We start from the raw sequence: 72,089 nt of genomic DNA, 5'->3' as shown, positions 1-72,089 counted from the left end.
TAATACCAGCAGTTTTAAATGAAACGATGCATTTTCTAAGATTACAGCCTTAAATTTTAATTAGTCACACTTTTGTCTCAAAACCTCGGTTAGCGAGTTCATTGCACACTGTTTTGTCTTAAAAATCACTTAGTAACGGCTCTAAGGAAGTAGGGCGTTACACTTACAAACAAAATATAATATTATTTAAAATAATATTCTTAACCCTGGGGAAAAATCCCGACCCGAGTCGTTTAAAGGTACCCAAAAACGTAGGACGTTACAATGAGGGCCGCAGCTCTGGCTAGCATGATGAATATCAAGAAGAGCGTCAAGCATCTAGTCACCGAGAGCAATCTAAGGCTGGTCGGCCTTTTGGCTCCTCACATGGAAGTGAGGGAGTCCACCGCGGGGAGTGCTACTGGAGAGGAAATCCCCGAGCAGCAACAGGATGTGTCATAACCCCTGAGATGAAGGGCTACATGAGTGACCATCCGGGAACCCTCCAGCAACCCTCGGGCTATCGATGCCCTTGCCCAACATGGGAGAGGCAAGCAAAAACTTCCGGAGTACACCAGCCCTGTACTCGAGTCCTCCGACGAGAATGGTATGGATTTCTTACTCTTAGATAGCCTGCCTATCCCCTTTCATTTATTTGACAGGGATGGAAACTTTAAATTTACAACCAGTAATTTTAATTCAGACTTCTTCGAGGCAGAGAGTGAGTGTAGCAGTAGTTCTATAAATAATATATCGACCAGTAGTAATAGTTCAGGTATATTACTTAGAATTTCCTTTTTTCATTATTTCCATGCTCTTCTAAATTATATTGTCTGGTCGATTGTTTTTATCTTGCAGTCATGCCTTCTGAGGAATCCTTCGACATATACACCAATGCCAAAGCTCCTGTGACTAAAAAGAAGGCGAGCAAGAGACACCGAGGGGGGGGGGGGGAGCGGCAATGATCCCTCCAAGAAAAAGGCTCGAACAGAGGACCCTCCAGCGCCTCCCCCAGCGTCCACTCCTTCTAGAAATATGACACCTCCTCCTCCTTATCCTTGCAGTAGCCTCCCCCCCAAGCCGGGGAGGAGACCCTCGACCAATGACCCAATGAGTAGTGCCTTCAAAGCTACTTATGAGAAGTTGCAAAGGCTTTCAAAGCACCGCCGCAGCCAGGAAGCCTTCCCGCATCTTCCTCCACTATCGAATAGCCAAGTCCTCAGCCGTGAACTATCTAAAGTCCTCAGTGTAAGCGTGTTTCTTCTTTTTCCTTTAATTGAACAACACTTTCTTTAATAGCTCCTGACTGGTTTACTTTTCTTTTTCTATTCACAGGATATCCTCACCATAGGACACAGCTGGCACCGAGCCGAGGAGACCAAGGCCAGATTTTCTGAGGAGATCAAGGCAGTTTAGGCCAGCTATGCCGAGGGGATGAAGGCAGCCGAGGCCATACATGCTGGAGAGGTGAAGGCGGTCGAGGCCAGAGTTGCCGAAGAGCTTAAGGCGACCAAGGCTAGAGTTGCCAACCTTAGCGAGGAGCTGAGGAGATGCCAAGAGTCAGTTGTCAAAATTACTGCAGTCAAGGAGAAGTTTAAGGAGGATTCAGAGATTAACTTCAAAGAAGCATCCAAACTTCAAGATGACCTCGTGATTAGCCGAAAGGAAACTGCTGAGCTGGAGGAGCGAACAAAACTGCTCAAGGAAACCAATGCTTGCAATTTGGAGAAGTTCAAAGGAGCAACTTTCAACTGCTTCTACTTGTTATGGAAGAACAATCCAAAGACAAAATTTGACTATCTTCCCAAGCAAGTAAAAAAGGCTGAACTGGAAAAGTGTGTTGCTTGTCTAGCGGAGGAACAGAAAGCTCAGGAGTCCCTTGAAATCTCCCTGGAAACTGGCACCGAGGCTGTTGAAGATGATGCGGGGACCACCGTCAACCAGCAATTTGAGCCGGATCCTCCTACAGCTCAGTGATTAATTTATTTTTGTTTTTATTTTGTAACTAGGACATACGAACTATGGTTCGTAATGTCGAGACAATTTTGCTGCTCAAGGCAGTTATCCTTTTAATTTATTAATTTACATTCGAGCAGTAACTACTCATAGTGTAAAACATTTCATTTTGATATTATAATATTTGCTATTATGATATCATCTTTCTGTATGACCGAACTTAGCATAGCACTTTGTTATGATTTTACAAAAACTTTAAACTAAACATTTTGAAAAAATACTCTAAGTACCGTAGTATGCTTTCCCTTATTTTGCTCGTGTGTTTACATATACATGTTGATATTCTTTGCTTGCTTGGTATCTTATATGCCCCCAAAGTGATCGAGGAGCTTAGGGTTCTCGGTCACTTTCCATGACCAAGTCTTGTTCGAACATTACTGCTCACGTATTTATAATCAATAACGATAATATAGCAAAACAACACACATAATGAGCAACTACTTGTAATATATACAATAATTTGACAAGAATAATTGGTTGTGTACAGTTCCTTTTATTTCTCGTAATAAATGGACAAATTCGTCTCTGTACGCGTGATCAAAAATTGATCTTACACTTGTAAGTGACTAGCCATATAACTGACTAGCCCTTGTTCATAAACTTGTAAGAAGTAAAATTAATAAAAGTCAGTTCTTTAAAAAGAACTGTTTATTGATAGTACTTGCGTAGGTGTTCTCCATTCCAATAGCGAGGAATGAGATCTCCGTTTAAATGAGCAAGTTTATATGTGCCTGGTTGAAGAACTTCTTCAATCTGATATACGGACCTTCCTAGTTCAATCCGAGTACTCTGGCAGTTTGGTAGCAAGTGTTGAGAAAAACTCTTCTAAGTTCCAAATCTCCCACATTAAACTTTATTTCACGTACTTTAGAGTTAAAATATCGCACGAACTTTTGTTGGTAAGCTGCTACTCGAAGCTGAGCTTGTTCGCGCCTTTCATCGATCAAGTCTAAGGATTCCATCAATAGTTGATCATTAGTAGCCTGATCGTATGTCAACCTTCTATGTGATGGTGGGTTAACCTCAACAGGCAACATGGCCTCATACCCATATGCTAAGGAAAATGGCGTATGACCTGTTATTGTTCGATGGGATGTTCTATATGACCAAAGGACTTCTGGTAATTGTTCTGGCCATGCCCATTTTGCTTCTACGAGCCTTTTCTTCAGGGTGTCCTTCAGGGTCTTGTTGACTGCCTCAACCAATCCATTTTCTTGTGGATGAGCTACTGATGAAAAACTTTTTACAATCGCGTGCCTCTCGCAGAAATCGGTGAAAAGATCACTGTCAAATTGTGTGCCATTATCCGAGACAATTTTCCTTGGTAACCCATATCTACACACAATATTCTTGACCACAAAATCCAAAACATTCTTGGTCGTTATGGTTGCCAGTGGCTCAGCTTCAGCCTACTTTGTGAAGTAGTCAACAACAACTACTACATATTTGACATTCCCTATTCTTGTGGGTAAAGACCCGATCAAGTCAATCCCCCATATTGCGAATGGCCACGGGCTTTGCATTTGTTTGAGCTCATTAAGGGCTGCTCGTGGTATCTTGGAGAATCTTTGACACTTGTCACATTTCTGAATGAAATCCATAGAGTCCTCATTCATGGTAGGCCAGAAATACCCTTGCCTTAAGATCTTTTTCGACAAACTCTGCTCCCCAGTGTGATCTCCACAGAAACCTTCGTGGACCTCCTACATTAGTTCCTTAGCTTTCTCTTTAGAAACACACTGTAACAAAGGCATCGAGTATCCTCTTCTTTATAGAATTTTGTCAACCAGAATGAATCGAGTCGACTGTCTCTAGAGAGTCCTTGCTTTGTTTCTTTCTGCTGGCAGCAATCCCTGCTCAAGGTATTTAATGATGGGCGTCATCCATGTGTCTGTCGCTTGAATCACCAGTGAAGACTCTTCTGCTTGAGCACTCGGTGCCGACAAATGTTCAACTAGTACTATGTTCAAGGTGTTAGCATCCTTCGCGCTTGCTAACTTGGCCAAGGCATCAGTATTTGAATTCTAATCGTGGGGCACTTGTTGGAGAGTATACCTTTCAAAATGTGCCAATAAGTCTTTTGCTTTGTTCAAATAAGCAACCATTTTGAGACCCCTAGCCTGATATTCCCCCATAATCTGATTAACCACTAGCTGGGAATCACTATAAATTTCTAGTGACTTTATATCCATGTCCTTGACTAGCCTTAATCCTGCAAGCAGAGCCTTATATTCAGCTTCATTATTGGACGTTGTAAAGCTGAATCGGATTGCACAATGGAACCGATGTCCTTCTGGTGTAATTAAGATCAGACCTGCTCCTACATTGTGCTCATTGGAAGAGCCATCTATGACCAATTTCCAAGAAGGAACTTGAATTTGACCTTCAGTCTCTTCCATCGGCTCGCTTATTGGAATCCTGGTGAATTCTACGACAAAGTCTGCTAGAGCCTGTGTAATGCCCCAGATTTCCTAATAAGGTTTAGGACATTGATTAGGAGGCCGGGAGGGACATAATTGATTTATTATGTTATTAAATGATTACATGCACATTTAGGTGTATTAAATATGCATGTGAACCCATTTCTGATTAATTGGGTGATTTTCATATTTTGTCCATTTCGAGCATAATTGACATATATGTGATGTGTGTGTGGTGCTTTATTATTATTTGGTTGTGCTAGGGTTACTCAGCACGAGACGATCCTAGGAGGTAAGCTAGTGGAATAGTCACAACATGATTTATTCTTGACTCGAAGTGTGTCAAGGGGTATTTAGCATTACCAAGTTATTGGGTAATGGGAATAAGTATTTGATGATAAATTGGGAGTTAGTAAGATCAGGGGAAAATTCTGGAGGTTTTGACTATTTTGTCCCCGGGGACGTTTTCGGGACCCCGAGTGTTAGGATTTGTTTGAGGCTACTTAAGATCGAAGTAACCTGTTAAGAAATAAAAAGAACGTTCAGTAAGTTCTCTCTCCCTCAAAGTTCCATTTTCGTCTCCCGATCGCATTTTCAAAGGAAACTTGAGTTCTAGGACTCGGATTCAAGCGAGGATCGAGGCATAGCGATCCTAGGGAAGATTAGAAGCTTATTATCCAAAGGATATAGTTGAGAAATGACTCAATCGGAGGTAATCTAAGTTTTAAGTTCTAAGTTTTTAAAGTTTTTAAGCTTGAATTGGATTTTGTATTTTGATGAGTTTTTGGATGATTTGAGACTTGGGTTTTGTTGGTTTTGGATCATGGGGATGTATTGGAACTTTAATTTTGGGATTTGGATATGTTTGGGTAGGTTTTTGGAAGGTTTTTAAATGAAGAAATGAAGGTTTTCTGGCTGGGTTCGAGGTTGAGCCACGGCTCTGTTCTTGGACGCCGCGGCTCAAGCTTGAAGAAGCTGGTGGTTTGGGGCTGCTGGGCTATTTGAGTTGTGGCTCCATTGGGGAGACCTGCGGCTCTAATGTTGTCAAAGAAGATTTTTGGGCCTGACTTGAGTGGGGCTGCGTCTCTAATGTTTGGGGTCGCGGCTCAAAAGAGGAAAAATTGCCAAAATGGGTTTTTAGTCATGGGAACTTAAACCTTAGGCCTCGAGATCGTTCCTACTACCTGGTTTAGTAGGATTCGACGTCCCGGAAGCTAGGTCTTGGTCCGGGAATATTTTATTACTCATTTTGATGAGGTTTTATATTATGGTTGTGACTGGGTTATCACTAGGGGCTTGGAATCAGGATCGTGCTTGTGGCTCATTTATTGGTAACCTGTGCTTGGACCAAAGGTAAGAAAACTGCACCTTGTATATGACATGCATAGTTATTATTGAGGCATGCCAAGTGTTTAAATGTGATGCATGTGATGCACGAGAAACATGTGGTTAGGGCATGCCATGAATGTTAAATATGAGATTGATCAGAGCTTGAGTCTCTGTGTTTGTGCATGATCCTAATTATGCTAGCAATTGGTAAGTAAGCATGCTGAATGCCCTGTATTTGGATATTTGACATATGATATATGCCTTGTAGCATTGCTTACTTGTGTATGGCACTGACTAATCAAAATCAGCATTGGTCGCGTGCTACTAACCTAAAAGTCAGAAACGGCATAAGCGTCATGAACGCAGAGCCGATAAAAGATTAGATCTAATAGACATATGCATTGAATGACTCATATGGAGCGTTGATGCCGGACCGACCCTTCGTTCGATGAAAATTATAAGCGCTTGACTAGTCTATAACTAGTTACTCAGAGCCAGGGCCAAAGGCCTAGGTGACTGTTTTGTCACATGGCTAAGGGAGCGGTACCCACAGTAGTGACTCTATGGTCACTCGGTAGGTTTATGTTGGTGACTATTTCATCAAATACCTATCTTGTTTAAGCTAGTGAAAGGATCACTTATTTGTAAAGCACAGGTGACCGTATCATCACATGGCTAATGGGAACGGAACCCACCTTAGTGACTTTTACAACCGTCACTCTTCCATTTAAGGAAATAAGCCCAGCATGGTTACCGGAACCACCAGTGTTAAATCACTTATCTGATTAGGATTGACTTGATAGTCATCCACTCAGGAGGGCAGGATTCCTTATCCTGGATACCCCATCATTACTTGAACTTATTTGCATGCGTGATTAAGGTTGTTATTGCTAGGCATGAACGTTATGATTTGATGTCATGATATGACTGTTCATAAGCATATTGAGTTTCCTTGCTGGGCTTCAGCTCACAGGTGCTATGTGGTGCAGGTAAAGGCAAAAGAAAGTTGGACCATCCTTGAGTTGGAGAGCTTAGGTGACGATGTGTACATATGCGGCTGCTCAACCGCCACGGCCGAGGGTTAAAAGAGGAACTAGGGTTAAACCCTGTTTTTCCACTTAGATCGGCTGGTTGTATATATATATTTTTTTTTAATGAACCTTTAAATTATATTTTTGGGATCCCAATGTATATAGTAAACATTCTAAAGAAACGTTATATCTTAACCAAAAAATTTAATCCTAAACTGTTAATCACACTGAGTTACACGATTATGGCCAAATAACTCGATTAGCGAGTTTAGCACTGTTCAAATTGCACACCGTAACGGTTCCTGGAGTTTAGGGCGTTACAGCCTGTCCTTTCACAGCTGCCTGCGGAGAATAAGAAATATCGAACTGCCCTAGTTCGACTGCCCATTTTAATTACCATCCAGCGGCTTCTAGTTTCTACAAGACTTGTTGTAATGGCTAGTCGGTGAGCACCACGATGGGGTGAGCTTGAAAGTAAGGTCGCAGCTTCCTTGAGGCCAGAATCAAGCAATAGGCTAGCTTTTCATTGGGTGGATACCGCAACTCTACTCCCACCAATCTCTTGCTCACATAATATACTTCTTTCTGAACGTTGTCTTCTTCTTTGATTAAAACAGCACTAGCAGCATATTCTGTGACTGCCAAATAGATGAACAGAGTTTCCTTTTCAACCGGCTTGGACAAGATTGTTGTTTGCGACATGTGGGACTTTAGCGCCTGAAAATCCTATTTGCACTCTTCTGTCCATTCAAACTTCTTGTTGCCCCTGAGTAGATTGAAAAATGGGACGCACTTGTCTGTTGTCTTGGATATGAATCTACTCAGGGCAGCGATCCTCCCAATTAGGCTTTGAACATCTTTAATCTTGGCAGGCGACCGCATCTCGATCAGGGCTTGAATCTTTTTGAGATTAGCCTCGATTCCTAGCGAGTTTACTATGAATCGCAAAAATTCCCCTGATCCAACACCAAAAGAATATTTGAGGGGGTTTATCTTCATCTAATATTTATTCAGGATGTTGAAGCATCTTTGAAGGTCCTCAATGTGTTCTTCGGCTTTCTTTGACTTAACCAGCATGTCATAGACATATACCTCCATGCTAACGCTGATCAATTCTTTGAACATATGGTTAACCAGTCACTGGTAAGTTGCACCAGCATTTTTCAAACCGAAGGGCATTACTTTATAGCAGAACAACTGTATATCTGTTCAAAGGCTAGTGTGATCCTCATCGGGTGGATGCATACTGATTTGATTGTACCCAGAGTACGCATCCATGAATGATAAAATCTCGTGCCCTGATGTAGCATTGTCCAACTGGTCAATCCTTGGGAGTGGGAAACAATCCTTCTGGCAGGTTTGTTAAAGTCTGTGAAATTCACGCACGTCCTCCACTTTCCATTCGGCTTGGGAACCAGTACGGGATTAGAGACCCAAGATGGATAAAATGCTACCCTCATGAATCTGTTTTCCTTCAGCTTCTCGACTACCTCTCATAGGGCCTTCGATCTGTCTCTGTCAAGGAGCCTTCTTTTTTGTTGAACTGGTGGAAAAAAAATTTCTATGTTTAAGACATGGTTGATCACCTTTGGGTCTATCACAAAAACTCCTGGTTCTCCTTCAAAAACTCCACCAATTTGTTTTTGGTTGTTGTCTCTAAGTTTTTATCGACTTTCACAACCCTGGTCGGATCTGCTTCTTCTAGTTGGACCTCCTCGAGGTCCTCCACGGGTCCAACATTTTCTTCAAAATCCCCAAAGCGCTCTATCCTCGCTTTGGGTAACATCCTATTTGGTGACCTGTTCACCTGATTGGGCTTGTGGTTCATTTACCAACAGCAACCTTTTCTCCGCTTTTTCCCTCAAATCGCCCCTTTTTTCCTTGGTGATTGAGGAATTATAACATTCCCATGCTTCTCGCTAGTTTCCCAACACACATCCTACCCCTGCATCGGTTGGAAACTTCATGGCCAAGTGCCAGACTGAGGCTACGGCTCGCAGATCGACTAGAATAGGCCTTCCAATCACAGCATTATATGCAGAAGGATAATCAACTACTATAAAAGTAGTGAGTAATGTCTTGTTTGCAGGTGCAGTTCCTGCTGTGAATGGAAGCCTGATTGACCTAGTTGGGGCGATCCCTTTGCCGGAAAAACCATAACTGGTTTGGTTGCATGGTTCCAAATCTTGCACTGACAATTTCATCCTTTCCAGTGAAGATTTATACATAATGTGTACTGAGCTTCCTGTATCTGCCAACACCCGCTTAACCATCATATTGGCAATCTGGACGTCCACGACCAGAGGATCTGAATGGGGAAACTGAATATGTTGAGCGTCAAGCTCAGAGAAAGTTATCGATTCTTCCTCTATTCGAGCTTTTTTGGGAGTTCACTCCTCCACGTTCAACATTTCAATGTCCTGGTCGTGACGTAAGGTTCAGGCATATCTCTCCCTCGCCTTCCCACTATCACCTGCTATGTGTGGTCCTCCACAGATGGTCAGCAATGTACCAGCAACTGGAGCTGGCTGTAAAGGATGAGCACTAGCGTACTAGTGCCTGCTCATTGCCTCCTTTAGCCTCTTACTGAGAACCTCCAGCTGCTCACACATACCTCCTTAGGTGTCCTTGTCTAATAAGGAACTCAATCTCATCCTTAAGTTGGTTGCACTCGTTGGTGTCATGGCCAAAGTCGCAATGAAAACGACAAAAATTAGTAGCATCTCGTTTAGAAATATCTTTCCTGATTGGGGCTAGTCGTTTGAAGGGAACAGTTGTGTGAGTGGCCTGGTACACTTCTGCTCGGCTATCGACTAGGGTCGTATAATTGGTGAACCCTGGCTCGTATCTATTACTTTTTGGGTGCTTATTCTCAGACGTTTTTGACTCGTGGTTCCCCCCTTTCCCCCATTCTTCCCATTATTTTTGTCGTTGTCGTTGGTCTTTCCAGACTCATTGGCGGCTTTGGCGGGAGATTCTTTTGGGCCCTGGTCATCTATGGGAGACTTCCCTTCATTGGAAATGGCCTCCTCAAGCTTGGTGTACCTGTCTGCTCGATCAAGAAACTCCTGAGTACTCTTGACTCCATTCTTTTGCAAGCTGTTCCAAAGAGATGAGTGGCGTCGTACCCCAGTCGTAAGAGCCATCATGTTTCCTTCATCTTCGACCGTTTTTTCCTTAGCAGCTGCCTGCATGAATCATTGGACATACCCCTTCAAGGTTTCTCCTTCTTTCTGGCGTATCACAACCAGTTGATTGGCCTCGGTCGGATGTAATCGACCAGCATAGAATTGTCCATAAAAATCATTTACGAACATTTCCCAAGAAACTATGCTGGCTAGAGGGAACTTAAAAACCACTATTGGGCAGTCTCAGATAAAGTGGCAGGAAAAATTATGCACGGAGCATTGTCTGACACCTTTTGGATGTCCGTCTGTTTCTCAAATTTTTTAACATGAGATACAGGATCTTCTAATCCAGTGAAGTTGGGTAAGACCGGCATCTTGAATTTTCTTGGAGTCTTTGCCATTGTGATTCTTTGTATGAATGGAGTGCCCTTCCTCCGATCAAATTCAATATGAGATGTTCGGTTCCCAACTAGTTGCTAGACTGCCTAATTTAAAGCATCAAGTCGGGCCCTGGCACCATTGGAGCGACCGGCGATGGGGGGAAATACTCGTCGTGTCTTTCCCTTCTATCATTGAAGACATCCCTCAGGTCTTCCTCCCTATGCCTTTGCTCGCTCTCGCTCAGTCAATCAAAGACGTTTGGTTGTTTAGGTTGCCCCCCAGCATTTTGGCTTATTGGCTGGTTCTCCCTTGGTGGAGGGTTCTTCTCTTCGCCCCTCTCTTCTTGTCGCCTACCAACATTCCTCCTACCAAAATCCGCCTCGTTCTAATCATGGCCATCTCTAAATTGTGATCGATGACGGTACGATCTGCTGTTCACACTATTTCCCTCTCTCCCTGCTGGAATGTCCTGATAGGTGGGTGGAGGCCTGCGTTGGTCAGTAGGTCCCTGGGAATTATTATATCGTGGGGAACCCCTGACCGCAGAGCCTAATTCCACCTGCCTTCTACTCGCAAAAGGATGTTGTCCTCTGCTCGGAGGGATTTTCTCCTCAACCGTCTGGCATCTAGGGCTTCTAGGACATTGCCTAGCCCTATTTTGCCTTTGCTGTTGAGGATTATCTCAACCAGCGTGAGAGGGTGGCTGCTACTCAAGACCCTGGAACGGACTCTCCTATTGAGTAACAGGAGGTTGTTCTAGCCTCTAAGGGTTTGCCGGTTGTGGCGAATTGTGGTGATGATGGGGATGATCTGATTGTCGACCTTGTTGTGGGTGCGTACTAGGTGGCTAATCCGGTTGGGAGGCAGGCGCGGGCTGTCCTCGGGCCAACTAAATTGCTGCCTCTAGGGTGGCGGTGGCATCCCTCTGCTAGCGGTCCATGTTAGCCTACCGCTCATTCAACTCTTGGCGCTGCCTGTCAATCTCCCTCTGCTGCAACATCATTGTTTCAGCCACATTTTCTTGATTAGCCCTTAGATTGGCTAATTCCTCTTGCAACACAATTAGAGTTGTCCTCAAAGTTTCAGAATCCATCTTGTAATGACCCAACTATTTCTAAGACTTGGACCATTAAAAACTACTAGACATAGCTACTATTTTAAATAAAACATACATAAGAAATACTCATAACTTTGTTGAAACTCTAAAATAAATATTGTATCAATAACATAAAAGTGTAAAATAAAATGTGATAGGGTATGGGATCTCATTGTTTACAAAACATAAAACATAATTTTATGTACTAATTGCAGAATTACATTAAGAAAAAAAAATTAAAAGACTAAAATAAACAACTTTGTCCTCGATCGACACGCAATCCATTCATTCCATTCATCCTCAACACACAAGTCAAGCTACCAAGAATCATTCTGCCTCCATATCTATTTTTCGGCATCACACTAAAAATAAAGGAGTGAGCCTAATGCCTAGCAAGGAAAATCTACTAGCAATCATAAATCATAAACATAAGGCTATAAACATATACTATAAACATATATCATATAAGACTACAATGGCCATCATACTTCTTGGGGCTTGTTAACTAAGCAAGTCATATGCCCATAAATTTTTGTGGGGCTTGCTGTCTAAGCAAGTCATATGCCCATAAATTATTGGGGCTTGCTAGCTAGACAAGTCATATGCCCAAGGACTATAAAACATACTATACATATACATATCATAGCATAAACATAACATAACATAAACATAACATAACATAAACATAACATATAAGCACATAAAGTCTATCCTATTTTCCTTACCAAAAGCCGGGATATTTGGGAACAAGAATGGAATTTAGAAACTCCTATAAACCAACAGTAGAAAAGGGTGAGAATCTTTTAGAATAAAGAATGAATGTGGGAACTAAACCATCAAGAAGAAACTTACCAAGAAGGACCTTAAGTTTCAAGAACTTAAATACCTAATCAATAATCAATAACAAGAGTTAGGATTTGAATAAAAGAAACTAAAGAATTATAAAGAACTAGACTTAAGGAATAGAAATACCTTGGTTGACCTTATGGATTGGTCTAAACCTCAATACCGAAATGACACTAAACCTCACTTCCCAAGTGTTTATAAAAGCTTACAATGATAAAGCTTTAACCCAAAACCCAAGTGTATCTCTCTATAGTAACACTAGCACTTTGGAGGCTCTGATCAAATGCTTGAAGAATGAAGAAAATGGCTGAGCACTAAGTCTTATTTATAGAGTTCAAGGAGTGAAACTGACCCCTTTTAATTTGACTAAATAAATGATTTTAAAATGAAAAAAGATTTGAATTTTCGTTCAACTGACGCCTAGAACTCGGTCAAAATCGTTCAAAGGCAGGTCTAAGTGGTTAAGGGTATTTTTAAAATTCAAAAAGTCAAACTTTCAAAAATATACCCATGGAGCCGATATATCGCCCACCCTAGGCGATATCTCTCCTCCCCTGGCGATATATCTCCTCCCCTAGTATTCATGAGGTTCATTCGATCATTCGTGCAAAGTCGACGTGTTTTTCGTATTTTCCATAGACGATATATCAGCCCCTATACTGCGATATATCAGCATACATAAATATATTAAACACATGTTTGCATTTTTTTCAGCATAATTTGAATTGAGTAACAACTTTGACTGAGTCATAATACGATCCTAACAATTTCTGGAAGGTTCTAGAGAACCTGATTCTTTCTTTTATTAAAACTATTCATCAAAATACTTAATTCCTTAATAATCATGATTATGACAAGTGTCATGCTCTTAATGGCTCTATCTAAACCTTAGGTTATAATAAATAATATATCTATGGCCAGCAATATTAATCAAACCTTATGTTATAATTAATATTCTTAAACTACAGGTTAAACTTATAAAATCCATAACTGTTGCTATGATTTTCCAACTAAGTCCCGACTTGAACCAAAATCCACGGTAACTAACATACTACTAACTAATACTAACTACCATCTAGCTAGGCTAAGTAAACATTTTGGGACTCTACACATCTCTTCCTCTTCCAATTCTACTTGTGGCTCATCCTTAGCCACATTTTGTGGAGGAGGCTGGGTTGACGCATTCCCAGAAGTCTGCCGAGTTTTCCTATTTGTTTTTGCAATTTGATCTTCTTGGAAGTCTTGAGTTCAACTCTCAATGAAAGCACCAAAATGTTGACCCTCGATTTGGCCAATGACACGGAGTCAAGTAAAACGACAGAAATGAGATGAAATCAAACCAAAAAGATAAATGACACAAAGATTTATAGTGGTTCGACCCCAGAGATGGTAATGACCTACATCCACTTAGTGTTCTTATTAATGTAGAACTCCAAATCCTGCCATCGATGAACTAGGTTTCACGAGTTTCACAAGCTTGGAGATGAATACAAATTTGGCAAATAAAAACACTATAATTCTCTCTAAAGATCCAAAAGTCCCCTCTCTTGAGCCCTTTGAGTCTTATTTATAGGCTCAAGGAGTTCCTTATGGGCCAGTGAGCCTTGATTACATTTAATACAAGCGTATCTCAAATAATAATGGAAATTACAATTATTACATAAATGCGAGATTACAAATCTATAAAAGATATCTGAAATACTACGACCAGCCTGGTCTCCCATGAAATATGCCTTCTACTGGGTGAATCCTCTTCTAATCGATGGTCAAACAGAACATACCCATGAAAATAGTCACGTGCAATCCACGTGCAGACTAATTTTGCCACGCCATCAGGTGAATCTTTTTCGGGTAAACAAGGACCAACTCTGGTGCGAACTTGGCTAGACAATCAAATTGTCGAGCGTACTCGACTACTGACAAATTTCCCTACTTCAGACTGGAAAACTCTTCCACCCTAGTAGCGATGACTGCCGAGTTGTAATACTTTTTGTGAAACAGCTCCACAAATCTAGCCCAAGTCATGGTGACGACATCATGAGTTTGTTGTACTAAATCCCACCAGATTCCAGCATCATTTTTCAGTAGAAAGGAAATGCGGGATATGTGATCCGCATTGTCGAGGTTCATGTGTTCTAGAATAGGCTTTACATATCTGAGCCATTCTTGCTCCTCAAAGGGGTCAGTTGTCCCTTTAAAGTTTGGAGCGTGCTGCTTACGAAAACACTCATAGATTGGCTCTATGTAATGATCTGGATAAGGCGCGTAGTTTACCACTGGCCATCCCCCATACGGATATCCTATGTTCTGCCCTTGCTGGGGTGCTAGAGCCGCTGACTGAGGCTACGACTGAGTCTGCGACTGAAGCTGTGGTTGAGGTTGTGGCTGAGGTTTTTGTCGTTGTTACTGCAGTAGTTCTTCCACTTTTTGTCATAACCGGATAATCTCAACAGTGTTGTCAACTGGAGGTGGTGCATTTTTATTGCGGCAGCAGTAGTAGCACGTGTTCCCCTTTTTCGGACTAGAGGTGCTTCACGAGTCTCGTTGGCGGTGCTGGGGGCATTTCCATTCATGCGTGTAGACCTTCGTAGCGACATTTTCAGTAAAGTTCTAACAGTTGAGAAAACATGTTATAACTTACCCTAATAGGTTCTAAGGAAAAACTTAGTCTAAGAAAACATAGCTCAGACCTATCAGTTATGATTTCTTATGAAAAATTTTGTAAGCCTTCTTTATAAATTAGGGTGTGTTTATATACTTAGAACAATAAGTCATCTTTATTATTTTCTAAGTTTGTTTTTAACCACCCTATATGATATAATTCTCAAGCTCGAAAACTCGTCGCTGTTCCAAAGTTAACCATATTGAGGGAGGGCTGGGATCAGTAAAATCATTCCCACTACTATGGCCCCCTAAACTCTCAATACAAAACCTGGTCCATTGATTTGTATCCACCCTCACCGAACTCAGTCATTATTTATTGAATTTATTCTAAATTTATTATGATTGTAGAAAAAAAAAATCAAACTCATACATGTCATTCAATAATAACAACTTTATTCATTTGGAAAAAGATTTTCACTAATTACAATCATAAATTCAAAATAAATAAAGAAATTATACTAATAATATTCTAGGGTAAAATTTCTAAAAATCAGGATCTTCTACATCTAACCCTTCATATAACATATCATCATTTATTTCCTCATAATTATCATTAATATGAGCCTCGAAATACCTCGGGGAATATTCATTAAGATATTATGCTTTTGTTCATTAGTGAATTGAAACTCAAACTTACAGGTAAACCTATGTATAAGAAAATAATATCTCATGGCTACCGATAAATCATCTTCATCATCCATAGTCTCCCATAATTCTTCTAATTTTGAAACTACAGTAGGAAAATCCTTAAAAAGCCTAATTACCAGGACATATTGTTCTATAGCTCTCATCATAATTTTCCTATTGATTTGAATGTGAACTTTCTCCTTGTGAAATATGATCAAACTTTGAGTGATTCTTTCTAGCACTCCTATTATATTCCTTGGTTCTCTAATCCTGTTCAATGCCTTAATGGCTCGGATATCATGATAGGTCAAGGCTCCATTCATTTTGACTGAAATCATAATGACTAAAACATTAGCTATTAACATAAACATAATAATCATAACATAAACACTTACCTTTGTAGTTAGATTCGGAGCTTTTGTGTGTGTATCAAGGAGAATTTCATGCATATGAACCTACCTCTGATACCAACTGTAATGCCCCGACTAATTCTAAGACCTCGGACCATTAAACTACTGAGACATAGCTACTATTTTGGAATACATGCATAAAATAATAGAACTTTATTACAAAAATCCAAAATACGAGATCCCATTGTTATTAGATAAAAACATAAGGAAAACAAAACCTCTAATTAATTGTTCAAATACGAAATGCATAAAAACAAATACATAAATTAAAAAGACTCAAAATATAAACTTCATCCTCGATCTTTTCCAGAAATCCATCCATTCAGCCCTCTCCCAATACACATGCCAAAGCTGCCATTAATATGTCCCACCATCCAAGCTTATTTTCTTGCACCATCTAAAATAAAACGGAATGAGCCTAATGTCCAGCAAGGAAAATCTACTAAAACATACCACAAGTCACAAGACTAAAAACATATATCATAAAAACGTATGACGTAAAAACGTAAATTATAAATTAAAAAACATAGGACTACAATATTAATGGAAATTAACTCATTACCATAATATGTGATAGAAACCATCTAAGTCCTCTTGCTACTATTCGAGGTAGGTTTAAACACAATATAGTATATGATAAACCATCTAGGTCCTCTTGCTACTATTTGAGGTATATCATAACTATATTCTATGGTAATGATAAAAATCTTGGGATTTTCTTATTTTCTATTTAAGCAACTATATTTCCCAAGCGACTACAACATAAACATATACATATAACATATAAACATAATCATAACACATAAAATCTAACATATTTTCCTTACCAAAAACTGGGATATTGAAGACAAGAACGGAATGGAAAACTCCTAAAATCAAACAGTAAGATCCATAAGTTTTCTAAAAAAAAATTGGAGATGAAAAGAAGATCTAAACCATCAAGATTGTAACTTACCGAAAACCTTAAGTTTCAAGAAACTTAAACACCTAACCAAAAGCCATGATAACAAGTTAGGATCTGAAAGAAAATAAAAGAACTATAATGAACTAAACCTAAGGATGATACCTTGGATAGACTAGGACTTCAATCTACACCTCAATACCAAAATATCACTCTATCTTACTTCCCAAGTGTTTAGAAAAGCTTAGATTGAAAAGCTTTTAATCCCCAAAACCCTAGTGTTTTCTCTCTAGAATAAACTTAGCAGCTTGAAGGCTCTGAAGAATGATTGAATGATGAATGAAATGGCTGAGTGAAATGTCCTATTTATAGAGTTCAAGGAGTGAAACTAACCCCTTTTAAAAAGAATAATTCAATGAATATTAATTGAATAAATTTGAATTTTCTCTTCAACAGATGCCCAGAACTCGATCAAAAACGTTCAGGAGCAAATCTAAGTTGTTGAGGACTGTTTCTAATTTGGTTCCACAAAGTTTAAAAAATACATAAGGTCAGCCGATATATCGCCCCCTATAGGCAATAAATTGCATGTCCCTATATCCCTAGCCTTAGTGGTTTCGTTCGTCTGAAGTCGATGTGTTCTTTCGTATCAACCTTAGGCGACATATCGGCCCATATAGCTGCAATATATCGGCATATGCTGATATTTTAAACACATTTTTGCACATTTCAGCATGCTTGAAGTTTGTTAAAACAGCTTTGACTGAATAAAACGTGATCCTAACAGCTGCTGGAAGGTTCTAGACCTTCTAGATCTATCCTTTATTAATTTATTCATCTAAAATGCTTAAATCCTTAATAAGCATGCATGTGACAAGTGTCACGTTCTTAATTATTCTATCTAAACCTTATGTTATAATAAATATTATTTCTAGGACCAGCTATATTAATCAAACCTTATGTTAAAATTAATATTTCTAAACTATAGGTTAAACTTGTAAAATCCATAACAATTTCTATGAGTTTCCAACTAAATCCCGGCTTGAACCAATAATCACAAAAACTAAAAACTACAAGCTACTACTATCTAGCTAAGTAAAATTCCGAGACGCTACAGTCGCAGACTCTAGAACTCAATCTGGAAGTATTTATTTACTCGATATCGATAGATATCGTTTATTATGGTTGTGACTAGGGTACCGCTAGGGCTTGGGACGCGATCATGCTCGAGGGTCATTGTTAATTAGCTTGTGCTTGGACCAGAGGTAAGAAAATTGCACCCAATATGTGATATATATGATTGGGGCTTGGCCCAGTTGTTAAACATAGATATGATTAAGGCTCAGGCCCCTGTGAATGAGCATGATTATGATTATGCCTATGATTGCTTGATAAGCATGCTTGAATACTCTATATCTGGATAATTGTTAAATGATGTATGCTTGTTTGCATTATCTGATTGAAAATCATTGACTTATAAGTCAAGGACGGCAGTAGCACGTTGAGCGCTGGTCGAAAGCATTGACTTATAAGTCAAGGGTGGCAATAGTGCACTGAGCGTTGGTCGATATGGTTAGTCCTAATAAAGAGCGTGATATACGCTTGAGTGACCCTATGGTCATTTGGAAAATAAAGTGCTAGGTACACTTGGCCAACTTTAAGGCTAGTTATACAGAGGTTAGGGAAACAGGCCCCATGTTGACTCTATAGTCCCATATCCTAGGACAATGGGTTCCAGTGTGACTTATTAGTCCTTTGTTTAGGGCAGCGGCCCCAGGGTGACTCTATGGTCACGCATTTAGGGCAACGGGCCCCAGTGTGACAATGTAGTCACTTATTTGAATAGAATACATGCATGAGTAAGGTTATTACTGCTAGGCATGCTTATTATGATCTTGTAATATGTTATTAACTGCTTATGAGCATGTTTAAGTTTTCTTGCTGAGCCTTGGACACGAGTGCTATGTGGTGCAGGTAAGGGGAAAGGGAAGCTGGTCCAGCCATGAGTTGGAGAGCTTCGATGGCGATGTGTACATATGTGGCTATTCGACCACCACGGTCGGGGCTTCTCAAAGGAACTAGGGTCGAACCCTATTTTTTCGCTTAGGTCGGCTGGTTGTAACTTTTGAATTGTAATTAGCCTTTAAAATGTTATTTTGGGATCCCATGTATGGAATTAAACGTTTAATGAAATGGTTATTCCTTTTGACCAAAAATTTTAACCCTAAACCGTTAATCACGTTTAGTTACACGTCTATGGGCAAGAGACTTGTTTAGAGAGTCTAACAGTATTTAAAACACACAGTATAACGGTCTTGGCTATCTAGAACATTACACTGAATATGAAGCATTGCTCGTGGGATTAAGACTAGGAAAGGATGTAAACGTGAAATCACTAAAGATATACAGTGATTCATAGCTGGTCATTAATCAGATCCTAGGAGAATATCAGTCCAGAGGGTTGAAAAGCGTATCTAAACAAAGCAAAAGACTTGTTAGCGCAATTTGAAAAGTATACATTGTAATAAGTACCCCACAACCAAAATTTCAACGCTGACGCATTGGTCAAGTTAGCAAGTTCCAAAGATGCAGATTTGATAAACATAGTACTGGTTGAACATTTATCAACCCCCAGCATACTCCACCCTAGTTATACATGCAACTGATACTTGGATGACTCACATCATCCAATACCTCGATCAGGGAACATTGCTAGTAAAAAGGAATGAATCAAAGAAACTACAAAGACAAACTGCCAATTATTCTTATAGATGGAATTTTGTGTCGACAAGGATATTCTATGCCCTTACTACGACGTATCTCCAAAGAAAAAGCTAAGAAACTATTACAAGAAGTACACGAAGGGTTTTGCGGTGACCATTCTCGGGGCCAATTTTATCAAAGAAGATTCTATGAAAAGGGTACTTCTAGCCTACTATGAATGAGGATGCAATGGAATTTGTGAAGAAATGCGACAAGTGCCAACAATTTTCCAAGATACCTCGAGCAGCCCCAAACGAGTTGAAATAGATGCAAAGCCCTTGACCATTTGTAGTTTGGGGAATTGACTTGATCGTATCTTTGCCAATAGGAAAGGGGGGTGTAAAATACGGAGTAGTAGCTATCAACTACTTCACCAAATGGGTAGAAGCTGAATCGCTCACAACAATCACGACCAAGAAAGTTCTAGATTTCGTCGTCAAAAGCATAGTGTGTCGATATGGAGTGCCAACGAAAATAATATCTGACAATGGCATTCAATTCGATAGCGGCCTATTCACCAATTTCTGTGAATGACATGGCATAACTAAAAGCTTCTCATCAGTAGCCCATCTACAAGAAAAGGGACAAGTCGAAGTTTTGGATAAAACAATAAAGGACACCCTGAAGAAAAGACTCGAATAAGCGAAGGGAGCTTCGCCAGAATAATTACGCGAAGTCCTCTAGTCGTACAGAACAACACACCGAACATCAACGTGTCATACACCATTTTCTTTAGCATATGGGTATGAAGCCATGCTACAAGTTGAGTTAGATGCACCATCACATCGAAGGCTAACATACGACTAGAATACTAATCACCAGTTGTTGATGGTGTCAATAGACTTGATAGAAGAATGAAGACAAAAGGCTCAGCTACGAGTAGCAGCTCATCAAAAAAAGGTTGCTCGATATTTTAACTCTAAAGTATGCAAGAAAAAGTTTTCTTTAGGAGACTTTGTACTTAGAAGAGTTTTCCTCAATACTCTCGACCAAGCTGCTGGAGTCCTTGGGCCAAACTGGGAAGATCCATATCAAATTGAAGAAATTCTACAATCAGGAACATATAAACTTGCTCGCTTAAAAGGAGATCTCGTTCCTCACTATTGGAATGGAGAACACATGCGCAAGTATTACCAATGAACATTTCTTTTTAAAGAATGACTTCTATTAATTATTTTTTATTTTTACAAGTTTTTGAACAAGGGCTGGTCAGTTGTTTGTCTGGTCGCTTATAAGTGTAAGATCGTTTGATCACTCGTACAGACACGAATTTGTCCATTTTTTACAAGAAATAAAAGGAACTGTGCGCAACCAATTATTCTTGCCAGTTATTGTATTTTTTTTTACAAATATTTGCTTATTACGTGTGTTGCTTTGTTGTATTTTCATAATTATTTATAAGTACGCGAACAGTAATGTTCGAACAGGTATTAGTCTATGGCAAGTGACTGAGCACCTTAAGCTACTCACTCACTCGAGGGGCATATAAGATACTAAGACAAGCAAAGCATATGAAAATATGTAAACACACGAGAAAAATAAGGGAAAACATGCAAGAACACTTAGAATATTTTTCAAAATTTTTAGATTTTGCACAAAAATATAAAGTGTTATACTGAGTTCGATCATGCGAGCAGATATTATAATAACAATTATAATATCAAAGAGATGTCTTTACACCACAAGCAGTATTGCTCGGATGTAATTAAAAAACTAGCATAAAAGTAAAACTCCCTTGGGCAGTAAAATGTTCCAACACCACAAACAGGTTGCTTGGGTGTTATAATTAAAAAATAAAAGGAAAGAAATAGATTCACTAAGCAGGAGGGTCTTGATGGGGCTGCTGGTCGACAGTCGCTCCATCCTCCTCCTCTCCATCGATCCCCATGGCCAAAGAAATCTCAGGAGATGTAGAGGCATTTTTCTCCTCCTCCAATCGAACAGTGCATTGAGCAAGCTCAGACTCCCTTATCTGCTCGGGAAGATAATCAAAGTTTGCATCTTGATTGTTCTTCCAGAACATGTAGAAGCAAGTGAAGGTTGCACCTTGAAACCTCTCCAGGTTTCTCACATTAATCTCCTAGAGTTGTTTCACCTTGTCCTCCAGCTCACTGGCCTCCTTCTGACGCGACCGAAACATCTTGAAGCTTGACTGCCTCATCATGGTTAGCCATGGATGCAGCCTTGTATTTTTCTCTTAAAGTTATGGCCTTGTCCAAGTCCTCCTTGAGGGCCTTGATCTGTTCCTCTGCTGCTTTTCGCTCCTCAAAAAATTTGGAGTTGTCTTCTTCAGCATGGTGCAATCTGTTATTCAAGGTTAGGATAGCCTGTGAGCAGTATAAAACTTAAAGTGATTCGTAAAAGGAAAAAAATAGTACTGATTAGAAAAACAAAAAACGACAGAAAAAGACTTACGGCGAGCATCTCGTTGAAATTGCGATCAATAACCTGGTCGGTTTTCAACGAAGGAAGGGAGGCAAAAGCCTCTTTGAGGAGTCGATGCTTGGCCACTTTTTGCAACTTGTCTATTGTGGAGCTGGAGGCATTGGTCAGCATCTCATTTGCAGAGAGATCTCCCACCTGTTCGGTGGAGGATGCAAATTGAGGAAAGGGAGGAGGAGTAGTGGTTTTTGAAGGAAGATGAGTCTCTATTGATCGAGACTTCTTACTCAGAGGTGGCCCACTGGTGCCTCCAGTTTCTCTCCTGCTCTATTTTCGTGAGCTAGTGGTTTTGCCTCCCAAAGCATAGATGTCAATGTTGGGAATTGCCCTGAAAGCATATGTAGTAGACATTGTTTTAAGAAATAAATAAATAAATTGAATTTGTTATGCATATATTTTATGGACTATATTATTCTGTGATAATATTATGTAAATATCATAAAAATTCCTAAGTTCATATATGTGATCTCAACCACGTACTGGTACGGGAGGATTGTGTTTGAGATAAATGAACTTGAATAGTTCGCAGTAAAATAAAGTTATGGAATCTTTAGATTAATTACTTCAAGTACGGTCCACTAGTATTATGAATACATGTGATTTAGATCCGAATTACTAATGTAGTAGGATACTTTGGTGGAGGTACTTTATATATTAGAGAATATATAGAACTGGACCAGATATGTTTATTAATACTTAGTTAAATACTATTTCAAATTATTAATTAAATATATCAACTGCTGATCATATACAAATAGATCTTAATCCTGAAGTTGCTATGAACTCATGTTTATGTTATATGAGTTCTTTGATTCACTCGTTAGGGTCTGTCAGAATGGCCAGTCTAGAAACTTTTGTTTTGGGAACTCATTAATGTAAATGGCTGGGGACATAGTATACAAATATGGAATCTATACCTTCTCGTAAAATATTGAATAATGGTTCTCTTAAGGGTTAACTTTTGGGACTGAAAGGTTATTGAGCTCAAATTCAAAATTTAGTTATGAATTAACCTTCACTAATAAATTCAATGGTACTTAAGGAAACAAGATACAATTAAAAAGGTAAAACAGTAATTTTATTCCCAATTAATTATAATGCCCCAAATTTCCTAATAGGGTTTAGGACCTTGATTAGGAGGCCGGGAGGGCCATAATTGATTTATCATGGTATTAAATGATCATATGCATGTTAATGTGAATTATATTATTATATGATGATAAATGCATGCATATGGGCGTATTTATAATCATAAGGGCATATTTGTAAATTGGGTGCATATTGTAATTTGTGAATGAGATTTTATTATTATGGAGATATATTCGAGCTATTCGGCATGAGACGATCTTAGATTATGAGTTAGCGGTTTTTTCATAACGGGGTCAATTATTGGGTAATAAGAATGTTTATTTGATGATAAATTGGGAGTATTTGAGATTAGGATGGAATTCTGGAAGTTTTGACTATAATGTCCCCGGGGGTGTTTTCGGGACCCCGAGCCCTAGGTTTTATTTGAGGTTACTTAAGCTTGAAGTAGCTTGTCAGATAAGAACGTACATTAGAAAATTTCTCTCTCCCTTCTCGATAGCCTATTTTACCGTTCGAAGCTTTCTTGAAGGAATTTCGAGTTCTAGGAGTCGGAATCAAGCGAGGGTCAAGGCGTAGCGATCCTAGGAAAGATTAGAAGCTTCTTAACCGAAGGATTTGACGGAAAACAACCCAATCAAAGGTAATCTAAGTTTGAAGTTTTGAGTTTCTAAAGCTTTTAAGCTTAGAATTGGACTTTGTGAATTGTTGAGTTTTTGGTTGGTTTGAACCTTGGGTTTTGAGGGTTATGGAGCTTAGGGAAGTTTGGGAACTTTGTTTTGGTGATTGGGGAATGTTTGGGTATGATTTTGGAAGCTTTTAGAGGTTGAAAATACATTTGGGAATGGCCCAGGGTTGGGGGATGCAACCCTGTTCTTGGGCGCCACGGCCCTAGCTCGATGAAGAAGGAGAAGGGTTCTGACTTTGCTGGGTGTCGCGGCCCTTGGTGTTGGGCGCTGCGACGCTTGCCTCAGGAAATTCTGGGGGCCGCGGCCCAAGGTTCCAGGGCCGCAGCCCTTGCCCTATTTTCACCCCGTTTGCTCGTTTTGACCCCGGGAACTTAGCTATAGGCCTCGGGAGTGTTCCTACTACTTGGATTAGCTTGGATTGATATCTCGGAGGCTAGATTTTGGTTGGTAACCTATGTTGATCATTTTATTGATGGTGTCCCATATTTAGTTGTAACTAGGTGACCGCTAAGGGCTTAAAGGTTGATCGTTCTCAAGGGTCATTCTTATATTGGTTCTAGCTCGAATCTGAGGTAAGAAAACTGCACCCTGTGTATATGTGACATGCATGGATATTCTTGGTGCATGTTGGATTGTTAAATATAAGGCATATGATGCATGAGAAACATGTGATTAGGACATGCTTTATATACTGAGTATGATATTGTTCAGAGCTTGAGCCTCTGTGTTCGTGCATGGTCCTAATTGTACTAGTACTTGTTTAAGTAAGCATGTTGAATGCCTTGTATATGGATATTGGATATGTGATATATGTTTGGTGGCATGGCTTACTTGTGTGTGGCACTGACTTATTAGTCAGAATCGGCAATGGTGTTAGATCCATCTGTGAAGCTGTGATTTACTAGTCAAGTTCACAATGGGTTGAATACTGGTCGTGTTTTACTGACCTAAGAGTCAGATATGGCATAGCGTCATGAACGCCGAGCCAGATGAAGATTAGATCTAATCGATATCAGCGTTGAATGACTCATATGGGGTATTAATGCTGGACCGACCTGAAGGTCGATGAAAATTATAAGCGCTTGCTTAGTCTAGGACTAGTTATTCAGAGCCAAGGCATATGGCCCCGGTGACTGTTTGTCACATGGCTAGGAGGGTATGGGACCTCCGAGATGGACTTATTAGTCATCTAATTGGGATGGACTTATCAGTCATCTGACCAGGATAGACTTATCAGTCATCTGATCAAGATGGACTTATCAGTCATTTGACCGGGATAGTCTTATCAGTCATCTGACCGAGATGGACTTATCAGTCATCTAGCTTTTATCCAGGGCTATTAGCCCGATATGGTTACCAGAACCACAAGTGTTGAATCACCTATCTGATTGAGACTGACTAGATAGTCATCCATTCAGGAGGGTAGGATTCTTTATCCTGGATACCCATTGTTACGTGGTTTTTCTTGCCTGCTTGGCTAGGGCTATATCTGCTAGGCGTGTGCCTTATATTTTGATGACATGTTATAACTGTTCATGAGCATATTAAGTTTTCTTGCTGGGCTTCGGCTCACGGGTGCTATGTGGTGCAGGTAAAGGCAAAAGAAAGTTGGACCATCCTTGAGTTGGAGAGCTTAGGTTGTAACGCCCTACATCCTTAGAGCCGTTACTAAGTGAGGTTTTAAGACGAAACAGTGTGCAATGAACTCGCTAACCGAGGTTTTGAACAAAAGTGTGACTGATTAAAAGTTAAGGCTGTAATCTTTGAAAATGCGTTGACTCAATAAAAACTTCTAGTATTAGACAATTGGGATCCCAAAATAAGGTTTGAAAACTATTTACATCTTGAAATAAGTTTACAGTTGATCAGTTACAAAATCATAGATTATTACAGCCATTTTCAAATAAACCCCCAACCAAAGCAGTCGGGCAGGCCAAACATGTACGCGTCGCTTCACGCTCTCCGTACTCATGGTTGGTTGACTCAGTCTTTGCCCTACCTGCAACACGGAGCACCCGTGAGCCGAAGCCCAGCAAGAAAACTCATGCAGAACATAACATATGCAAATATATATGGTTAATCATATCAGATAATCCACAAATAAACAAGTCAACCATTAGACTAAGCAAACACGGCCATGCCGCCCCAGAGCCTTACCGAAGCCTGGGGTATCGGTTCTCACCGCGAGGATAACTCATGTATCCCTTGGGTCCCACCCTGAATATAGCATCCCATGTGCTAGGTGTTACTTTCGGCCCACGGCCGCCCCGGCCTACGCCGTACTCGGCCCTTGCCGTTCATTTCATCATAATCACACATATAGTACATTCAAAATAATCATTCACACACATCATGATTCATTTAAGGTTAAACATTTGCACACAACACAATCTGGGGCCATGCCCTGCAATCATCTCATCATGCAACATGCAATATAGGGCCATGCCCGGCAATCACACTATGGGCTCATGCCCTAACCTACGGGTGTTATAGTTTTCTTACCTTTCCAATCAATAGCTTAGATCACCTGACTCCTTGAGCACGATCCCACCCGAGCCTTAGCGCACACCTAGGCACAAACATAGGTCAAAGTCAACACCGAACCCCAAGTCCGAATACCTAGCCTCGGGACCAATCCCGAGCCCCAGGGAAGTCCTAAATCCCCAAGACAAAGCGGCGGAATCGAGCCCCGAACCCTAGGTCAAAATCCCTCATAAAAACCCAAAAATTCACCTCTGTGAACAGTGCAGCGCTACAGCGCTCTAAAGAGGGCGCTGTAGCGCTACAAGCAGAACACTCCCCCCAGAACAGGGGCTAGTGCTACAGCGCCCACTGACTAGCGCTGTAGCGCTAGTTGCAGCCCAACAGAACCAAAAATCGCATCTTGCGATTTTCTCCTCCCATTTCAACTCCAAACTTGTCCAAACCTTTTCCAAACCCAAAATCAAGCTTATACACACTCCACACTCATCCCAAGCATCCCAAGAACTCAAAACCCAATCACATTCAACCCAAATCTCAAAATCTAACATGAAGAACTCAAAAACCAGAAATTCAATCAACAACAAAGTTAAAGGCTTAGAATTCTTACCATTGATGCAATTTCGACCTTGATTCAACCCTAGGCCTCCTTAGCTTGTTCATCCTCAAAGCTTGCCCAGAAATCCCCTAAAGTTCCCAACAACTCAGTTCAAAACACAGCTCAAACCAACCAAAACCCTAAAACAGAAATCCTCAAGAACTTACCTCAAGTTTCAGATGTTCTTGCTAATCCTTGCCAAGTCTTCAAGTGTGACCTTAAGATTCTTGATGCACAGCCTATCCTAGCTCCCCACTGAGCTTGACCTCAAGAAAAATGAAGAGAAGAGGTGCTAGAACCCCCAAACCGATCCCTTAGAAAACCCATCAGTTTTCTCTCTTTTCTTTCTTTCCTTTTTCCTTTCTTTTTCAGCCCCTTTACTCTATTCTACAAAATCCACTAAGTGTATAAAGCCTTATTTATTCTATCTTCAAAAGCCAATTGACCAAAATGCCCTCCCTATTAATTCTAAACCCTTTTTCCCAAGTAGGGCCATTTTAGTCATTTACCCAATTCCCGCTAATCCTCAAGTGTCTCCAATATTTTCCCGTTGCTTCCCAATACCTGATAAATCACCAAATAATTATCCCCCATCATCAAAATAAATCTCAATCTATTTCTCTGAATTCCTGTTCATACCTCCAGGCTCGCCCCGAGCCGGGTATAAATTCCCGTCATGAATTTCCGCTAGCCTGCTCACTGGGATCGCCTCGAGTCACAATTCACAGATACATCCACATCACAATGTGGTCTCAACAATCATCACATATCAATGCAGTTATGCCCAACATGGCCAAAATTACAATTATGCCCTTCTAACACAATCCGGGCCTACATGCATACTAACATACATAGTCATGCATCTCAGATAAACAAATGGTCATATAACATGCATTAAATCATAACCATGCATTTAAATCATTAAAATCACACATAAATCCCATCATGCCCTCCTGGCACGCTAATCAAGGCCCTTAAGCCTTAATAGCGGATTTGGGTCGTTACAACTATCCCCTCCTCATAAAAATTTCGTCCTCGAAATTTATCCAAACACATCAGTCAATAAACCCGCAACTCTGACCATAACTTCCAAGGTCCACCGCCTTTACTTTACTTTCAACTACACTCTTCCAAGGCCCCACAAGATCTTGTGTAATAGCCATACTCTCGATAGCCTCTCGTTTACACCGCAACCCTATTGAAGCCTCAGGGTCTGCCTTGATTACAATGACCAATTCATTGTCTTATTTCTGATTCCAGAGATACTCAAAATCATCACCTCTACTAGGTGGGATCAGCTTGTAGGCCCCGCTGGCCTAACCCTTAGTACAACTTCAGAATTTATGATGAATTAAGAGTCAGAACTCTCCCTTCGTTCTCTGAACACCTTACAGATCCTCGTCTGTTACCACGCAGAGATGCAACTCTCTCTTCCCGGAACTTTGTTTCCTCGTAATTTAGCAATTTACCAGCTCTTATGCTTTCAAATAGGCAGACACTCCTGCTTTAAGAGTTCCAACAACCTTTTCGACGCTCTCTCTGAACCAATGTCAAATCGTAGTATTCACTATCCTTCGCCTCTTACCATGTCCTATGTCGTGTTACTTTAACAAGACGCCAGCCTTTGCCACCACGGCCAACTCAACAGGGATTACACTCCCCTTAATACCTCAAGTATTCGCCTACTCAGCGCTTAATTCCTTAAGATATTCGATAAGCTTTCAGACTGCCACTTCACTTGCAATCAACTGATAATCCCAGATTCCCACTCTGTTCTTTTCGTTCTCTAAATCCATTCCAAAATTTAAAATACTATAGGGTCTCAATTCGATATCATCGATGCTCCATCCTGAAACCAGTTCACTTGACCCAACCACATTAACTCCATCAACTGAGTTAAAACTTTTCATGTCCAAACACCTTACTCAAGGTCTAAAGTGGTCTATTCCCATCATACACTACCACATCACTTAACCCCTCAGGGTCCAAAGGAAAACACTAGGTTCCGTCACCCGCTCGACCCTCCCGGTACAACGTACCCTAGGAGGTGGAATTATATCCATTCAGAATTCTCGTTCATAAACCAAATCTAATTGGATCCTTCATCCATTTCTGGTATCCCAACTTGTACTACCTTAGCAGGGTCCTTCCCTGCTTCAACTCAAGCCAACACTTTGAATTCCATAGATCATTGACACTCACCAGCTAAACATACCTACTAGCGTTACGCCAAACTCAGTCGTCGCCTTGCCCACTCTATTACAGTCTATGGCGCCATCCCCTGACTGACACACGCCTCACAACTAGGAGTTCCGTCTCCAAACATATCTCCCCTCGCCCAATCAAGGATTTCAAACACTGATCATCCGTCTGTTACTTTTCACCACCTCTGTGTCTCGACGCTATCTTCCTTACTAATACCCAAGACTCAAGCACCTTATAATACGCGTAACTGTTAACTTAACGCTCCAAGTATATCAACCACGTTCATTCTTTCACCTCCCGCAAGGTTCGATCCATCCTCGCGCCAGATGCGCCTGGGCGTGCCTAATCCGTGATGCACCCCTACAAGTCCATGTCCTCATCATAGATCAAGTCCTTTATGCCATCACTCTTTACTTAATCAAAACACACGCAAATTCCATTATCGTCCGTAACCAATCAAATCTTACCTTGTCTTCTGAATTTCTTTCTGATTTGACACCACTCAATCCGTCTAACCTCAAGTTTTGTTGTTCTCCTCATCTTTGATGTAGAAATCACCGGAGGTGCTTATGCAGTAGATGACGCGCTTACCAGTCTTGTTGTGCTTTCTATTCTTCAGACGTTCTTCATTAGCTTCCTTGTGACTTCAGATCCAATCTTCTCATTCCTGTCCTTTCTTCTTGCAGCTGTAATCTGAGAACTCCTGACGACACCCGACTAACACTCCGTAGAACCTTACCTGAGACTCTGCCTTCTGGGTACTAACGTCTTCAGCATAATAATCAGTTGCTCACCATTTCCGTCTGGGAGTAATCCACATGCACTGCTCGTGAGCTTGAAGGGGACTTGCCCACACCGTTCATGCATTCTCTGTCTAAAGAACTTACCTGTGCCGCTGTAGCTTGAACCATTCCAGAATCTTTGTTACCAACTCCTCACACTCTAGCCGGCGCAAACTAGACAATCCACGAAATGTCTCTATCCCTGGTTTCCAACTGGCAATAACCAGGTCGTAGATCAACTCTTGGGGACATCGTCCCATCTTGTATCCGACATTGTACTTTTCGTCCTAACCCGACGATACTAGCAATCCTCGCAGTATAACACACTAGCTACACCAGGCTCAGATTCCTTCAATTGCTCCAATAGACTTTCTGTCGGCCAGAACCGTCTTCTACAACATCCCTTATACCAATCCTATCTGTAGTCTGACCTTGAAGTATTCCCTAAATCTTTCTTTGCATACCCACATAACTTTCCCACTAGTTAGCTCTGTCTCCTTTACGTACTCCAGATGATATCCTCAACACTCCATCTGCCAGAGTTTCTAATTCCTTCTCAATAAGTATTACTGTCCTCGGCCTCTCAAATGGCACCTTTGAGGCAACCTCCCTATGTCCATCTCCCCCTCGGAACATTCTCAACACCGAGCCCTTCCAGTTCGTTACATGCCCAAAGCATAAGCTCGTCAGTTAAATACTCATCCTTGAGGACTCAGCCTCGAACCTCGAATGTATCGATGCATTCCAGTTCTCCGTCTCCTGCACCATGGGAAATCCATCCTAACATCTCGATAACTACCTTTTCGATCAGGCTTCTTTCCAATCTCAATCTAGGTGCCCAAGCACTGTTTGGAGTCCTTTCAACCTCAACAATTGAGAATCCAACCTTGCTGCGCTCTAGCAATAAAAGTACCATCTTATCAATCAGACCTTTCTGCCCTTCTTGGCGAATCCAGAGGCCACAACACTATCCGGGGTCCCTTCAACTCGATTATCACAATTCTCTTCACTAATTCTATCAAAGGAAACACTGCCCCTGCGGCTCTAGCACTCATGCTCTAATCATCAACCATCAGTTCCTCGAACCCCATGGCTCTCTCTGCCATCCACATACAGACGATAAATCCTTACATCAGAACAGCCCAAACTCCTTAGACTATTCCATATCTCAAATCCTTAAATGGGTCGCCATCAATTCCAAATACATCCATCAGTATAAATTCCCAAAATGAACTAGCCAATTCACCAAACCCATTGATCTACGCTGTTGTTACCCCCAACAGCCCAAACCAAACTTATAAGTCCACCAGTCTCCACAGTCCAAATCATGTCTTATAATCCCTTCTAACAATCATCATCTAGGTTCTTTCCAACCCATTGAGCCAGTACCTCACCCCGAGTACCAATTCCAGGCATCCCTCTGCCTCAACATTTAACATAACCCCCTAATCAGGATCTCTCGTCCTCTTAACCAAGGGTGGAATTAACTCTGCTCATCTATTGATAAAGTCCTTGTCAACTCGAACCTTCCTCAACACTAGAGGATAACACCCTATACCCCTTTCATATAGTACCCTTATCTGTCCATACCTCACAGTAAACCAACACCGGTAACCTTACGGTTAAAACCTCGAAATTAGCTATTTCCCCAGAGAAATCTGCTGATCACTTATCCCATCTCGACTAACTAACTCCACAGCTTACCCACACACTAGTGACCCTCTGCTGCTGCATCCAGGGATAACTGGAGACCTCCACTCCAACTTATATCTAGAACCCCCCTTTTTAACACAATATCAGATCCCCAACCCTTCTAGGGACCAACAATTCGAGTTCATCTGCCAAAGCTGACCAAACTCCTGAACTCTGTAGTTCCTACTCTGAACCAAACCACCACTAGGTCCAAATATCCACAGGTATAATGCACACACAAGCATATACTAGTTCAAATCCACAATGATATACATTTAGCTACCAGATTTAACATCACTAAGTATATCCATGCTCATCATGCTTCATACAAGCCAATATACATATATAACATATGAATTTAATCCAGAAAATTAACCACATACACTCAATATGTGAACCATTATGCTAATATTCATCCATATGCATAATAGTATTATTCAGCATGCATCAATCTCAACATGCAATAATCAAGGGCCTAGCCCAACAGCATCTCATGCATATGTCATTTCATTCCTCATGCTCCACATAAATAAGCAGGCAAACAGGGCATTCAAACATATATTCAAGCATATTAATCATTCATACCAACCAACCCTGAGTCGAGCTTGTCACTGACAGCGAGCGTACATGTTCGGTCGATCTCCAGAACCAATAAACCTTGGCTCGCTCTGATACCAAGTTATAACGCCCTACATCCTTAGAGCCGTTACTAAGTGAGTTTTTAAGACGAAACAGTGTGCAATGAACTCGCTAACCGAGGTTTTGAACAAAAGTGTGACTGATTAAAAGTTAAGGCTGTAATCTTTGAAAATGCGTTGACTCAATAAAAACTTCTAGTATTAGACAATTGGGATCCCAAAATAAGGTTTGAAAACTATTTACATCTTGAAATAAGTTTACAGTTGATCAGTTACAAAATCATAGATTATTACAGCCATTTTCAAATAAACCCCCAACCAAAGCAGTCGGGCAGGCCAAACATGTACGCGTCGCTTCACGCTCTCCGTACTCATGGTTGGTTGACTCAGTCTTTGCCCTACCTACAACACGGAGCACCCGTGAGCCGAAGCCCAGCAAGAAAACTCATGCAGAACATAACATATGCAAATATATATGGTTAATCATATCAGATAATCCACAAATAAACAAGTCAACCATTAGACTAAGCAAACACGGCCATGCCGCCCCAGAGCCTTACCGAAGCCTGGGGTATCGGTTCTCACCGTGAGGATAACTCATGTATCCCTTGGGTCCCACCCTGAATATAGCATCCCATGTGCTAGGTGTTACTTTCGGCCCACGGCCGCCCCGGCCTACGCCGTACTCGGCCCTTGCCGTTCATTTCATCATAATCACACATATAGTACATTCAAAATAATCATTCACACACATCATGATTCATTTAAGGTTAAACATTTGCACACAACACAATCTGGGGCCATGCCCTGCAATCATCTCATCATGCAACATGCAATATAGGGCCATGCCCGGCAATCACACTATGGGCTCATGCCCTAACCTACGGGTGTTATAGTTTTCTTACCTTTCCAATCAATAGCTTAGATCACCTGACTCCTTGAGCACGATCCCACCCGAGCCTTAGCGCACACCTAGGCACAAACATAGGTCAAAGTCAACACCGAACCCCAAGTCCGAATACCTAGCCTCGGGACCAATCCCGAGCCCCAGGGAAGTCCTAAATCCCCAAGACAAAGCGGCGGAATCGAGCCCCGAACCCTAGGTCAAAATCCCTCATAAAAACCCAAAAATTCACCTCTGTGAACAGTGCAGCGCTACAGCGCTATAAAGAGGGCGCTGTAGCGCTACAAGCAGAACACTCCCCCCAGAACAGGGGCTAGTGCTACAGCGCCCACTGACTAGCGCTGTAGCGCTAGTTGCAGCCCAACAGAACCAAAAATCGCATCTTGCGATTTTCTCCTCCCATTTCAACTCCAAACTTGTCCAAACCTTTTCCAAACCCAAAATCAAGCTTATACACACTCCACACTCATCCCAAGCATCCCAAGAACTCAAAACCCAATCACATTCAACCCAAATCTCAAAATCTAACATGAAGAACTCAAAAACCAGAAATTCAATCAACAACAAAGTTAAAGGCTTAGAATTCTTACCATTGATGCAATTTCGACCTTGATTCAACCCTAGGCCTCCTTAGCTTGTTCATCCTCAAAGCTTGCCCAGAAATCCCCTAAAGTTCCCAACAACTCAGTTCAAAACACAGCTCAAACCAACCAAAACCCTAAAACAGAAATCCTCAAGAACTTACCTCAAGTTTCAGATGTTCTTGCTAATCCTTGCCAAGTCTTCAAGTGTGACCTTAAGATTCTTGATGCACAGCCTATCCTAGCTCCCCACTGAGCTTGACCTCAAGAAAAATGAAGAGAAGAGGTGCTAGAACCCCCAAACCGATCCCTTAGAAAACCCATCAGTTTTCTCTCTTTTCTTTCTTTCCTTTTTCCTTTCTTTTTCAGCCCCTTTACTCTATTCTACAAAATCCACTAAGTGTATAAAGCCTTATTTATTCTATCTTCAAAAGCCAATTGACCAAAATGCCCTCCCTATTAATTCTAAACCCTTTTTCCCAAGTAGGGCCATTTTAGTCATTTACCCAATTCCCGCTAATCCTCAAGTGTCTCCAATATTTTCCCGTTGCTTCCCAATACCTGATAAATCACCAAATAATTATCCCCCATCATCAAAATAAATCTCAATCTATTTCTCTGAATTCCTGTTCATACCTCCAGGCTCGCCCCGAGCCGGGTATAAATTCCCGTCATGAATTTCCGCTAGCCTGCTCACTGGGATCGCCTCGAGTCACAATTCACAGATACATCCACATCACAATGTGGTCTCAACAATCATCACATATCAATGCAGTTATGCCCAACATGGCCAAAATTACAATTATGCCCTTCTAACACAATCCGGGCCTACATGCATACTAACATACATAGTCATGCATCTCAGATAAACAAATGGTCATATAACATGCTTTAAATCATAACCATGCATTTAAATCATTAAAATCACACATAAATCCCATCATGCCCTCCTGGCACGCTAATCAAGGCCCTTAAGCCTTAATAGCGGATTTGGGTCGTTACATAGGTGATGATGTGTACATATGCAGCTGCTCGTTTACCACGGCCGAGGTTTGAAGAGGAACTAGGGTTAAACCCTATTTTGCCGCATAGAACGGCCTGTTGTAAATATTTTCTTGTAGTAGACTCTGAAATTATAATTTTGGGATCCCAACATATATATATTAAACGTTCTAGTGAAACGTTATATCTTATCCAAAAAATTTAATCCTTAAACCGCTAATCATACTTAGTTACACGATTTTGGCCAAATGACTCGATTAGCGAGTTTAGCACTGTTTACAAGGCACACCGTAACGGTCCCTGGAGTTTAGGGCGTTACATTAATTATGAATCATTATTAGAAGGTTAATTTGTATGTAATGATTATATCAATGGACGCTTTATTTTATAAAGTACTCAGCAAATGAAATGTTTATAATTACAAGAGTGAAGTCTCATATTTATAGTGGAATAATCATGAGATTAATAAATTAATATTATTTAATTAAAGAGTTTAATTAATAATCTCAACTTTATTGGAGCTTGGAATTATAGGTCCATAGGTCCCCACAACGGCTCTATCAACACTATTCAATGCAAGAATTGATATAAAGGGAAAAATGGTTGAAAGACATACTTAAGAAGAAATTTGTTCTTCGGGCCAAATATACAATTATGTGATAATAGTGATTAATTAATTAATTACAAATTAGTCGTAATTAACAAAATTAATTAATATTTATTTATTATGTAATTTTCCAAATTATATTAAATAATTAAATTTATTTTTGAAATTATATTAAATAATTAATTAATTATAATTTTTGAAATTATAATAAATTAAATCTTTAATTTTGAAATATTATTTAATTTAAATTGGTTTTAATTAATTAGTAGAATTAATTAAATATCTTTATTTGAGTCTGAGATAATAATCTGATAAGTTCAAATTAGATTTGAATTTAAAAGATTGATATTTATTCAAATAATTAATTATATTTGATAATTAGTTAAAAAGATAATTAATTCAAATTTGAATTAATTATCAGGTTGTTGGATTTTTTCTAATAAGGTAGTTTGAATAAATAATTAAATAATTATGGAAAAAATCAAATATCCCTAAAATATATGGTGGTACACGACACAAACAGTCCATGGACTGTGTGTGGCGTGTACTACACATTTTTCAGGGATATATTTTTCAATTTTATTTATTTAATTAATTAATTAATGGAAAATTCAAAAGTTGGTTTTTGGATATTTTCATTAATGAGATAATTAATTAATTAAAAGATAAATTGTAAATTGGTTATAGATTTATTTTTTAAATTTAAATATTTTTTCTTTAAGTGAGACTTATCAGAAAATAAGGGACACTCTATTATTCGCTCTAAAGAAAAGAACGATATTTTTCTATCTCTCCCTGAAAAAGATAAAGAACCAATCTCAAGCCTATTCTCTTGATCTCATGTGTTGAGTACATCAAGTAGAATCAGAAATTAACTATCATTTATTCTCTAAGTGCCCACACACTTCTTGAGGTGTAGAGAACGTTGCGGAAGATCTTGGTGTGAATACCTGGGAGTAGCTTGGATAGGAAGTTCGTTCAAATTACGAAAAGATAGCAAGGACACTTGATAGGCATCAAGAGGTATGTTTTCTATTCTTTTCTTGCTTATGATTAATGTATGTATATTAATGGACCCGCATATTTAAAGGTATTTTAAAGATGTTACAAAAAAATTTGTTGTATACTAGGCCAACCCACCACCATTCTGATATGTATTAGGAAACTCGTTCCTAACAGTCAAAGGCATTGTTGGCCTGCATGACTGAAAAAGGGGCAAACATATTAGTTAAAGTGTCCACAAGAATTCATGAAGATCAAAAAGGAAAAATCTACGTATTATACCCAAACTACAGTTACTGGTCTCTATGTTATCTAAGTTACTACTGCTACAAACATTATCCTCCTCGAAGAAATTTGAATTAAAGCTACTGTTCGGAAAAATAAAGTTTCCATTCCTATCGAGCAAACTATTAGGAATGGGCAACATATTAAAAAAAGTTGAGAAATCCATACCATTTTCATCCTCAGACGAGTCATATACCCGACCAGGGTGCTCGGGTAGTTTTTGTTTCCCCTTTCTGTGGGAAGGGGAAATAGGTTCTAGTCAGGGGTTGGAGCTTCGCTACCTGATAGTGACCCCGCTGGACGATGCCTAGGGGGTTGGGAGACATCTTGTGGCTGGTCGGAAGAAAGTTTCTCCTCAGTGCCTTCTCCTGTGGCACTCCCAACAATCGATTCCTTCACATCTCGGTAAGGCTTCATAAGGCCGACCACCCTTAAATTATTTTCGGTTACTAGCTCCTTGACACTCTTCTCGACAAAGGTCATGCTGTCTAGGGCCACGACCCTCTCTACCATGCCTTGGGTAGGCTCTGGTCGAAAACATGGGCCTATATTCGATAAAACAGACTAAGACAAAGAAGAAAGAAACGACCAGAACTTTGAAAAAATTCAGAAAGAAAAAATTGCCTCCCCAGGTGAAGGACAAGTTGTCCGCTACGAGATCGGTGGTGAGGAAATACTCTTGGAAGTATTTACCCACATTGGACTTGTAGGTTATATCAGTTAGGAATGTACAAGCAGATTCCTAATGGCAGAAATGGAAGAACCCCGTATTATTTTGGTTGGGGTTGGATTTGAGATCAAACAAGTAGTTAATCTCTTGGGGAGTAGGTACATGCCATTTTTTATGATGGCAAAGAATATAGAGTGTAGATAAAACTCTATACTTGTTCGGGATTATTTGGAATGGAAAGATGTCTAAATAGTTCGCCACCCCTCGAATAAAATTGTGATGAGGCAAAGTTGCCCCTGCCTCGATATGGTACCTCGATCAGGCACTGTAAATGCCACCAGGCACGTTTGCCCTCTGGTCGAGTGTTGGCTTATATAGAGTAATCCCAGGAAGGCCATACTTCTTGGGATACTTGGCCAGCATCCTGCTCGATATGACGCTAGGAGGGGCGATGTACAAGGTACAACATTTTTATGACCTCTTTTACAAGGCATGGGTAAGGAGTGCTCAGGAGGTTGCTCGATTCTTACGGGTTGGCAGTAGGTTGAAGGACCCTCAGCATGGGCCGCATGCTAACCAATGTGAGGATTGGGGATCTTTTTCTTTCTCTGGGCTACATGATTTACATGGACCATGGATGGTTTGGTTTTTTGTGGTTTTCTTCTGGTTCGGTTAGAAGAAGGACTTGGTCTGGGATAGTCGGTCGATGGTATTGGCTGTGGTGGAGCTTGTGGTATGGGTAAAGAAGGTTTCTCGGAGTCAACAAACACCAAAGTTAGGAGATCTTCGTTTATTGGCCTCACACCTCCCCAGAGATCGTCCATAAATATCTGAGAGGAAGAAGGGGAAGTGAGAATCTACAACCAATAGAGTGAAGACCAAGAAAAATAACTATTGCTCGTGGAAAATAATTCAGTATTTAGCTAACTAGCAGTATTTAGCAACAAATAGACTCTAGTATATGAGCAACGAACGTAACAGATCAAAAAGAGAAAATGAGAAGTTTTTTTCAAGGAAACTTTTTGACTTCGTTACAAGCGGGAAAAACCCAGATTTTTTCCAAGACCTAAAAATCAAATTTTTACTTCGATTTCATACCCAAAATTAGTAGTTATACCCTGATAAAGCCTTCCTAAACGTCTTTACATTTCTAAATATTACCTAAAACACTTATTTAGGTCTAGAATTCTACATTTATTTTCACCTAGAAACCGACTACTCTCAAGAACACATAAAAAACTTCATAGTAACAGTTACAAAAAGAGACAAATCCTCACAGAAGCGTAGAAAAATTGACGAAAAATAGAAGGAAGTTGCTCAAAAACTTACTTGAAGTGAAGATTGTTAAATAAATTATGTTGAAACTGCTTGGAAATGCCTGAAAATTTGTCTAGCATACTTGGGAGAGTGCTTGAAAATTTGAAGTTCTTGAAGAGAGAGAAAGTTAAGGTAAAAAGTGAAGGAAAGGGAAATAGCATATTTATACTGATCAGGGTAGCTAAAAATTCATGAGTGAAAAGAGGGTTTTGGAACATTAGAAAATGTAAAGCCGTCAAATCCTTCCTTGGAAACCGTAAAATCATGATTATTTACCTTTTTGAGGAAGTAAAAGTACAGTTGGACGTGACAAGTTAGTGAATGCTGGTCGAGTAAGCTTATTTAATGTTGATCGCATCAAAATAAACTTGGGGGGGGGGGGGGGGGGGGGGATATTTCCCTAAAAATTAGTAGGATGACGTGGCATAAACATAAGGCACGTGAAAGGCACATGACAAGACATTTATAGAAGACTAGTCGACGTACGACCAGACATGAGAAAAAAACCTGCTATCAAACACATTCAGGAGTTATGCAAAGCAGCAGAAAAAGAAGTTGGTCAAAAGGCATGCGACCAAATCTACTCAGTGGAATGCAATTAAAGCTCAAAATTAGTTAAATGTATAAATATTTGCTGGATATCTATTATTTCAAATGTAAGGTGTATTATTTACATATTATGTTTTTATTATTTGCGGCAAAAGTTACACAAGGCCCATGCCCAATCTTTGTACGTCCTTGAGTCTATAAATAGAGACCCAAGAATTCATTATTCCTTACGCTATAATTCTTTACTTTCAGAGAATTCTAAGAATCTAGTGTTGTTATACACGTTCTTGTATCCTTTCCCTTGGCTTGTGAAACTTGGTTGACTCTAGTCATCTGATTGCAGGTTTTGGGAATTTATATAAATAAGAGTACTAAGTGGACGTAGGTCATTATCGATCAATGGGGTCGAACCACTATAAATTTGTGTGTCATTTATTATTCTTAAGTTCAGTTCTTACTTTATATCATTTATTTGACTCGGTGTCGTTAGCCAATTCGTGAGTCGACATAGTTTAAATTCATAATGTAAATAGACATGGTTTAGATTTTAAGCCTAGTGGTTTAAATTTTAAGGAGGTGTGGTTTAGATTTAAAAAATTATGTTTTATAGTTTAAAGAGGCGTGGCTTAAATTTTAAGCCTAGTGGTTTAAATTTTAAGCCTTGTGTTTTAAATTTTAAGGAGTTATGGTTTAGATTTTAAACGATATGCTTTATAGTTTAAATTTATAGCGTAAAGAGATGTAGTTCAGATTTTAAGCCTAATGGTTTAAATTTTAAGTTTTATGGTTTAAATTTTAGGGACTTGTGGTTTTGATTTTAAATATTAATCTTTATAGTTTAAATTTATAGTGTTAAGAGACGTTGTTTAGATTTTAAGCCTAATGGTTGAAATCTAAAGCCTTATAGTTTAAATTTTAAAGAGTTGTGGTGTAGATTTTAAACATTGTGCTTTATAGTTTAAATCTATAGTGTAAAAAGACGTGGTTTAGATTTTAATTAGTGGTTTAAATTTTAAGCCTTGTGGTTTAGATTTTAAGCCTAGTAGTTGAGATTTTAATTAGTAGTTTAAATTTTAAGCCTCGTGATTTAAATTTTAATGAGTTATGGTTTAGATTTTAAACGTTATGCTTTATAGTGTAAAGAGATGTGGTTTAGGTTTTAAGCCTAGTGGTTTAAATTTTAAGCCTTGTTGTTTAAATTTTAAGGAGTTGTGGTTTAGATTTTAAACGTTATGCTTTATAGTATAAAGAGACGTGGTTTAGATTTTAAGCCTAGTAATTTAACTTTGAAGCCTTATGGTTTAAATTTCAAGAACTTGTGGTTTAGATTTTAAATGTTATGCTTTATAGTTTAAGCCTTGTGGTTTAAAATTTAAGGAGTTATGGTTTAGATTTTAAACGTTATGCTTTATAGTTTAAATTTATAGTGTAAAGAGACATGGTTTAGATTTTAATCCTAGTGGTTTAAATTTTAAGCCTTGTGGTTTAAATTTTAAGGAGTTATGGTTGAGATTTTAAATGTTATGTTTTATAGTGTAAAGAGATGCGATTTAAATATTAATCCTGGTGGTTTAAACTTTAAGCTTTGTGGTTTAAATTTTAAGGAGACGTGATTTAGATTTTAAACGTTATACTTTATAGTTTAAAAAGACGTTGTATATATTTTAAGTCTAGTTATTTAAATTTTAAGGAGTCGTGGTTTAGATTTTAAAGGTTATGCTTTATAGTTTAAATTTATAGTGTAAAGAAACATGGTTTAGATTTTAAGCCTAGTAGTTTAAATTTTAAATAGTCTTGGTTTAAATTTTAACGAGTCATGGTTTAAATTTTAAGTCTTGTTGTTTTCATTTTAAAGAGAGATAATTTAAATTTTAAGACTTGTGGTTTAAATTTCAAAGATTTGTGATTTAAATTTTAAGTCTTGTGGTTTAAATTTTAAGCCTTGTCGCTTGAATTTTAAAGATTAGTGGTTTAAATTTTAAAGAGTTGTGGTTTAGATTTCAAAGGATCATGATTTATATTTTATATGGTCGTGGTTTGGATTTTAAACCTAGTAGTTTAACTTTTAAATCTTGTGGTTTAAATTTTAAGTCTTGTGGTTTAAATTTTAAAAGTCATAGTTTAAAGTTTAAGCCTTGTGGTTTAAATTGTAAAGACTAGTGGTTTAAATTTTAGAGACTAGTGGTTTAATTTTTAATGACTAGTGGTTTAAATTTTAATGAATAGTTGTTTAAATTTTGAGAAGCCGTGGTTTAGGTTTTAAAAGATCATGTTTTATATTTTATATGGTCGTGGTTTTGATTTTAAGCCTAGTGGTCTAACTTTTAAACTTTGTGGTTTAAATTTTAAGTCTTGTGGTTTAAATTTTAAAGAGTCGTGGTTTAAATTTTAAGTCTTGTGGTTTAAATTTCAAAGAGTCATATTTTAAATTTTAAGCATTGTGATTTAATTTTAAGACTTATGGTTTAAATTATAAGCTTTGTAAATTATATTTTGAAGAGTTGCTGTTTAAATTTTAAGCTTGATGTTAAATTTTTAAAGGGCTATGGTTTAGATTTTATGTCATGAGGTTTATATTTTAAAGGATTGTGGTTTAACTTTTAAAGAATGGAATATACTCTTTTGGTACCCTCTGTTTTCAATAATGCTCATATGGTATCCTGTATTTTAAAATCGTACATATTTGATACCCTAAACTCAGATTTGATCGATAAAATTTTGTCAATATGATCAAACTGTCATCAGTTATATGTAATTATGTAATTAAATTTAAATTTGTAACTTACATAATTGACAGCAGTTTGATTAAATTGAAAAAATTTTATCTATCAAATCTGAGTTTAGGGTACCAAATATGTACGATTTTAAAATATAGAGTACCATATGAGCATTATTGAAAACAGAGGGTACCAAAATGATACTTTGCAAAAACATAGCGTACCAAATGAGTATATTCCCTTTAAAGAATTGTAATTTAGATTTTAAGCCTTGATGTTTATATTTTAAATAATAATTTTTCATAGATTGATACAATCTTATAAATATAGTTTTCACACATATATAAATGACAGCATAAAAAAATCAGTTTTGCAATAACAACTTTAGTTTCTATGAGTTATTTTAACAAACACTTAGAAGGAATGTCAAAACTAGTACTATTTGAGCTAGTATGAATTGTTATGAGCCTAGAATTCTTCTTTAGACATTTCAATAAATAATTAGAATGCATTTTCAATTTGACTATAATATGACATATATAATACACACTATAACAATACTTAGAACCAGATGCTCAAGAGTAATTTGGGAAGTCTCGTCATAATGATGGGTAAAGTTCAACTAAATATATTTAGTGTCTAATTTTAGTTAACTGCTCCTAAAAGATGTTAATTCTCAATTTTTCCATTATAAATAAGTTTTTAAGGTAACCAAAAGGTATGTAAAATAATATAATATAAAAATAAAACTTTTTATAAAAAATAATTATAAAAAAAGTAAGCAATTAGTGTCTTATCAGTAACGTAAGCAACCAAAATATAACTTTTTACAATCTAAAAATACTAAAAAAATTAGATTATTTTTCAATTTATGGTATAGCTTATGTGTGGCACGATATATGCGTAAATAAATTTTTTAAGGTATTTTTTTAATGATTTATCGAAATACAGGTATCTCTACTCATTTTGATTAATTACAAATTTTAATTAGCAACGTTGAAGTTTGTCTTGCCCATTTTTACAATATTCGTGTAAAATCGGTTTCCAATAAGTATCCACTTGTTGAATTAACGGGGAACAACAAACAAATTACTGTGAAAGAAACACCTCTAGTGATAAAATTGGAATGAAGCTATTCTAGGCTCATTATTAGAGAAGATAATAAATTTTAGTTTCAAATCATAATTTACAACAGAACCAAAATAAAAGAGGTTCATACAAGTAACCGATTTAGTAGGAAGACAAATGATATCTTGTTTCAACTATAAATGACATTAAATGATCAAGCTTTTCCAGCTGAACCAAATAAATGCATCTTTTCAGCAATCACAGCTTTCATTGCTTCCTTTGCAGATGCCATAACATGGACAAGATCTTTCTTTGGACTTCCAAGTGAATCCATGTACGCCTTCCGCACCTCGGTGTTTACATTGAATTTTCTCACACCTCGCTCTACGCATTCCTGTAAAAAAAAAAAAAAAGAGCCAAAAGATGAGTGTTTAATAATCGAAGTGGTCTTGAAATTTCACAATACAGATGAAAAGTCTAATAAGGTCTGTCTGTGATTTTATGAAATGGAAATGAAACTGAAACTCCTAAGTGTTTGCTATAAAGGAACGCACCTTGATAAGTTCCTCAGACAGACCAGAAGCTCCATGAAGAACCACAAAGACTCCTTTCTTTGAACACAAAGCATGCAAATCCTTCATGTTAAATGAGTTTTTGAATCAGTAGCCTTAAAAATGGGATCCACAATGGTATATTACCATCTTTCAATATGAGGCCTACGCTTTTCAAGTAAATCTGATTGTTCAAACTATAGCCTTCAATCTCTTGGGCATGCTAATGAAACCCAAAAGGTCAGGCAAGTTCTAGATAGGCAGGTACAAAAGGTTGCAAATTTTAGATTAAGATGTTATAATTTTATTTGCATTGGCAGAAAAAAAAAGAAAACGCGTAAATAATGGCCATTGGCTAAGCATCAAGAATCAACCTTAAGCAAATCAAGTTTAAGACTTGGACCACTTGCAGGATACTTTCCATGGACGTTTCCAATACATACTGCCAAAGAATCTATACCAGTCTCATCAATGAACTCTTGAGCCTGAAATTATTGCAGCTTTGTCACGAATTTGGAAGTTTTTATTTTTAAACATTAAGATTATTTGTCACCCTCAGAAATTCTAGAATTAGGAGAAAATATTGACCTGGTTAATGTCTGTCAGCCTTGCTTCATAATCTTCAACAGTCAGGTCATCTTCTGTCCCCGACAATCTTCCTAATTCAGCTTCTACCAGCATCCCTTTTGTGTGTGCTAAAAGTGATATATACTTTGTGTACGAGACGTTGTCTTTGAAGGAAAGATGTGAACCGTCTACCATAAGTGAATCAAAACCCTGAAGCAAAAAGATTCACATTATGAAAGATAATTAGGTAATGCTCAACAATAATAGATAAATTTGACAGAATCTAAATACTAAATATAGAACATTAGGATAGAAAGTCAACTTACCAACTCGAGCGCATCCACAAGGTCTTTTTTTGAAGTTCCATGATCAAAATGGACCGTGATGGGAACCTGCCAAACATGTTTATGGATTATGACCATCATATTGAGAAAATTACAGGACTAAAGTGTCACATTAGTAATAATCTGATCAGTGACAACAGCCTACTAGCATCTCAACATATTTTCTTATATATTAGCAGAACGCTATGTTTCTAATAGAATAAAAAAGAAGACAGATTTGATCAAGAAAAGGTAATTAAATTGGAAACGATTTGAAAAAATTGTTCAGAATCAGAATTGCAAAAATTAAAAAATGATTTACAAATTAACTTTCCTGTGTCTCTCATCATATTATTGGTATCCAAAATTCCACTTACACTGGCTTGTTCAGCAGCAGCTAGGCAACATGCGACCAAAGGAATCCCTCCATGTTTCAAAGAACTAGGATGAATCTGCAGAAAGAAAAAGAACAATTAGTTTTTATTTAAAATTATTACCAGCCTTTGGTTAAAGACAAATTTGAGAATGCCAACTGTTATGTTTGATCCACAAAAAATACATAAGAAATCCAAGGATTTAATATATAGTACTATTTTCAAAATTAATGCAACTTTCTGTATCTTAAGTAACATTTTTTATCAGTATTGAAATACATCTAAAATATTAAAAAAAAAACATTAAACAGTTGAACCACTCAAACCTGTAATATGGCAGGACTCTGTTCTTCCTCTGCTGCAGAAACAACTGCCTCCACTCCTTCCAAATTGTAGACATTGAATGCACCTATAGCATATCCACCCTCCTCTGCACTCTATATAGAAAATAAGTTCAATATATGAGGAGGCAATGTTTCTATGAAACTTTAAATTTGGTGGCCATTACCAAAAGAAGCTCTTTTGCTGATGAAAGTCTGGCTGGACGAGCCCAAGATTTCACTAGCTCTGCTACGGCGTTACTGTCACCAACATTTCCTAAGGACAAATAATTCAAGAAAATCAGTCAAAAGAATAACATTTTAACAGTAAAAGACTCATAGGAGATTCAGTATAAAAGAAATTAGAGTTGGGAACTCAGAATTACCAGGAAACACTATATATGGAACTCCTGGATGTCTACTTTCAGGACCTAGCTGCCACAAGGGAACACCAGCCATGGCCTGTCCCACTATTTTGGCACATTTTACTTCAAGGGCTTTTGTAGCAATGTCTGATGATGTGATTCCACCCTACCACAGAAACTATCGTTGAATGTCTTGTACACAGTTCATTAAGTGTAACCAAGAGCAAGATTAGGAATAGTTAAAGATTTCAAAAGATTTGATGCATCTTCAGATGAAGCATTTGCTGTAGAAAATCTTATAATCCATCATTTTATTATGTAAAGAACAAGACATTGTTTTCTCCTGAAAGTTCAGAAGATGCTTTATTGCATAAACTAAAACAACAAAACTAAGTCCAACATCTTCGTGCATTAAGCAAGGTCACCCTCACTCCACAAATACATATACTGGAAAAGTAGCACAAACCCTTCTTTCAGCTCGGTCAATTGTCTGATCCATACATGAACTAGCACAAAGAGACAATGATGGACGTACCACAGATTCATATCAATTTACTTGACATTTATTTGACGAAAATAAGTAATTCAATTTTATTTAATATAGAGTATAGACTTCTTTGCTACGTGATAATCTTTGGTTGGGGTAATGGAATGGAAAGGAATCAATTTTCATTCCATTCCTTTTGTTTTGATGCATTTTAGAGTATTAGAATGATATTCCATTGTAATGGTTTTTCCACGATTTTGGTGGAATTGCTACTTCATTTGAAAATGAGAGGAAAGATCATTCCAATACAAGAATGAAAAAAATTTAATAATTTTTTTATCAATTTTTTTTATTCATATTAATTTTTATTCCTTTTCTCATTCTCATTCCTATTCCCATTCTTTCATTCTCATTCCTTCCAACCAAATGTCACATTTATTTCTTATCATTAAATTAATTCTTAATGATGATTACTTAATTCTCCTTACTAATCATTAGAACTTTTACTTTTTAACTCGTCAACTTTGTTAGTAGGGTAAATTAAGTCGTTATCTAGTCATACTAGTGTGGTCTTTAGCAAGCAGCGCTGTAATTTATCACTTCTAAACACACCCACCACATAAAAAGTGGAAATATATGTTGATTTGAAAACTTGGAATTACCTTGGCAAGAATGTAACGAGGTTTTATAGTAATCTTCCTGACTATTTCCACCAGTGCAGAACTCACTTTGAAGTTAATCTCCAAACTCTCAGAGGAAGCTGCCAACAAAAATAATTTCCCATTTGATGAAAAAAGAATACGTAGCTTAAGTAATTGAGGGGTCGGGGGAATGAACTATTCCATGTTATTTTCTAGTAAAAAGAGATAAGCGACTAAGAAAAAGCAAGTTGATGATGCTCTCTTGAATAATCCATTATTATTATTTTTTTTTTAGAAAGTGACAGAATCACAAAGAATGAAAAGAAGAAAGCCAAGACATAGAGGGATCATTTCCATCCAATCAGGTTATTGTCTAGCCAAAGGACATGTAAACCAATCTACTTATTTATCTTAAATATTCATATTTTTTTTATATTTTTTTTAAAAAAATATTATTGGCAATAACTAAACAAGTAGAAAAAGCTCTTTTGCATATGATGCATTACTATAGAGAGAAATACATAGCATCTAAGAAAAAATTAATGGAGAGACTAACTTTTTCCAGTGATAAGCTCTCTACTGGTCATTATTAGGGTGTCCTTACGACACCTTAGGAAAACATCTGCCATCTCAGCTGCTCTAATGATTTCCTCTGCCCTCTCTTCTGTAGGTCCCATAGCAAGTTTGGCCACAGACACCTATGGACGATGACATGTCATTTTCAGATTTCGTATTTACAAAAGGTGAAAAGAATATAATAACAAATTCAATCCCGATATTCATTGTCAGTTCAACCACAGATGTGCAGCTTAGTATATGCATGAAATGACTGTATTATGTGAGTATATGTGTGTGTCCATTCACATGTGGTTATCGTTTCCATATTTTTTCATCTCTTTTCTAAGAAAATGATACTAATAGGTCCTTCAAAAAAGGTAGAGGAATATAAATTCTCTCAGAAATTAAACTTCAAGATTTCAGAAAGTTTGTACTTTTTAGATAACTCATTCAAGGACAAGAAACTCATATCCCTTACATACAGCCTTAAATAAACCCTCAACAATAATTTATGAGGTTTATATTAAACATCAAAAAAAAAATATTCAAATATTAGGTAAGCGGATCACCTCAATGCTTCTTAAACTCTGGTCACATTGTAATTTAAGCTCTTCAACCTGTGTTCGAGGTTGAAACATTTAGGGAATTATGAACATAGCATACATGAAGACAGAAATTAATCAACAGATTGCTGGTCCAACCTGTTTTGTGGTTTTTGGGACATATGATCCCACAACAATGAGACCACCATTCCTTTGTTTGTTAATTCCTATATCCTTAGGCAAAATTGGAGCTTTTGAGACAATTCCAACACGCGTAGATACAAAACTAGCAGCAGTCCGGCATAAGTATCGCTTTCCCTTCATTTCTGCCTGCATATTAAAAAGTGAAAACAAGCTAAGAAAAAAAAAATCAACATACGCCAAAGAAGGGTATCAAAGTAGAGAGCTACTAGCCTTTATCATTCCTGCTGCAAAGACAGCCATGTCTCTTTCACTAGCTGCATTAACTATGCATGTTGACCCCTGTTTCATTTACTTACTTGAATCAGAGAGAGCAAAAGCATAACTTAACACACACTCCCATTTGAACATTACTAATACACACATTTCAAACAATCAAGCACGATAGTGTAAGTAGCATTGATGAAATCTCAATTACACAGGGAATGCTGTAAGTGAAGCATAATATCAAAATATAATTATATTATTTTAGACAAAGAAGCAATGTTCTTTAGTAGGTAAGCCCAAGTACAAAAATCCAAATTTATTATATTATTTTTCATTTATTTTCCCAACTTTTTTTAACACCTGCTAATACCATATTGACTTTGGAACAAGAAATAAAGTGTTGGTGAATTATGTATTGTGGTATGTTAATGTTTGCAACAACAAAAGTATACCTTCTGCAAACTACATAGACGCTCACAAACAGCATCTGGCCCACCTTTTCTCAGAAGCTGGATAGAAATAGAAGCAACACTACTGGCTGGAACGCGGCCACTCGTCTTCTCCTCTACCCACTAAATTTTTCATAAAGGTCTCAATTACAGTGAACATTTTTTAAAGTATAATGTAATCTGCATTAAAATAAAACTGATTCCAAGTAGACTATGAAATTAGACCTCACGGAGATTAGAAGATTTGTAGCCAAAAGAAGCATCTTTTGCAAACTCTGTGTCTCCAGCAGGAACAAGTCTGCAGATGTCATTATCCATCAAGGCCTTACACTCTAGTACAAGTCAGATGCACTATTATTAAAAAAAAAAAAAAAAAAAAAGAGCAGAGTATTACTTGTCAGAATCTGCTACATAGTGAATATCGCCAATAGTGTAACGGCCTCCTTGAAGGAAAAAGGGGCAGATGATCCATGCATCCATCTCACCTAGTACTGAGCTAGCAGCATCAGCTTCCTAAAAGAGAGCAAGGCAGTTTCATTTTGTAATATGAATTAAAAGTATAAATCTCGTGTTAGCGCTGTCTGTGACCAAAAAATAATTAAAAGTAACTTGCCTCTGGAAAATGACCTCGTAAGGTTGAATCACCTCGCAAAACTACAGTATAATCAGCATTTTTTACTGAGTCAGCTGCTGCTTGCAGGTTCTGGCATATATCTTTAATCAATGCACTGGCCTGTACATCATTTCTATACTTGTCAGCATCACTTTAAAACAATTAGAGCTATGAAGGTTATTCCTCATCATATAAAAACAATTTTGAAAAGACTATCGTCCTTTTTTTTCTCTACGACAAATGCTTAGAAATTGCATAACAATTATTTTTTGGTTAACACGTACCTTATCAGGGCTCAATGCCCTGGAATTGGTTAAAATGAAAAAGCATTGAGGAGCCTTTTTGAATTGCTCAGTAAGTGAATTAACAGTCCTGCAAAAAATTAAAAATAAATTTACAGTGAACTGCGAAACAACTTTCACCAAGGTCCTCTTTCCTTTTTACAATAAATTTCACAGAGGCTTCACTTATATTGAAGAAAAGAAAATTGGAAAATTAGATAATAAGTAGCACAAGTTATTACAGGAGAACTGCAGCAACACCTAAGAATAACATATATTGGTCTCTTATTATTATATATATATATATATATATTGAAGTGTACATAGAACAAGGGACAGGAAAGGACACATACCATTCAGTTAAGACCTCAATGTCATGTACAGTTTGGGTTCCTGTTGGATCATCATCAAGAACAACCAAAGTTTTTGAAGAGTTCTGATTAAGTGTTTGTATATCATTAATGGGATCAACTGGCCACTCAGATGGAAGGGAAGTAAGGACAGATTCTTTCTTAAGTAACGGAAGTTTCCCCTCAACCTTAACCCCAGTTATTGTCTCATAGACCTGCATATTATGAAAAAAATTAATGAACCATTAATTGCGAGTCCTATCCAGCTGATCCAGGTAGCTCACATAATAATCTAATATTGTTATAACTTATTTTTAAATTAAAGTTTAAAAATCTAGATTGGGGGCAATGTTCTATTACCACAACAGGCACACCAATTGAAAACAAACTTTGCCAACCCAAATTTTAGAATAGAGAAAGATGTCATTCTCTTACACAATGCATGCATGACCTTCCCAGATAAATTTATATATAACTAAAGAGGGATGTCTGCCCACTAAAATATGAACAAGACGTACTCAAAGTCAAGGCACATTATGATCAAGAAACATTCCTTTCACCAAAAAGGTATGTGTGACTTTGATGAACCAAGTTAAATAAGCAGAGCTTAAGCAGCTAAAGTTTAGCCACAAACAAACAAATAATAACAATAACAATAACAATAACAATAACAATAACAATAACAATAACAATAATAATAATAATAATAACAATAACCCCACTGGTTTTGTGAAGCAAAATATCCATTTCCCCACTGGAATTGGACGTAAAAATGACTCCGTTCTTGATAATTCCAGGAACAAACCTCATCGTTATTGGAGTTTCAAAACAGAGCACAAGGTTTTCATGGTCACTTTGGCCAACGACGGTGGGGCTGTCCGTTTGTGTGAAAGAACAAGGTTATCTGGATTTGAGATTAGGCTGTCCTTAGAAGGCGCAAGGTGGTTGGTTGATGAGATTAGGCGTTTGTCGGGTTCGAAGGATGCCAATAGGAAAGGTTTCAGAAGCGTTTTCAGGAACAATATCCAGAGGGTGACATTGGAATGTTTCAGTAATATCAGAGGAGTTTTTCTCAAAGTTTCAACCTTTATTCATAGTGCTATCAGATGCGTCATTATCCCGGATGAAGGTTGGGAATCTTGCTGGATGGAACTGAACAATTTCCTTCTTGGTTCGGTTGGGAGACAGGCAGGTTTCAACCAGAAGGAGCTACATCAAAAAGCTAGCCTATCTAAGAAGTCGTGGGCCTCCATGGTAGCAGGGAATGAAGAGAAGGAGATTGATGAAAAGTTTAGAAGTCGAGCCAGTCAATTCTTCTCGGGCAAAAAGGGTCATGCAGTGATGGTTTTTCGTAGCAAAAGCAAGCATCAGTGGAAGAAATTTTTTGAAGGATTACAGGAAGTCCTAGGAGTCAAGGTGGATTCAACTTTTGTCTCTGATGATAGAATGATTATTTGGTGCCCTCATGAAGGCTTACAACAGGAACTAATACGTAGAAGGGAGATCACTATTGCAGACATGCAGGTTTTCTTTCAACCTTGGAATTGGTATAATCAGGTGGCAAATAGGAAAGTCAGTTGTTTCCAAAATTGGATTGGGATCGAGGGCATCCCTCTCAATATCTGGAATAATCACGTGTTCAAGGTCATTGGGACTCTTTGTGGTGGTTTAATGGCAGTGGACAAAGGTTCTTTAGAGATGAGGGATATTTCTGTTGCGCGGCTGAGAATGTTTGGAGATTCTAATGGCTTCATTCCGGGGTCAATCTCCCTTCCGTATGAAGGAAGCAGCATAGTTCTAAAGTTGTTCAACCTAGATGATCAGCCTTTACAGTCCCAAGTTGGTGACCGAAGTTTGGGGGCTAAGAATATGGTTGTCGACAAAGGAGTACAGCTCGAAAATCAAGGAAAATCAAAGGAGAATCAAAGAGTTAGGAGAAAAGTCTGGGTTAGAAAAACAACCCAGGATCCGGTGGCTGTTTCTGAGATTCCGAAGGCGCCGACAGAGTTTCAGAGAGAGGGATGTCCAGATGGGGTGGCGCCGGGGTCAAGAGGTGCAGCGGTTGAGGTGTGGCCGGAGATCAACCAAAGCGGCTCCCAGTCTCATGGCGTCATTAATGAGACGGCGGATTTTCAGTGTGCAGATCGCGTAACAGCAGGGACCGTTTCCCTAATTTATTGCTCCCCTTTAAAGTCTATTTTCCAAAGACTTTTTTCTGACTTGTCCTCTACAGTAAAGGAGAAGGAGAGCACGTGTATCCGCCTCTCCTCTTTCAAAATTTCCACGTGTTCTATACAGAAGGCTATTATTACTTTTTCATTTGGAAGGTTGGGCTGGGCTTTCACTTTGAATAACAGGACTGCTTCTTTTATTATTCAACTTTTACATGTTAGGGCTCTCTTCAATCCAAGGTTTATGGACTTTGAAGTGGGCTGCCGACCCTTAAAGAGTTTAAAAACTTCTTGGACTAGACCCCTTCGAAGGATTAGAAGCCCAAAGACTTGTGAGGACTTCGGCAAAGGCAATATTTTACTTTGGAAAGACCATTCAGAAACAGTTCGGTGCCGTGGGGAGGTTTCTCTTCATAAGTCAGCAATAGAAGAGACGAGCTTTGACTTATTATCTAAATGCCTGAAAGTTTATCAACGTAGGCCTAAGGATTTATGCCCAGAGAGTTTTTCTCTTATAGAAGAACAGCTACAGACTTCGATGTCTAGTGGTCAGGATGTGGGAGAGGATGAATTCATTGGTTCAGTGGAAGATGGTGTTTTGGAAAACTGTAGTTCAGAGGAGGAGGATGTTGATTTGGACTCTGAGGCAGACAGGGAGGAATTTGAAGATATCATAGTCCAAGCTAGAAGGCTGTGGGGTGAAGAAGTTGAAGAGGAAAGTTTGGTGGTTAACCAGGTTTCTGGATCCCAGAAAGAGAACGTGGGTTCAGAGGAAATTACTGTGGAAGAGGTAGACAGGCCTCATGATTTCTCCAGGCTTGCTTCAGTGATGGAATCGTTTGGAATTTCTTTACTAACTAGTAATCAAGGGGGGGAAGAGATTGGGAGCCCTTTTTCTTTGCCTAAAAAGAGTGTTCGTGAACTTAAGAAACTTGAGTTTAATGTTAAGTTTGATAAGAAGAGAAAGTTTGGGCGTCGAAAATTCTCATGAAGATTTTATCATGGAATGTAAGGGGTAGTGGCAATAGTGAGAAGCGGAGGGTCATTAAAGAAACCATCTGTAAGGTTAATCCTGATATTATCGTGCTTCAAGAGGTGAAAAAGGTTAAAATAGACAGGAGTTTCATAGGGAGTATTTGGAGATCTAGATTTAAAGCTTGGATTTTTCAGCCGGCAATAGGAAGATCAGGTGGAACTTTAGTGGTTTGGGATACTCGTAGTGTCTCAGTTTCCGATTCTTTGGTAGGGGAGTTCACAGTTTCCATTCGAATTGAGGCTGAGGGTAAGGACCCTTGGTGGTTTTCCGGTGTCTACGGGCCTGTGGTTTATGGTAAACGGGATAGTTTTTGGGATGAATTAGCAGGTTTACATGTCATTTGTGGTAGTCATTGGTGTTTGGGGGGAGATTTTAATGTGGTAAGGAGAGGAGATGAGAAACTAAACAGCACGTCTAACACTAGCAGCATGAAGAATTTTGACGCACTGATCAGAGAGATGAACTTGGTGGATCCTGAGCTCCATAATGGTCGTTTTACATGGACTAATTTCAGGCAGAGGCCTATTTGTAGTAGGCTTGACAGATTTTTATTTTCGCCATTATGGACTGAGTTTTATCCTTTCATTCGCCAGGAAGTGTTGGTTCGTCTCGTCTCAGACCATTGTCCTATTGTGTTGGATTCCAACCCTCCTTCGTGGGGCCCTAGCCCTTTCAGATTTAATAATTCTTGGCTTAAGCATAAAGATTTCAAGGCTCTTTGTCAAAAGTGGTGGAACTCGTCTTCGTTGTTGGGGTGGCCGGGATATGGTTTCATGGAACAACTTGCGTTGGTTAAAGATAAAATTAAGGGGTGGAGTCGGGAGGTTTTTGAGTCAAGATCTTTGCTTAAACAGTCCTTGGAAAGAAGGATGTTTGAGTTGGATAGATTAGAGGAAGGTAGCCAGTGGAATGATCATTTTCTTTTGGAGCGAAGGAAGATTAAGAAAGAATGGCAGCAAGTTGTTTTTGAAGAGGAGAGAGGAGTTTGGTTTAAGTCAAAATGTCAGTAGGCTAAACAAGGAGATTCTAATTCAAAGCTCTTCCATAGTATTCTAAGTGCTCGTAAAGCTAGGAATTTCATCTCTAGAATTGAGCAAGAGGACGGTACTATCCTAGACAAAGAAGTGGATATTGAAAAGGAAATTGTTGGTTTTTACTCTTCGCTGTATTCCTGTGTCCATAGGAGGTGGAGTGGTGTGGAAGGTATCTCTTGGGAGCCTATTCCCTCCTTTTTGTCCTCTCTCCTTGAGAGGCCTTTCTCGGAAGAGGAAATTCGTCGATCAGTTTTCGAGTGCGATGGGTCTAAGGCTCCGGGACCGGATGGTTTCTCTATGGCTTTCTATCAGGACAATTGGGATACTATCAAGTCTGATATTCATGCAGTGTTCGATGGCTTCTTTAAGGATGGGATTATTCATGGGAAGACGAATGAGACATACATTTGCCTAATCCCGAAGAAGTTGAATAGTTGTCGGGTGAGAGATTTCAGGCCAATCAGTTTGGTGACTAGTCTCTACAAAATTATTTCAAAGGTGTTGGCTGGTCGCCTTAGAGGAGTTCTTTCTGATACAATTGCTGAGACTCAAGGTGCCTTCGTAGAGGGTAGGCAGATTTTGGATACGGTGTTAGTGGCCAATGAGGCGGTGGAGGAGTATCGGAGTAAAGGCAAGAAGGGTTGGGTTTTCAAAATTGATTTTGCAAAAGCTTACGATTGTGTCGATTGGGACTTCCTGGGCTTCGTTCTGGATAAGAAAGGTTTTGGTGAAGTTTGGAGGAAGTGGATGCGGGGGTGTTTGTCTTCTGTTTCGTTCTCGGTGTTTTTAAATGGGAGACCGAGAGGGAAATTTAAGGGTTCTAGAGGTCTTCGTCAAGGGGATTCCCTTTCACCTTTCTTGTTTACCTTGGTTGTTGATGTTTTGGGGAGGATGGTGGACAAGGCTAAGAGCGTTTCGGCATTACGAGGTTTCAAAGTAGGAAAAGATCTTGTGGAAGTTAGCCACCTTCAGTTCGCATACGATACAATCTTCTTTGTGGAAGATAATGAATCTCTGTCAACGTTGTTGGATATTCTGAGCGTCTTTGGTGTGGTTTCTGGACTTTCTATTAATCTGCAGAAATGCCAATTGTTAGGGATTAACTTGGAGGAGGAATTAGTGGAACTTCGTGCAAGGGAGATTGGGTGTGAGGTGGGTCAATAGCCTATAAAGTATTTGGGACTTCCTCTGGGGGCTTCCCCTCGCAACAAAGGTTTTTGGGACCCCGTCGTTTCGAGCTGTGTAAAGCGGTTGGATGGGTGGAAATGTGCTTTCCTTTCTAGGGGAGGTAGATTGACACTTATTCAATCGATTCTTTCTTCTCTTCCGGTGTATTACTTGTCGTTATTCCGTATTCCTAAAGGGGTGATAGATGTTTTGGAAAAGCTGATGCGGGACTTTCTTTGGGAAGGTGCGGATCACAACAAGTCGGACCATCTAGTCTCTTGGAAAGAAGTTTGTAATTCTCGGGACCATGGTGGCCTTGGAATTGGTAATCTGGAAGCAAGAAACAAGGCTTTACTCATGAAGTGGCTGTGGCGTTTTCCGTTGGAAAAAGATACCTTGTGGCATAGAGTGGTGCTGAGTAGATATGGGGGGGATGGAGGTCTTTGGGACACTGGTAGAGGAGGGAGGTTGTCTGTCGGGGCCCGTGGAAAAATATTTCTTCTCTTTATGAGGAATATTTTCAGTTGGTTAGTTTCAAGGTGGGGAAAGGGGATCGTATTCGTTTTTGGGAAGATACTTGGATTAACGGTGCACCTTTAAAGTATCAATTCCCTGATTTATTTTTGGTTTCTACCTCCAGTAACTGTGTGATTAAGGATTTGGTGGTTCTCGGAGGGGAGTCGGGCTTGCATAATGTGAGTTGGGATTTGCGTTTTAGAAGGAATTTGTTCATTAGGGAGATCACCAGCCTCACCGAGTTGTCACGGTTGTTAGAGAGGGTGGCTTTGCCAGCAATTTTGGAAGATCGGAGGGCTTGGACACCTGAAGTAAGTGAAGTCTTCTCTTGCAAATCGGCCTTTCGGAGGTTGAGTTATCCTCAGTTGGGTTCAGTTCGGGAGTGGGAAAAGTCTTTGTGGAAAAGTGTCTCTCCCTCGAAAGTAAAAGTGTTTGGTTGGTTGGTTTTCAACGATAAATTAAACACTGCAGACAACATGCAGAGAAGAAGACCTTACCTTTGCTTGTCCCCTGGGTGGTGCGTTTGTTGCAAGCAAGCAGGGGAATCCTCTAGCCATTTATTCATGGATTGTTGTCTTGCTAGAGATGTGTGGGGAAAAGTCTTAGCGGAGTTTGGTATTCTTTGGTGCATGCCCTCTAATTGTTCTCAATTGTTCCTGACAAGGTTAGGGGGCGGTAAGCGGGTTTCTCGCCTGTGGCAAACTACCGTTTTGGCAACGTTTTGGGCCTTATGGTTAGAGCGAAATAATAGACTCTTCGAAGATATTTCCAATACCTCTGAGTCTATATGGGATAAGATAAAATTTTGGGTGGCTACTTGGGTATATCGAAACAAATGTTTTGGGGGTTGCCTTTTCTGACCTTTTTAGAGATTGGAGCAATTTCTGGTTTTAATTTTTGGCTTTGGGGTCTGTTGTGTTTGTTCTACTTGTAACCACGGTATTCCTCCGCCATAAGTGAGGGCTCTCAATTTTATTGGGAGGAGGTCAGCATTTTTGACCTCTGTCTCTTTTTTCAAAAAAAAAAAATAACAATAACAATAACAATAACAACAATAATAATAATAATAATGATGATGATATTGATAGAAGGATGAAGGATACACTCTGCACTAGCTCAAATCTTGTTTGACTAAAGCTAACATAGAAACAAAACTTTTGACATTAAGCTAATACTATAATCATACATGTTATCAATCTTTCCCTGTATGTTCAAATTTCTATCTCCATCGTCAAAGTAAAAGGCAGATATAAGTGATACCTTAACTACACCAGCATCATCCTGTCGACCCCACCCTCCTGCAGAACCTGCTAGATTGTTGAATCAAATGTAAGTATTATAGGTAATTTGATAATTCAATTTAGCATGCAATAAACAACATTAAAAGAATGGCACTACCTCATTCTATTAAAGCTTAATTGAGATACAACGGCCACACGTTATTTGCTAACTTTCTAATGGTTTTTTATTCTTGTCAAGTTCTATCCATGAAGATTTATAATTATATCAATTTGAGAGTACTCATGAAAAATGCCACACAACCATACGAGTTCTAAATGAAAAGATTACACAGCACCTAAAAGGAACAATTGGTGTGCAACTGTTGAAATATGAAGCGGTACTCTTCGGGATGAACACTCGCGAGAAACAATGCCCTTTTAATAATAATAACAGGATCAGATCAGTCTGCTAATTGCTTAATCACACAAGGAATTTCTAGCAATTTATTGAGGGGAATATTAATTTTACCAGATCCTTTACGAAGATGTCAAGTGCAGAATAAGGTGTGTAATCATTGTCCAGCATGTGCGGAACACGATTCTCAAACATCCTGCAACATGTATACTAAATAAATTAAAACCTAACCTCAGTAGCACACTAACTTGAAGACTAAATCAAACAAGTATACATAATGAAGCTTCACTTCTTAAGACAAACAAAATAATCAAACATCTATTTTTCAACAAGACATTCCACCATAGATGCAATTTAACATGCGGTCATAAAGGATAATGAGAAAACAAAAAACTTTGAATAATTACAGTTTTGCAATGCAAAGTCTAACAGAATTTTCCTGTAATCTGAAGAATAAGCACTGAACAGTCGCTTGGATAATTCAACACACGTACCAGGATGTTCCCCTACTATTTATGATGACATCAAACAATATCCTCGTATTGAGACCTAATCGAGCTCCAAATGCCATAGCCTCCGCTGCAGATGCTATATGAACACCAGCAAGCAACTGATTGACCATCTTTACGACACTAGAGAAGAGAAAATAGACAAATTAAGTATTGAAAGTTGCAGGTTTACGTATCAAAAAACTAAAAGCAAAATATGAACGAATACAATAAATCTTTTCGGACATGTGATCTTGCAGGATGTCAATCACTACATTGATAAATGGCCTAATACATGACAAACAAACATGAATGAGAAGCACCTTCCAGCACCACAACCTCCTTTAATGACATAAAGCTTCTCACTTAAGGCTGTTCATAGTACACAATCAAGTATTAGTAACAAATTCAATTCTAGAATTCGTGTGGTGTAACTGAATAATTTGAAGAACTCTCCTGGACCTTAAACTGCAGATGCAATACCTGACAATACTAAACCAGTACTCTTAAGAGCTTTATCTGTACCAGATGCAATTATCTGAAAAAAGTATACAAGTTCAGCAAAACAGAAGTAAACAAAAGAAACAAGGTTTATTTGGGTCTTGGAAAATTTAGTTTTTCCACACCGTCAATGTTCCCAAGGAGGCCCTCTTAACACCACCAGAAACAGGTGCATCAACCAATTTCAAATCCTTGCCTTCATCTGTATTTAAGATTGAAAATTAATATCTTATCAAAAAGTAAGCACAAGTATGACAGATCAAAGTGAACAAAAACAATATCAAATTTCTTAGAGATAGATAAACCATTCCAAAAGACTAAGGCCATGACATTATAGTCCATGACTATTTCAATCTTTCAATTCTATTTCCACTTCTAAATTGAGGCTCCTGCCAGACCCAGATCTTATTCTTTGATACAATATATAGGAGGATATCTCAAGTACACTTTCCAATGGAGTCATCCATCGTTACATACCACAAGCACTGAGTGAATTCAATAATTCCCAAGATTGATTGGCAGGATCATTTTTACAGTCATTCTTGTGGAATATATGGAGCGATCCACTTATGAAATATTTATTGTTGCCGACAAATTATTATTATTACAAATCATCACAATAGAACCCACAAACTAAGTCTCTTTGTTTTAGTTGTCATTATTCATAAATTGCCTTATGTGAAGCCTTGACAAACCATTGTTGTGTATCCCACAACATATATTATTATAGAGTTACTTAAAAATCTCTAAATACAACTGAATGTTACATGTTTCTATTAATTTCTAACATGATGCATGTCTACAGAGAAATTTGTCTTTTTGTCAAAAATTCTGCATGCGATAAGCAGGAATATAATATGGGGTTCAAATATTACTCGCACTTAAGAAAGCAACAAGTGGAAATGCACATAGGTGTTACAACTTGAAAGAAATATTAAAATAGTGTTGATGGTCCAGAGGTAAGAAAGACAGTAAAGTTTAACTGATAATAATCGTGGAAGATGCATAATTATTTAATAGGACTAACTTCACTTCCAAAGAAAAAAATAAGTACAATGTTAGATATTATACAATTAATGCGTGTAAATTCTAGTACAGAACTTAATCAGTTTCCACTAATACATTTTCTGGTCAACTACATGACTGGAGAAAAAATTAACAGTGTATGAGTGTATAAATATAATTTCAATATGCAAATTCTTGTACAGAACTTAATCAGTTTCTAATACAATATTTTCAATTCAACTATTTGACTGGGAAAAAATAGCAGCTTACTGGTTTATATTTTGATGACCTAAGAATGTCATATTTGAAATAAAATCTCCTCTGTTCTTCCAATATAAATATTATTTATATATATATAGGACAATTCTTCTATAGGGGCATTACTTTAAGCCCTACCGGTAGGGCTATCAGTGTTTCTCGACCCATGAACAGTTTTCGGCGCAAATTTTTTTTATGACCATGTATATTGTAGCTATTTAGAGCATCCTGCAAAGTTTCAAAAAATTCCGAATAGTTTACAGCACCGAAAACTAGGTTCAAACATGTTTTCCACGCGCGTAAAAAAAATTAGTCACGCGTGCAACAACATGTTTGAACTTAGTTTTCGGTACTGTAAACTATTCGGAATTTTCTGAAAATTTGCAGGATACTCTAAATAGCTACAATATACACGGTCATAAAAAAACTCGCGCCGAAAACTGTTCGCGGGTCGAGAACACTGAGAGCCCCACCGGTAGGGCTTAAAGTGAAGCCCCTATAGGAGAATTCCCCAATATATATATAGAACTGCTCCAATCCTTGCCCTTAGGAACGCACAGATGGTAGATCAAACCAAGGACCTTTGGCCTCTAACTAGAGTTTCCATTACCATATGTGCCAGGCCTGGGGCAAGGGGCAAGTAGAGGATACAGTATACCATGAAACTAAAGCAGGTTGAATGTGATTATTGTGAGAGAAGGAGGGTGTTGACAGTTAGAAGAAAATAGGGTTTTAATGTTTTGATCTTTGGGATTCCTGGGAATAGGAATCGGTTCCTATTTCTGTATTTAATGTAATTATTTCTGTATTTCCTATATATACCTCTAGTCCTAGGTTGTACAAAAAATCAATGAATAGAATATAGTAAGAAACATTTTTTCCTCACCATTTCATCATGGTATCAGAGCCATAAGGCTCGATTCTGTCCCCCCCTCAGTTTTCCTCCATTTTTTCCGGCGGTCGTCCCTCGTTCCAGTCGCAAACCAGTCCGGTGACACTCCAGGCCTCCGGCGAAGTCATTTGGCACCTGCTCCGGCGCTCAACCTCCAGTCGTTCCTCTCCGGCATCATCTGCAGCATCTCGGCCAGTCCAATCCGGCAGCAGTCCAGTCCGGCGGCGCTACAGTCGGCCCCCCGTCGCCCTCAGAAGCTCTCGGCCAGCTCTCAGCGCTTCAGTCGGCCCCCGTAGCCCTCAGTCGCTCCTCTCTCGGCTCTCTCCCTCACAGCAGCCTATCTCTCTGTGATGTCGAATAGTGAGGAAGTTACCTCTCAAAATATTGGGCCTCACTCAACCCAGCCCAATGAAGGTAACCCTAACCCCAACTCAGCCCACACTCAGCCCAGTGGGTCTATGGGCTCTCTTTATAACCTTGATAGTGGTTCACTTAATATTATAGCCCATAAACTTGATGGCAAAAATTATTTACAATGGGCCCAATCTGTCAAACTTGTTATTTGTAGTCGTGGTAAACTAGGATACATTACTGGTGATCTCCCTGCACCTCTTTTCAATGATCCTACATACAAGGTATGGCAAGCTGAAAATTCTATTGTACTTGCATGGTTAATTAATTCAATGGACTCAAAAATCAGCCGCAGATATCTGTTCTTTAAGACTGCTAAGGAGGTGTGGGACGCTGCCCGAAAAATGTATTCTGACCTTGGTAACGCCTCTCAAATTTTCGAAATCCGTACCAAGCTTAAAGAAATCAAGCAAGGTAATCAAACTGTTACCCAATATTTTTCCGACTTACAAGACTTATGGCAGGAGCTCGATTTGTATCTGGATACCACACTACTATGTGCTAACTGCACTACAATCCAGCGACAGCAGTTAGAGAAAGAACGAGTCTTTGAATTTCTTACGGGGTTAAACAGTAATCTTGATGAAGTTAGAGGTCGTCTGGTGGGTCGTGCCCCATTTCCTGACACTGAAGAAGCCTTCTCTGAGGTTAGACGTGAAGAAGCACGTCATCGTGTCATGCTCACTACTCCTGACCTGTAGCCCATTGAAAGCTCAGCTCTCGTATCAAAATCTAGCCCTCCACCACATGGCAGATCCACTCCCGACCCTCGACCTAATCGTAAGGGTGATCGGCCTTGGTGTGATCACTGCCAACGTCGCGGTCATACTCGATCTACTTGTTGGGTTATCCATGGTAAACCACCCAATTGGACCCCTCGCCGCCAAAATGAAAGAAAGGCCTATCAAACTCAAACTGAGAGTACCAATGATCAGAATAGTGCTAGTACCCCTTCATTCAGTAAGGAACAACTTGCCCACCTATACACTCTTTTGAGTCAATCATCCATAAAACCCAGTTCCGGTCTTGAGACTCATAGTGCCTCTGTTGCACACTCTGGTAATTTTTCTTCCACCTCCAACACACCATGGATCATCGATTCGGGCGCCACTGATCACATGACAGGTTTACCACATTTGTTTGATACTTATTCTCCATGTTCCACTAAATCTAGTGTCACAATTGCAAACGGCACCCATTCTCCTATTGTTGGAATAGGCACTATTAAATTATCTGCTGACCTCATTCTTAAATGAGTACTTTATGTTCCTTCTTTGAAATGCAATTTAATCTCTATCCAAAAATTAACCAGTGATAATCATTGCTTCGCTAAATTCATGTCAAATTCTTGTCAATTTCAGGATCTATCATCGGGGAGGATGATTGGCAGTGCTAGGGTTCATAACAGACTTTATTTCTTTGAAAGGCAACATCCAGTTAACGAGCTCTCTTCTCTACTACGTTTGGGTTCAAGTTCTATTTCTAATTCTTGTTCAAGTTCATCGTTTGTTTCAAACTCTGTTTCAAAAACAATTATGTTATGGCATTGTCGACTTGGGCATCCAAGTTTTTTATATTTAAAACACTTATTCCCATCGTTTTTTGTAAATAAGAATATTACTGATTTTCATTGTGATATTTGTCAATTTGCCAAGCACACACGAATTTCGTTCCCTCACAAAATATATACACCTTCCAACCCATTCTCTCTGATTCATAGTGACATATGGGGACCTTCCGAGGTCAATACTTCTCATGGTAAGCGATGGTTTATCTCTTTTATTGATGATCACACACATCTTACTTGGGTCTATCTTCTTAAAAGTAAGTCTGAAACATGCCAACTTTTTCAGAACTTTCATCAAATGATCCAAACACAGTACCAAACATCTATAAGAATACTCCGTACCGACAATGGTACTGAATATTTCAATACCACTCTTGGTCCCTATCTTCTCAAAAATGGGATTGTCCATCAAAGCTCGTGTGTTGATACTCCGCAACAGAATGGAGTTGCTGAACGCAAAAATCGCCATCTCTTAGAAGTAGCTCGTGCTCTTATGTTCACTATGCATGTCCCTAAACATCTTTGGGGCGACGCTATCCTTACTGCTGCTTATCTCATTAATCGCCTCCCTAGTCTACCCCTTCAGTTCAAAACACCATATTCTGTTCTTCAATCTCTACATCCTCACATCTCTATAAATACTCTACCTGTTAAAGTATTTGGTTGCACTGCTTTTGTGCATGTTCACTCCCACCATCGGAGTAAATTTGATCCTAGAGCCATTAAGACTGTGTTTTTGGGTTACTCTCCTACCCAAAAAGGTTATCGGTGTTATTGTCCCATCACCAAAAAAACATTCATCTCATGTGACGTCACATTTTTCGAGGATACTCCTTACTTCACTCCCACATCGCTTCAAGGGGAGTCCAACCATCACCAGCAAGAAGCTCAATGGTCGTGGGGGTTAGAATTACCCTTAACAACTCTTTTTCCATTTACCTCTTCCACTCCGCTTTCTTCTGAACCAGATATCCAGACTCTCCCTCCTGAACAAGAAAATCCACCAACCTCTCCTAAAAACACTGAACCAGAAGGACATCCTCAAGACCAAAACGTACAGAAAGAGATTCGGGTGTATTCCAGGAGAAATAAACAAGTTATGAATCCTCAGCACAATCAAACGCCCAATCCGGTGATGGAACCGCTTCCCTCAAAAGATCTAGGTATTCTCCCATCTAACAAACAGTCAGATCTAGATATTCCTATTGCATTAAGGAAAGGAACCAGATCATGTACCCAACACCCTATTTCAAAGTTCATTTCTTACTCAAAATTGTCATCTCCATTTAAAGCTTTCACCTCGAATCTATCAAATGTTGTGATTCCCAAGAATATCGAAGAAGCTCTTGATTCTCCTCAGTGGAAAGCAGCAGTGCTTGAAGAAATAAGAGCACTTAAACATAATGGAACGTGGAAATTAGTAGAGTTACCACCAGACAAGAAGGTAATAGGGTGCAAATGGGTGTTCACCGTCAAATTCAATGCAAATGGATCTATTGAGAGGTACAAAGCTCGGTTAGTTACCAAGGGGTTTACTCAAACTTATGGAATTGACTACACGGAAACATTCGCTCCAGTTGCCAAACTCAACACTATCAGAGTTCTTCTCTCACTAGCGGTTAACATGGATTGGGAATTACATCAGCTTGATGTAAAGAATGCGTTCTTGAATGGGGAACTTGAAGAAAAAGTGTATATGAGTCAGCCTCCGGGATTTGAAGAATCTCTCAAGACAACCACAGTTTGCAAACTGAACAAATCTCTCTACGGCTTGAAACAATCTCCCAGAGCATGGTTCAATCGTTTCCTGAAAGTTGTCAAAGGGCTTGGATACATACAAGGCCAGACTGATCACACTCTCTTTGTCAAACACTTAGGAAGTGGAAAAATTGCGGTACTAATCGTATATGTTGATGACATAATTATCACTGGTAATCACATTGAGGAGATAAACTCAATCAAAGAAATGTTGGCAAAGGAGTTCGAAGTCAAAGATCTCGGTGCTCTCAAATATTTTCTGGGTATGGAATTTGCTAGAAGTAAAAAAGGTATTTCCGTGTCCCAGAGAAAATACACTCTAGATCTTCTAAAGGAGACAGGAATGCTCGGAAGCAGACCCAGCAAAACTCCAATTGAGCTTGGAGACAAAAAGAAAATGTTTGAAGGAAGTCCAGTTGACAAGGGGAAGTACCAACAGCTGGTAGGAAAACTCATCTACCTCTCACATACTAGACCTGACATTGCTTTTGTAGTGAGTCTAGTCAGTCAATACATGCATGATCCGTGTCAAGGACATCTCAATGCAGTGTATCGAATTCTGAGATATCTCAAGCAAACTCCAGGAAAGGGTCTTTTTTTCAGGAAGACAACTGAGAGAAAGGTTGAAGTATTCACAGATGCAGACTGGGCTGGTTCAATTGATGATAGAAAGTCTACATCTAGATATTGCACAATGGTATGGGGGAATGTAACCACATGGCGAAGTAAAAAGCAAACTGTGATTGCAAGAAGCAGTACAGAAGCAGAGTATAGAGCCATGGCTCATGGAGTGTGTGAAGCTATATGGATCAAACGTCTACTAGAAGAATTGAAGATTAAATATGAAGCCCCTATTCAGCTCTACTGTGATAACCAATCTACTATCAGCATTGCACATAACCCTATACATCATGACAGAACCAAACACGTGGAAGTTGACCGTCACTTCATCAAAGAAAAAATTGACAGAGGAGTTATCAGCATTAGATATGTGCATACTAATCAAGAGCTTGCTGATATTCTCACAAAGGGACTATCTGAACAAACATTTGATTTTCTTGTAAACAAGCTTGGACTCATCAATATCTATAGTCCAGCTTGAGGGGGAGTGTTGACAGTTAGAAGAAAATAGGGTTTTAATGTTTTGATCTTTGGGATTCCTGGGAATAGGAATCGGTTCCTATTTCTGTATTTAATGTAATTATTTCTGTATTTCCTATATATACCTCTAGTCCTAGGTTGTACAAAAACATCAGTGAATAGAAATATAGTAAGAAACATTTTTTCCTCACCATTTCATCAGAGGGTCCCTCAACAAACTTGTAATCAAAAGTATTTACTACGTTATTGAATATTTATGTATGAGTAGAATTCTTGCTTTATTGATACTATATATTAAATGGCCAACTTTAGCTGTATTGCATACTAACAGACTATTCATTACATGACCAGAAACACAACATAACAAATAGCATGAAAATAATCTTACACGTAAATTATTGCAATTTTCTAAAGAAACAAATTCCACTTCATATAAATGAAACAGAATGTTATTGGACATAGAAGGATATACTTAGCAAGTGGCGTTCTAGTTGGCTCACAAATCCTGGAGAAACTGTGGATGAAAGTATGATTGATGCTCCGGCTGGAAGGGCTGTAAACAAGAAAAGCATATATGAATATATCTATACATATATATTGATATACAAAGGGCAAGTTCCAGTATCAAGTATAAAAAATGGAAGAATATCAGGAATATTAGTGCACCTGAAATGGCACCAGAATCTCCAAATAAAACACTCTTGGCTTGAACTTCATTTGTGACCATGATTACAAGCACCTCGACATCTAGAAGAGAATGCATAAGAAACCAAAAACAAAAAAACAAAAAAGACTTCTTCCCAATATGAAGAATTAAGAGATTTTCTAATAAGCATTTTGTTTATCTTGGGAGAATGTACGGAAATAAGTGTGGAAAAAGGTAGAGTCCATAGAACAGAATAGAAGATAGTCTGCAGAGCAGACTTCAGATTTCATCTTAGCATAAATATTGCAAATTTCTCTTACTTAATGGAGTCCTAATATAAACATAACCAGAAACTCATAAATTATACACTAGAAAGTGAAACACTCTCCAAAAATATAGCCAGTGGAAAAACGCAAATAAAAGAAACATCAGAGAGTTGACTACTAAGTTTTTGGCCATTTTTTTCAATTTTATTAATCTTCACATGTAGTTTTGCAACTTTTAACCTCCTCTGAAGTACCTTTAGAAACTTCTGCTGGAGAATTTCCAACTAGACCGCCAATGTCAGAAAATCTAGTTAGCGTTGGTTTATAAACCTGCATCCAAGGAAAGATGCAAAGATGGACCAATTAAATCTCTACCATTGATCCATCATGTATGGCATATAAGGAATAAGTACATCAATTAGAAAGAAAGTAAAGGTGAAACATGCATCCACACCAAACAGACCATGCATTTTGCATGTAAACATAAACAGACCATGGTACCTTCACCATTAAGCCATGACTAACAGATGGATACAGAAAATTTACAAGAAAATAGTAAACATTTTGATAAGGTTGACAACGTGATGATAATCACTACAAAAATATTTAATTTTTAAAGAACACTCAAGGAGCAAACAGAAGCAGACAAAAAATGATTTACCTAATGACAGAAGAGAATATATCCTTTATAAATATGGTATAGCAAAGAAATAGGGCTCCCTTTACTGGTTTTAAGAGGTCGTCTACAGTTTTAACTGATAAAATTTTGGCAAATGAAGATGCCGACAGTTGGGTTGACATTTTTCTCTTTTAAGAGATAAGAGTACTTTGGTTTTATTTCTTTTTCAATTCACACCCTAACAGCATATAAGTCTCTAAAATCGGCTACATTGGAGTTGGGTGTAAACTAGTATGATTGGCAATTTATTCCTGTTCTTAAGTTTTATCTTCTGTTTGATTAAGAGGAATGAAATTAGCCTTAAATGTGGGAAGTCTGCCTCAACAAGAAAAGTATACTATTTCAATCAGGTAACCAGAAAATTTTGAGTTATGACGGATGAGAATTACATCGAAACCAATAACTGAAAAGTTTGATTTCAAAAGGTGAGATGCCATGCCAAATCCCATTGCCCCAAGACCAATGAAACCAATTCGGTGAACAGTATCTGCACTGGAAGTTATTTGGCTTGCTAGCAGCTCAGGGCTGTAAGATTCAGCATTCATTGCATTAGAAATATTCACCCCCATCATTCTTTCACAGGCCTGTAAACATGTTGTAAAATGTAATCAGAAAACTGTAATGATAAATATGAAAAACATCTATAGAATGATTTGGCTTGCAATATGGTCTGAATTCAATCCATCCACCAATTTTTGTTATGAAATTATTTTTGCAAATCATTTGAAAAGACCTTTATCAATGAAGCATCTTCACCCTCTCCAATGTTTGAAGATCCTGAAAAGGGTAAGTGTATACAAATGAGATTAACCAGGTTGCTTCAAAGATTCAACATATGACAGGAAATTCAGAACTTAGTAATAAAAAAATAGATATGTACCAAGGATTAATTGCTGATGTGCAACTGCCAAAAGAAGAGCAGGAAAGGTTAGCAATTTTGCCTGATCCAAGACGGTACCCTAGAATATGGAAATTCCATGAATCTTATGTGATGTAACCAATAGAACAAAATCAATGGTACCAGAGAGAAATAATAAACTATGAATGTTTTGCACATCGACATCCAACTTCCTGTATTGAAATGTTAGAGCAGGTCTGATCCAGCATCACCAGCACACCAAGAAACAGACATTTAGCTGCCATAAAATTGTTAAACATATAGGAAACTCATTTCACAAGAAGCGATCAAATTGGACTGGGGATCGATTTCTAGGGTTCTTTGTATCTTACACTCCATTAAGAAGTCCACTTGAAATTTATGGTTCCAATCATAGCACACAGAAAAGTGCTCAAAATCTTACCTCTTCTACCACCACCAAATCCCATAGTAAATGTCATTTTTCCTACTCCAGACTCATGCCCTGAGTATTTTTTCATACGTTTATATTATCTTTAACTATTAACTGAAGTACTTAACAGCTTCAACATTTAAAATTGAAAAGAGTTCCACGTAAACTTGGTGATTTATAACTCAGCTGAGTCTTTTCTTTATTTTAGGGTTACAGTACCAAAAAAGAACTAAAATAACTATAAATAATAATACAATCCAAACAATTATAGCAAGTAGAAAAAATTGATGGATGCATTTACATATCCAAATGCAGAGGCCACTGACGCATGTTATAAGACTGATACTATTAAAAGCTGAAAGTTTGAAACACTATAAGTCTGAAACTTGTAGAGTGTACCATTAAATTTATACAACAAAGAATAATGTGTTTTTATTTAATTAATTCAATGATGCAGAAGAAACAGAATTAACAATGTCACTTAGTAACAAGAAAAAAAAAAGATCTTTAATGAGAATATCTTACCAATTTTTGAATAGAAGTACTCAGGTAATGTCGTTTGGTAATACCATTTAGCAACTGGGGAACTTGATTCTTAAAAACCCTGCATAATTAGGAAAAAGAACCTCCCTCGTCAAAGGATAATACATACATACACACATATATATTTAGAGAAAGAGAGAGAATTGAATGGCAACAAGTCTTTTAAAATAAAATAAAAAGCATGATCATTCGTTGCAGTTTAGAAGCTTTATCTTCTACTAGTACTTTTTCCTTTTTAGCTGAGACCAAAAGACAAAGTGAAGGTATTCTAAATGAGGGAAAAAGGATAATGTTGAAGCAGAACTGCATACCATGAATTTCCTGCGGCGTTCGAAATAATATCATAGATTATTGACGGATGAATTCCAGCTTTCGAACCAAGTGACATAGCCTCCATAGAAGTAACAAGATGAATACCCTCAAGCAGTTCATTGACCAGATTAATTTTGCTACCACATCAAAATAAAGAGAAGGTAAGAAGGTATAACCTCAAATATAATCAAATTACACAAACAATAAGTTCCTGAAAACAATTTAAAATCTTGTAATTTAATTTATTAAAGAAAATTGATTCTAATAATAAATCACATTACAATATTTCATTTTCCATTCAAATGATATAACAGAAATACTGATGCAATTACTGAGAAAGTACCAAAAGAATACATCTGACTGTTTCTTTGACAACAGGTAAATAATTAGTCTTGTTTGTGATAAAAAGAAATTTGTAAAATCAACAAGAACACAAACCTTCCAGCACCAACTTCACCCTCAAAAGTGTAAAGTTTTTCACACATTGCTGCAAACAAAAGACAGAACCTCAACTGACAATCAATATAGCAATATCAAGAAAACGGAGTTTGAGAGCTGTACACTGGCAATATTAGTTTAGAATAACCGAACTACCTGACAGAATAGGCTGTGCCCTTGCAGTTGCATCGGATCTTCCTGAAGACGTAATCTTAATAAGGAATATATATTAGCACTCTTAGAGATTTTAGTCAACGTGGTAAATGGAGAAATATTAGATTAGGCATCCCCCACCAGACAATATGTTAGTTTAGGGTATAATTTTAAGCAGGAATCAGAATGTAGTAATACCATTATTTTCCCATTTAGTTCTTCAGACACTCCCTTCACAACATATGCATCCACAAAATAAGCTGCCTCATTTTTATCTGTGAGATTAAGGAAGAAAGTGAATATCAGGTCACTGTCACCAGAAAGTATATATCCAAATAGAATTAAGTTGAGGAAAGTTGAGTTGACCAACTAAGCATTCAAAGCTATTATTCCCTTAAAATATCGAGTAGACAAGTTAAGCAAGTAACAGTTTGAAAGAAATTTACATTTCACTAAAGGACATTTCTCAGTAAATTTTCTAAGCAAATGAATGGAGATAAAGAAAATATTTTGTAAAGACAAAGTCTATAAACACAATCACTCAAGTTGTCTACATAACCAACAATATCAAGTTGAAAATTGCCTGTAAAACACTTCTCAAGTCTCTTGATGTATGATGGCAACAAGGTTGATGACTGAAGAATAAAGACAGCATCCTTCTGCAATCCTGCATATCCATAAACTTTACACATTTTTCATATTGACTTAGAAAATGAGAAATACATTGAATATTTTTGTATACATATATATTTATATTTATTGATTGAAGAAAGTAAGACCTTCCAAAGCACCCTTGTTAGCAAGGATCACATCATCAATTTGATCCGCGTTAGATATAAACACAACTAAAGCAACAGCATCTGCAAGCAAGAAATAAAAAAAGGTAAGTACATCTGTTTTGCGTTTAGTTTAGTTTAGTTAAAGGTTAGATAATCAATCCTAAAATGTAAACAGCAATTGAAACAAAACATTACATATCCACATATCACATAGACAGAGCACTATAATTGTTGCTCGTCTTTTTAGTGATTTAAATTTGCAACTCTTTACCAGACAGTTATGACTGTGCACATCACCCAATTGTTTAAATTTATCTTGATAAAATTCATTTACTAGCACTTTAACCTCGACATTGCTTTCACTCTCACACACTTACACAACCACCCGAACTAGCCTCAATTTGGACCCCAATGACTCGAGCTAGCCTAAAGTGTCTAACTCTGATCACAGACCTACTCTCACGCACACACCAACCTAACAACTTGATCTAGCTCTCAAGTGGCTAACCACACCAGTTGTTACTTTTCGACTAGCTCACCCAACCGCTTGACTCACTCTCATACACTCATCCACCCAACGACTCGGCCCCAAGTAGCTAACCAACTGTAATTTTGGTCAAATTATTAGTGTAAACAAAATGAAACTAAGAATGTTCTTCAGTAATTCATTCAAACTAAAAAAAATTAGTAGTAATTCAATAACTAATGCTGCATGATCCTAAAAACAAAAGAGTAAGATATTGCTATATAAATATGTATAATATATAGATATAGATATACCTTTTCCTGCATCCACTGGGGTGGCACATCGAAGTCCACCTTGCTTCAAAAACTCATTCAGTAAAGGCTCACTGGTCTGCACACAGATGAAACAAACAACTTCATCAATTACGTTTCAAGTACGAATTGAAAAACAGTTGACTCTTTCAATCAGAAGATAAAAAAAAAATACCTCAAACGCTTGAACTTGATATCCAGAGCGAAGAAGCTTGGCAGCCATTTCGAAGCTAAAGTCATTGAGACCGACGAAGCCAACAACACCGAGAGACGACGCCATTGTAGAAGCGACTCACACAGAGAGAGCTTTTTCTTCTGTATGAGCTCAATACAGAATTGAAACCGATCCAATCTGAGCTTGGTTTAAGTAATTTTTGGGAGAGAAAGAGTAGACCAACTAAACCAAAGAAAAAAAATAGAGAAAGTAAGAAAGAAAATCAGAATGCTGACAGAGAAAACAGAGTTTGTTAATGAGCAATTCGCTTGCGGAGAGTGTGGGATCCACGCTCTCTGGTATCGCTGTCGTAATATTAATGATCAGTTTCTTTAACTCTCAATTTCAAGAATATATATATTGTACTAGTACCATTTATTTCTGGCAATTTGGCAAACAAGGAAACTTCAAAGATTGCAGGTACAAATTCATTAATTATCCGATGAAATTCACCTCTATTAATTTTCCCTCTCAAATTTATTTATTATTTTCTTTAAAGGAAAATTTATTTTTTTACCAAATGAGGAAAATTTATTTTATAATTTGATAAAAATGATATTATATAGAGGCTATTCTCCAAATTAAAAATAGCATATTTTGCTAAATAAATAAATAAAAAGGATATGCTCTTTTGAATTTTAGTCTAGTGAACGTGCGTGGCAATGAGTCAGAGAAAGAAAGGAATCAAATCCAATAGTAAAACCTTTTTCCTAGTATT

At 38.3% G+C, this 72,089-nt stretch overlaps 1 protein-coding gene across 1 annotated transcript; it reads right to left on the bottom strand.

The window, feature by feature from the left end:
- Positions 1 to 42,951: 42,951 nt before the first annotated feature.
- LOC133778058 (uncharacterized) lies at positions 42,952 to 71,629 on the bottom strand. The gene is made up of 42 exons (XM_062217880.1): positions 71,333 to 71,629; positions 71,161 to 71,236; positions 70,381 to 70,461; positions 70,185 to 70,268; positions 69,800 to 69,876; positions 69,605 to 69,659; positions 69,449 to 69,497; positions 69,010 to 69,147; positions 68,681 to 68,759; positions 67,747 to 67,825; positions 67,600 to 67,643; positions 67,256 to 67,450; positions 66,442 to 66,517; positions 65,942 to 66,022; positions 65,748 to 65,828; positions 58,409 to 58,485; positions 58,266 to 58,320; positions 58,106 to 58,154; positions 57,789 to 57,926; positions 57,409 to 57,490; positions 57,236 to 57,314; positions 56,920 to 56,966; positions 49,739 to 49,950; positions 49,389 to 49,476; positions 49,101 to 49,224; positions 48,886 to 49,000; positions 48,717 to 48,789; positions 48,495 to 48,614; positions 48,045 to 48,117; positions 47,794 to 47,960; positions 47,662 to 47,709; positions 47,091 to 47,232; positions 46,556 to 46,653; positions 45,428 to 45,572; positions 45,230 to 45,318; positions 45,048 to 45,158; positions 44,725 to 44,799; positions 44,351 to 44,416; positions 44,046 to 44,234; positions 43,832 to 43,942; positions 43,461 to 43,541; positions 42,952 to 43,300 (listed from the first exon to the last, which is right to left on the bottom strand). The coding sequence occupies exons 1-42, from the start codon at positions 71,435 to 71,437 to the stop codon at positions 43,121 to 43,123; spliced, it is 4,134 nt and encodes a 1,377-aa protein (XP_062073864.1). The 5' UTR covers positions 71,438 to 71,629; the 3' UTR covers positions 42,952 to 43,120.
- Positions 71,630 to 72,089: the final 460 nt, after the last annotated feature.

This window comes from Humulus lupulus, chromosome 5, assembly GCF_963169125.1.
Source record: "Humulus lupulus chromosome 5, drHumLupu1.1, whole genome shotgun sequence".
NCBI classification, from domain to species: Eukaryota; Viridiplantae; Streptophyta; class Magnoliopsida; order Rosales; family Cannabaceae; genus Humulus; species Humulus lupulus.
Note: the sequence above shows the minus strand (reverse complement) of the source record. Positions and strands in the feature narration are given on the sequence as shown.

Excerpts from the sequence above, each read along its gene's own strand:
- LOC133778058 (XM_062217880.1), bottom strand. The coding sequence starts at position 71,437 with ATGGCGTCGTCTCTCGGTGTTGTTGGCTTCGTCGGTCTCAATGACTTT. Across the intron at positions 48,790-48,885 it reads TATGTAGCAGATTCTGACAA|ACTTGTTCCTGCTGGAGACA; the intron begins GTAATACTCTGC and ends TGACATCTGCAG. Across the intron at positions 45,319-45,427 it reads TCCATATATAGTGTTTCCTG|GAAATGTTGGTGACAGTAAC; the intron begins GTAATTCTGAGT and ends ATTTGTCCTTAG.